At 39.3% G+C, this 62226-nt stretch overlaps 1 protein-coding gene across 1 annotated transcript; it reads left to right on the top strand.

The window, feature by feature from the left end:
- Nucleotides 1-12621: 12621 nt before the first annotated feature.
- LOC128605767 (uncharacterized) lies at nucleotides 12622-50596 on the top strand. Its single transcript, XM_053621481.1, has 26 exons — nucleotides 12622-12688; nucleotides 30384-32675; nucleotides 33867-34392; nucleotides 35197-35724; nucleotides 39261-39415; nucleotides 39524-39645; nucleotides 40920-40981; nucleotides 41087-41187; nucleotides 41295-41367; nucleotides 41464-41618; nucleotides 41727-41848; nucleotides 43124-43185; nucleotides 43291-43391; nucleotides 43499-43571; nucleotides 43668-43822; nucleotides 43931-44052; nucleotides 45328-45389; nucleotides 45495-45595; nucleotides 45703-45775; nucleotides 45872-46026; nucleotides 46135-46256; nucleotides 47532-47593; nucleotides 47699-47799; nucleotides 47907-47979; nucleotides 48076-48230; nucleotides 48339-50596. The coding sequence occupies exons 1-26, from the start codon at nucleotides 12622-12624 to the stop codon at nucleotides 48512-48514; spliced, it is 5796 nt and encodes a 1931-aa protein (XP_053477456.1). The 3' UTR covers nucleotides 48515-50596.
- The last annotated feature ends 11630 nt before the right edge of the window (nucleotides 50597-62226 follow it).

The following is a 62226-nucleotide window of genomic DNA, read 5'->3' as shown; positions in this document are numbered from 1 at the left end:
CATGGTGAAATGGTACACATGCTGGTTTTCTTAGCAAAAAACTTTTAAACCAGTAAAGCAGCTCATTTCTGTCATTGTTCTAGTTTCTGTTTTTGAGAGATTGTTCTGTCTGGGTTGTTTTTTTGTTTTGGTGGTTTGAGTACCCATATTCCTATATATTTTGCCTCATGTCTGTTGTAGAGACATGATGTGACACCGAAATGCATTTATGAATGTAAAACGTGTGAGCAAGGAAATATTTTGCCAAAATCGTGATTGAAATCAAAATCGCAATATCTGCCAAAAAAATCGCACAGCCCTACTGACTTTTTGTGTTACTGTATGCATGGTACTAACATATATGTCTGAAAACAGGTAAAACGGCTCAGTACACCCGACCCTGTATGTGTTGAAGCTGTAGTACCTCGTGCTGTAATAAAATGTGCTGTATCATCACTGAACTGCTCTCAGTGTACTCAGTGTTTTTGAGGCTACACAAAAAAAGTGACAATTTGTGGGGTCCAAGCACTTTCAACAAATATCATGCCCAAGTGGCCCATTCTTGCCATGTCACAATGAACAATAAAACGTCCATAGATTTACAAACTTATCAGGGTTTGTGAGAATTGCTCACAAAACTTCATACGTATGAAATGTCTGAAACTGTGTAATAGATTGCTGAAAGCTGAACAGCTAAAGGCAGCCATGTTTTAGAAGTAACCCAATGGAAATTAAAATACAGTTACAGATTAGCAGAAGAATGCAGGGCACCAAATTTTATCTAATTTCTTTATTTTATATATTATTTGAACTTAACTTCACCCCCTATTGACACCCAAACCACAATTTTTAGGTCATCTCCTCATAATATTGGCCTTATGATACCTTTCAGAAATATACAACCAGTCCTCAGTTACAGCAGTTTTAGTAAATGAAACTCTGCCCTCTTAGGATTGATTAGAACATGGGCCTATGTTGTTTGCAAATTTCAACATGTTTTTGATAATTATTGAGGATTAAACTCTGTTAATTTGACATCAATTTTGTGCACATATGACAAAAATCCTAGGACTCGTTTGCAAAAATAGATTTTTTATAAATTTGAGTGGGTGTGGCTAAATAGTCCAAAATATGTTATGTGTTCAGCCAAATGACTACGAGGGGAGAAAAATCACTATTGACCTTAATATTTCAGAGATATACTGGAATATATAACCTGATTGGGACTGTGAAAAGAATTTGATGCAGTTTTACATGCCTGTTCATTTAATAATCACACTTGGATAATGTGTCCCTGTGTGTATGGAGTTTGTATGTTCTCCCTGTGCTGCGGGGGTTTCCTCCGGTTTCGTCCCCCAGTCCAAAGACATGCATAGTAGGCTGATTGGCATGTCCAAAATGTCCATAGTGTATGAATGGGTGTATGAATGTGTGTGTGTTTGTGCCCTGTGATGGATAGGCACCTCGTCCAGGGTGTACCCCGCCTTGTGCACCATGCTCACTGGGATAGGCTCCAGGTTATAAGCGGTATAGAAAATGGATGGATGGATGGACTAGGATAATGTTTCCTCAAACCATCCAACCATTTTCTGTACCGCTTATCCTACACAGGGTCGCTGGGAGCCTGGAGCCTATCCCAGATAACTCGGGGCACAAGGCGGAGGACACCCTGGACAGGGGGCCAACCCATCACAGGGCACAATCACACACATGCTCACACAATACAAACAATTGCCAGTCATCCTACAGAGCATGTATTTGGACTATGGAGGAAACCCCCGAAGCAGGGGGAGAACGTGCAAACTCCACACACACAGGGTGGAGGAGGCATTCGAACAATCAACTCTGGAAGTGTGAGGCAAACATGCTAACCACTAAGCCGCCATGCCCTCGGATAAAGGAGATGAGAAATAATTTTAAACATGTACAATCGCTGGTATGGTTACAAATGCACTCACTGCACTCGTGCAAAATAGACATTATTTGCCCTTCTTTTTCCTAGAATCATCCAATTTGACTTTCAGAGTGAGTTATTGGTTAATTGATTCAGGTACAAATGTCCCTAATCCATGCACATAATATTAGCTTCATATATAAAAAACATAGAATTCAGATAGAATGTCTAGATTAGGATCTTTGTAAACCAGGGGTGTGCTGCCAAAAACAAACATGTCCCTAGACTGCCATCTCTCTCAATCTCTCTCTCTCTCTCTCTCTCTCTCTCACACACACACACACACACACACACACACACACACACACATGTTTTTAAGTATTAGGATGACTCACCTTGCCAAACCAGGTGAAGCATAGTTTAAAGGGATCCACCTTCTCCTTTGTGTTATAAGCATAAAAAAGAAATAGCTCTGAGCAAAACAAATTTCACTTAAAATTTCTTCTATACAAAATGTTTCTCTTAAATTAATAAGACCTGACATTATGGGGCACTGAGTGAAATAGTTTGTTGAGGCTTGTCCACATGTCATGACCTGTGCTTTAATTAAATCACTCCATCTCACCCAATTAAAGCTAACACTACTGTGGTTACTGCAGCAGACGATACAAAGACATGTATAGAGTGAAAGAGAGGTGACCTGGGGGTGAGACAGTGGCGTGCTCAATCGAAAAGTAGACATAGAAAATCTAATAAAGTCTTGAACTAGTGTTGTTCTGAACTAGTCTTGTTCTGACGAGAACTAAGATGAGCTGTATATATGGCAGTTTTATTTCTCTTTATTTCCTGCTAACTTATCTTTCTTACTTTTATGTTGCATCTGCAAGACAAGGCACTAGAAAATGTTAAAATATTCTTGAAATGTATTTTACAGTGGTTTGTTATGCACACACATTGAACAGTGTTAAATACATTATTATTGCATTTTTACATTTGCGCACTGTATATCCCTCACAAAATGTAGAGCAACTAATTTGTTTACCTATAAATGCTTTATTCTTAATTCTCATTCTCTTTACAGTCATTCCATGAAGTGCAGGTTTTGCAATTTTGTCAGCTCAACTCAAGAAGGTCTATTGAGGCATGGAAGAGGAGGTCACTGTGTGACTACAGTGACTGTGTGTGCATCTTCAAAACACCGGGTGCATTAAAATCACAACTCAGCAGATCACATTGCAGAACTGTAAAAAGGCAGGAGACGTCAACCTTTTTTTTGTGATTTATGTGGATTTTGAGAAATTTGTACTCAACGCACCTTTTTTATTCATCTTGGAAAACATTTAAAAAATCAAGAGACTGTGTGTTGCCCCTTAAAACTATTTAAAACTAACTGCATTTAAAACTAACAATTTAAAAATCTTTACTTCACACAGAACTAGAAAGCACAAGAATACAAAGGAGATTAGAACTGTTTTAAGAGCGCATTCTGAAAATGAATCCTGCACTGTTGAGACTCATGCTATTGACCAACCAGTAGATATCATTGTTGAGGTAGAGACATTACAAATTCAATTCAATTCAGTTTTATTTGTGTAGCGTTTTTAACAATGGTCATTGTCTCAAAGCAGCTTTACAGAAATATATAAAAACAGGATACAGATGTTAAGTGTGTGAATTTATCCCTATTGAGCAAGGCAGTGGTGATGGTGGTGAAGAAAAACTCCCTAAAATGATATGAGGAAGAAACCTTGAGAGGAACCAGACTCAGAAGGGAACCTGTCCTCATCTGGGTAACAACGGATAGTGTGAAAGTAAAGGAAAGTTCATTATGCTTTTTATATGAAGTCTGTTTTGTTGAACTAGTCCACTGTTCACTAAAGGAGACTTGAGTGAAAGACTGTATGAGGTAATTGCAGTCCCAAGGCCTTAGCAGCAACCGTAGTCCCAGCAACCACTGCGAGAACGTTCATGTGGAATTGAGGTCCAAAACCATTTCCATGGTACTTCAAGCGGTACTGTCCTCAGCAATCTTCAGGCTGTAGCCTCCAGTTGATGAGAGCTCCATCCAGAGGTAGGGCATCAGAATGGATCAGGCAGGTCCGGAGAGCAGAAAGGGTCAGGATCACCGGAATTTCCATAATATCATGTGTGGCTCGACAGAAGGAGAGAGGGAGAGGGAGGTAAAGAGAGGGAGAGATTATTAGGTATGCTTACTAACCCGTGATGGATAAGACAACACAGTACAAGTCAAGATTCAAGTGACAGTGGAAGGGAGGAGTATGTAGATACTGAGACTCTTGAACATAAAATCACATCTCTTTTTCTGCGCATGCAAACAGTACTGCATGATCCTAAAAGTGCTTTACAGAAAAATGTTGAAGAATTTAATGATATTCTGCATTTTTCAAAATTTCATTCCCTTCAACAAATCAAAGAGGTGCTAACTGAACATAATATTGAAATAGATGATTGTGTTATTCAAGAAATTAATGATGCAGTTTTTCAAAACAAAAAAACAAACAAAAACCCCACTAATATTGGCTACTGAAGCAAAGGGTACACTGTACACTGATCACAGGAGAAATCTCTATTTTAAGAAGCACTTCCCTGTAATTGAGCCAACTGAATATACAGATAGAAGGACCCATAAAATACATCTGTTTATGTTTCAATCATTCAGCTTCTAGATAATTTATTGAAACAGTCAGATTTTTCAGATAACTTAGTGTTTAATCAGTTATGTTAGTGCTGATGCTGGAGAAATTTGTTATAGTTTTAATGAGTCTTGTTGGTTATTTTCCAGAAGTTGGCCTTGGTTTCAGTTCTATAACTATAGTCTGAGAAAGAAGCAAGGCTCCTCTGATATAACAAGTTCGATCTCACACCAGATGTCATCACTTGGTTGGCATAATGCTTTTTTCTATAATGTTGTGCACAGCTGGCCTCTTCTGAATCGTGCTAATCTTTATTCCAAATGGCCATGTCGCTGTGAAAAAATGCGTATTGGAGTGTTCAGGTGAAAATAAGATGAACAATGAGAGGAGCCTTCTGTGTGTTTTTGCTTGCTTTCGTCACTGATCTCTCTGACGACAGCTGATGCTGATGCTATTACCTCAGGTGTGTGTTGTTTTGTTGTTTAAAATAAACATGTCAATTGAACTGCTTTGCTGTTTGTTGTCTTAACAATATAATTAGTAACTGATACATCTTAGTATGTAAAAATTTACATTTAAAGTTTTTATATATGTGAAAGAAATTATCTGAACAAAAGATAATTAGTTGGGACAACTGTAGGTGTTTTTGCTCAAAACTTAAGCGTTTGAGTTGGCCTCAAAACTCAAAAATCGAGTGCAGTAAGTTGCCTATATATATATATATATATATATATATATATATATATATATATATATATATATATATAGTAGGGATTTTAGCCAGCGGTGGGCGGAGCACAGACACACAGGAGGCTGTTTCGGTGTTATGGGAGATTTATTCAAGTCAATCGGTGAGCGGGGGTGCGTGTGTGGGTGCGTGTGTCTCGGTTGACGGGCGATCGGGTGGTGAGGGTCTCAGCCGTCGGCGGTTACAGCCAAGGGGGCGGGGCGGAGCCGTCATTCGCGTCGGAGTCACCTGAAACCCGGAAAAAACACACAACAGCGATTAACAGACATGCACGCGTCGGCAAAACTGCAAAAAACACGCCAGAGATTTGCACACATGTTCGGAGATACTTCTCTCTTTCTGCGAGTGGAATATCGCCCTTTTATACTCTCCCCTCGCTTGCTTGATGGTGGAATTCTTCCGCACGGTGCACCATTCACGAGCCGTGGATGTGTCGGCGGCCCCGCCCCGCCGCCACGTGCTCTCTGGCCGTCCAAAACATTTGGTGGCGCTGAAGCGGAACTGTCTCTTCTGTGCCACTGCGGCAGTTGCGGGAGGAGCGATCTTTGTTTCCTGTGCGCCGGCTACCGGCCTATCGCCACAATATATATATATATATATATATATATATATATATATATATATATATATATATATATATATATATATATATATATATATACCGCTTTATCGTTTTCAGGGTCACGGGGAAACTGGAGCCTATCCGAGGGAGCATCGGGCACGAGGTGGGTACACCCTGGACAGGGTTCCAATCCATCGCAGGGCACAGTCACACACATTCATATATATATATTACACTCATTACACTTAAGATCTTTCAAACCCCTGGAGATATCTGGTGATGTCTGGGATGTAGACACTGCCATGACTGAAAAACCCCAAACCCTGACCCTACCATGGTGTTCATTCAGATCTCCTTTCTTTAAAGAACATCTTATCTGTCACCAAAGGTCTTTTCCAGCCACTTCATCCTCTGTCATTAATGATTGCTTAAAATCATGTAAGTCACTTCCACCACCTTCTCCTCTTACTTCCAAGAGTTGTTGACTTGTAGGTGTTCCAATGACTGCTGTTGGCAGAGCTAAGCGGTCTGATCCACTGCCTAAAGCTGCAACTTTTGATGTTCTAACCACTGTCTAAATGTCTCTTCAGCAGTCAGCTTAAGCTTTATTTTGTCACATATATATTGAAGAACACTGAAATTGTTCCTTTGCATATCCCAGCTTGTTAGGAAGCTGGGGTCAGAGCACAGTGTCAGCACCCATAGAGCAGAGAAGGTTAAGAGCCTTGCTCAAAGGCCCAACATTGGCATCTTGGCAGTGCTGGGGCTTGAATCCCCACCCTTCTGATCAGTATATCAGAGCCTTAACCCTTGAGCCACCACTGCCCAACTAACCATCAACTGCCCCTCATAAAGTAAATCTGCTTCTTCAAGATCCCGCTTCTTCAAGATCCTTCTCTGGCCTTAAAACACACTTTTCCCTTGCTTGTACCTTCAGGAATCAACTTGGTAATCTTGAAAGTAACGAAGTAATGTGTGTTATATGAAAATAGTGGTCAGTACATCACAGTGTACAAAATAACATCTTCTCTTGGTTGCTAGCATGCAGTAATTAACTTACATTGTGATTAACTTGACATAACTCCTCCACAGCAACAACACAAATCATATACAAAAAGAGAAGAAAAAAAACCATCTGAACATATCCATCCAGTAATATCCCATCTTAAAGCTACAGGGCACATTTTACAACACTGTGTTCAGGGAAAAAATCATTTAAAGATCAGCAGTAGTGTGCACGTTAGCATGATCATTACCACCATCATTAACAAACACTAGCATCAACATTTCTCATTAATTTTAATTAAACCAAATGTACTATACAAAAATTTATTTACATTTCACCTCATTCAGTAAAAAAAACATTTGCTTATATTTTAGAGGTAAGTATTCTATATTTAGAAGGATAGTTAACTAGCTGGATTGGACTATCCTCATTAGGCAAAGCAAATTACACCAACCTCAAGATTCCAATAAAAATATTTCTCAGAATTGTAATAAACTAGAGTAAACTTAATTTTCTCTCACTTAGATAAATTCAACTATGTTGCAGGACTCATGTCCCCATAATGTCGGTATGTAAACAGGTCAAATGTTCTTTTGCATAAAACCCTCCCCCATAAAAACCAGCGCACACACACACACACACACACACACACACACACACACACACACACACACACACACACACACCCCAGGGGCCAAAAGTCTGCCATTTGCTGACTGCAGTTCTGGTAGTCTACAATGGTGCGTGAACGTTTCTAGAAAGTAGAATTGTCTATATATCTGCATAAATTTTAGGGAACGGTCCTCTCCTGCCTCGGGCATTATTAGACTGATCGCTATCAGTTCGTAGATGTAAATGGAGACTTCTCTGTGCATACTGAGGTTAAGTCTGGTGTTCCACAAGGTTCTGTTTTAGGCCCACTGCTTTTTACATTATATATGCTACCTCTAGGTCAAATTATTCATAAACATGGAATTAACTTCCACTGTTATGCTGATGATACACAGTTGTATGTTTCAGCGAAGCCAGAGCACAGATAGCAGCTTAATAAAGTTGAGGAATGTGTAAAGGACATTAGACAGTGATGATTATTAACTTCCTTCTACTTAATTCTGATAAGAATCATCTCATTAACTCATTATCTCTCTCTGAATGTTCTGGAGTTAAAGTCGATTCCCCTTTATTATCAATCACAGAATATGAGGCTTAAAACGGTTTAAGCACATAATTAAATGCAAAGTGCAGGACTTGAAGAACTGCATTCCAGGAAACAATAGTGCTCATCTGAAAGGAAAAGGTGGAGAATTTGTTGTTAGACACATCTCCAATTTCAAGTTCTTCTACATCACCTGGCTGTCAGTCATATAGGGGAGCATTCTAACAAGGTAATCTATGTGTTTCTGATAAAAACAAAAGTTCACATCTTTAATTACAGAATAAATATTCTGAAGCATTTATTTTTTGAAAAAGCAGACATTTTGTCATCTGAATTTTATAATCACTGTAACAATCCACAATTGTATTTTTTTTTTAAAAAATAACTGTACACTTAAATATGTAATAAACCTTCCTTTTTAAAGCCGATTATGCAATTTTGTGACAGAACCATTACAAAGAGCAGCATTTACATTTACATTTATTCATTTAGCAGACGCTTTTATCCAAAGCGACTTAGAAATGAGAAAATACAAGCAAAGCAATATATCAAGCAGAGAACAATACAAGTGGTGCTACCATACAAGATCCATTAATTGAGTTCCAGAACTAGCAAAGTGCGCAGAGTAGAGGTGTAAGGTTATTTTATTTTATTATTATTTATTTATTTTTATATATTTTCAGGGGTTAGTTAGGTGTTCACAGAAGAGGTGGGTCTTTAGCTGTTTCTAGAAGATGGTGAAAGATTCTGCGGTCCGGATTGAGGTTGGATCTCCTAATTCTCATAATAATAAACATGTCGCCCACCAGAAAGTGACACAGGTTTAAAAAAAAAAAAATATATATATATATATATACACACACACATATACATATTAAGTGTCTGAGTATCTTGAAAAGCACTCTATAAATCAACAAATAATGGTGATAATAATAATAACAATAATAATGATAATAATAATAATAATAATAATAATAATAATAATGATCACTATTATTATAATATTAATTTATATAAAATGAATGAAGGTTTTTTAGTGCAGTTACAGTAGTAATACAATTTAATATTCTTTATTTGTTGCTTTTTTCTCTTATTATAAAAACAGCAATACTGACAAATTACTATATAATAAAAAATGAAAGCAAATGATGATTAAGATAAGATGATTAAAATAAGATCAGCATTAAATTAAATTGAGGTTTTTAGACTCCATGCTGATTTTGCTTAAACTCTAATTAAGTTCATTAGCATTTAGATTTAAAATAAATATTAATAGATAAATTAGATAAATTTATCGTGATATTATCATGGCACACAGTTTGTTTTTCGGAGCTGAAAGCAAGCGTGTATTGTAGAAGAGGAATAAAGGTGGGTGTGACTGCAGCTCTTTTTCTGCACCACAGCAAAGCAGTCACTGAAACTGCAGCCACAAACAAATTCTGGTTCCCTTTATGTCTCAAAGTGCCTTTTGTGGTGGAAAACAATGCTGCAATAAAATTGTGCGTAATTCGATGACGGAAATTGGGTGTGACTGATGTGGTCAGTACGAATTTTGTTTTTAATTGACGTTAAAGAGTAAATGTGTACGAGATTAAACAAGTATTTTTTGTGTATCTGATTTTTTGTTTGGTTATCACTAAATGCTTGTAATGAGAGCAATAAAGCAGTTTATACAGAACAACGCACAAACTTGTTTTATCTTTTCCTTTTTTCATACTGAAGTGACCCACCCCACTCAATGACGTCTCAAACATCTGAACACTGAAAAATCATTGTGAATTGAAGCTCAACTTTATTAAAACTTTGATTTATGTAAATTTATGCACAGAAATTAAGTTTCATCTTGATGTTAATGCTACTGTGTTATAATCGAATGCCTATATTTGTCAAAATAAATTCATAAATAACTAAAAATTCTCACTTTGGCACATATATACTTCTTCCAATAAATTAATTATCTAAAAATGACAATTATAATGACTATATAATTATAATGATTGATATTTGGTTGTTCTTATGTCAATATCCTATGAAATCTCAATCTAAATCCTGATTTCCATAAAACTGTTCTGTGTCTATCATTGAAAGCACTACAGAAATAACATTTGAATTTTATTTAAAATTGAAATTTTAAATTATCTTCAAAATTGCACTGACAATATTGTATTTTATTAACTGCAAAACATTTTTAAAAAGAAAACAAAAAATAGGCATCCTCATTGGCTTGACAGGATGAAGTTACACAGTGATGAATAAGACTCCACCACCCTGACCAGGATAAAGTGTTTACTGAAGATAAATAAATGAATGTTAGATTAACTTCAGTTCATCATATTGAAACTGAAATATTTGTTTCTGTAAAGCATGTTTGGCTAACATAATTTATAACAAATTTAATTAATTAGTTTTAGTTTTAGTTTAAAAAAGAAGAGTTAAAATTACTTGAAAAATATTTACAATATACCTGAATAAATTACCACAGGATAACTAAAATCACTAAATTCATTTAACTTAATATTTTAGATATCACATCACCCCGATCTTATCCACACTGCACTGGCTCCCAGTAAAATTTCATATTGATTATAAAATACTACTACTGACCTATAAAGCACTGAATGGTCTCGCACCACAGTACCTGAACTTTTGGTCTTTTATGATCTGCCACGCCTACTTCCATCAAAAGGTGCAGGCTATTTGTTGGTACCTGGAATAGTGAAGGCTACAGCAGGGGAAAGAGACTTTCTCTTACAAAGCCCCACAGTTATGGAACAGCCTTCCAATTAGTGTTTGGGACTCAAACACAGTCTCAGTGTTTATGTCCAGGCTGAAAACATATTTGTTTTTATTTCTTAGGTAAAGAAGCAAATCTGGAGTGCTCACGGGCATAAAGTGTTGTGGTGAACTTGTCACGAGTTCCCCTTTAAGCAGCACGCTGTGGAGCATGTGAGCGCACGTGCACGCTTTTCCCTTGTTGACAATCGTGACATTGGGACACGTGCATTTGTTATGTTTTGTTATGTCTCCTCCCTGTTCTGTCATTGGCTATGGTTTCATGTGTGTCTGAATTGCCCTCAGCCATTACGAGGTTGATTAGGTTTGTATATATACCGCGTGCCTCCCAGCACATAGCTCAGAATATTAGATAGAGAAGATATATTAGAGTAGAGTAGTTTAGAGTCCTTTCCATAGTTAACCATAGTCTTAGTCATAGTCCATGTCATGTTTCATGTTTAGATTTGTCTGTTTAAGTCACGCTGGTTTCTCCGCTCCCAGTCCCGCGCTATTGTTCATGTTTCTTGTTTTGTGTCTCGACCCTGTATTTCCGTGACCGCGACCTTGATTCCTGCCTTGCCCCCTTATGCCTGTTTGCCGATCGCCTGACCTTTGCATGTTTCTGGATTATGTTTCTGTTCACAATTTGGATTTACCTGCCTGTGTCTATCTTCAATAAATCTGTTAACCTGCGATTGCATCCGTCCTTATCTCCGTTGTGTCATGAAACATGACAGAACTGGGATGTTTGGAAGCTACACATGCTACTCCTGAGATACCAGTGATCCTGACCCCTTGTGGCCCCACATGGACAGCCTGAAGATAATTAGGATTACTGAGGATGGTACCACTTAAAAACCATGAAAATGGCTTTGGACCTCAATTCATTTGAACAATTATGTTACTATTGCTTAGGACTACAATTGCTATGAACAAAATTCTGAGTGAACAGTGGATAAGTTCAACAAAACAGATTTAATGTGAAAACTATAATGAATGTCCTGGTTACACAATTGCACTATTTGACTATGTAGTACACATTTATATAACGGAATTACTTATAATCGCACTAACTGGTGTCAGATGGGTTCCCTTTTGAGTCTGGTTCTTCTCAAGGTTTCTTCCTCATATTGTCTCAGGGAGTTTTTCCTCACCACCGTCGGCTCTGGCTGCTCATTAGGGATAAATTCATACATTTAAAATCTATATCCCGAATCCTTATATATTTCTGTAAAGCTGCTTTGGGACAATGTCCACTGTTAAACATGCTATACAAATAAAACTGAATTGAATTGAGTAGCTTGCCCACGGGCAAGGTTTGGGTTGCTTTGTCTTGGGCACATGAGGAGAATGACGAAATGAACTTAAGGATGTCTTGGAACATATGGGGCCAGCAGTATTTGCCCTGGAGAAGTTCCAGTAACTTGGGAGGTTTGAACCCACTTGATCAGTTTGTCTCTGAGGTGATCATGCTTGTATTTTATGCTGTCTGGGCATTGTGTGGGAAATCTCCTCAGGTGTGTTCTCAATCGCCTGATCTATCTCCTGATACACTCTTCTGTGGTTTCTCTAGGAGGGGGTCAATAGAAATGGGAGAGAGAGTCAGAATTTGTGATCTTGGAACCTTGTCGGTAGGATATGGTACATTGGAACCTTGTGTAATACAGGGCCTAGCATGCTTGGTAAGAGTTCAATCTTTTAGCTGACTTTAGTCTAGGTTCTTTTGGTCTGTAACCCTAACCTATTCAACCAAGCCTGGCTTCATAGCCATGAGCTCCCTGTTCCCAATGTTGTAGTTTGGGAAATTTTCTTGAAGAAGAAGGCCATGGGTGGATCTCTGTGACAGGATGGCCCTCACTCCTGTTTCAGAGGTGTCCACATCTATGAAGTGCTTGGAGGGCTATGGGGACCAAGGTAAAAGCCTACTTGAGGCACTCAGTTGCTTGGTTTGCTGAGGTGTTCCAATTCATCTTATTGTGTTCCTTCTTTAACAAGGAGGTGAGGGGTGAGGTGCCCCCCGCTAAATCCCTTGATGAGTTTCCTATAGAAGTTGACAAACGTCTGGGTTATGCTTGTAACCCTGTTCCCTGAGAAGGGAACGAGACGTTGCGTTTAGCATAACACTATGGGAAGCGCCTCTTGCACATGAACAGTATCTGAAGCTTATGTAAAATCATGCCTATTTATAGGCCTGCCATGATCAGGTGACGTGGCAATTAAGCGTGTCAACGTGATATAAATTTGGCACCTGTGAACCGCGCCATCAGCCTCTATTATCTGAAGTGAAGACGCAATTCACAGGCCTGCCCTGGTATGACAAAGCTACACAACGTCTTGTTCCCTTCTCAGGGAACAGGGTTACATGCATAACCCAGCTGTTCCCTTTCAAAGGGAATTTCGACATTGCGTTTAGCATAACTGAAAGGAAATTCTCTTATATTATGAACTGCTATCAAATACCTATGATGAATGTATTCATTTAATTACCTTATATCATTTAATTACCTCTTTAAATAAGCTGATCAACTGCCATCTTTCTTATAGCTGGCACATGTATTTTCTCTCTCTTGAAAAGACTTATTTTCATAGTATGCTGTGTTTTGTTTTGTCTATCTGGCTGGCACCTGCACCAGTAGAAACCGTCCACGGACTGCTGTTATCAATGTGTACAATGTGTATAAATACTTCTGTTTTGAATGACTAAACTGGAAGTCTCTGTGAACATTCATATGTGTCAGTGTTTGTGTTCATTCGGACTCTCCAGGTGCCTGAACTCTGCGGTAAACCACACTTTCTAGCTCATAGCAGCACAGAACTAAAAGTTAATAGAAGTAATGATAGAACAGGCTGAAAGGGCTGATGGAGGTCTGGAAGACATAATCTGAGATTTGGAGATTCCTGAGATACATGGAAATCTAACAATTTGGTGTCAGAAGTGTGAGTACTCCAAATCAGGGTAAGTGTTTTTCATTCTTCCCTGATGCGGTGTATTCCCGAACCCATTGGGGTATAATTTACAATTATAATTGAGAATTGAGTGATTATCTCTGTTTTGTCGATAATCTGTATCTGGTCTATGATCCTCTGTAACGTCATGCCTGCCTAATATTGTATTTTATATCTGTAGAATAATTTGCAAAATTGTCTGTGTGGTTTGCCTACGAGTGTTATATTGTTTGTTTAGTATTATTGTGCTATGGGAACGAGAATACCCACTCCGTCATACCGAGGGTACAGCCTGTTCAAAAAGACCCAAGCCCGAGGGTCACTGCAAGACACTCAAGCCCAGGGTGGAATGAAAATCCAGGCTGTAATAATGAATGAATATGTGTTGTGTAGACCACTCTGCAGCAGCACACACATCCTGTAAGGATACCCCTTTGGACAAAGCCTTTGCGGAGGTGACCGCCCTAGTGGAAAGAGCCCTTATGCCCAGAGGCGTAGCGAGACCACGCGCCTCATAAGCAATCAAGATCGCTTCCTATCCAATCAGAGATGCGCTGCTTTGACACAGCATCACCTCTACTGTTGCCACCAAAGCGGACCAGCGGCTGCTCCAACTTACGCCGCTGGCCAGAGCGGTGGACATAAGTACAGAGAGTCCTTACTAGACACAGGAGGTGCATTCTCTCTTGTTCTGGTGTGAGGAACAGAGGAGGGCAGAAAGCCTGCAACACCACATGGTGGGCAGCAGATGTAGGCACTTTAGGAATATAATCCGGCATAGGATACAGGAAGGCCTTGTCTAATCCAGGGGCAAAGTCAAGGCAGGAAGGGGCAACAGAGAGAGCTTGTAGGTCTCCTACTCGCTTGAGAAATGCCAGGGCCAGCAGAAGAACTACCTTTAGAGTCAGAAGGCTGACCCTAAGGGCTCAAATGGGGTCCCTGACAGACCTTCCAGGACCACAGAAAGGTCCCAGGAATGTATGTGCGGCCTGCAGATGGGCCTCAGCCGCCTGACACCACGCATAAACCTCGAAGTTAGAGGATGCTGCCCCACAGAGGCTTCATCAACAGGGGCGTGGCTGGCCGAAATAGTGGCCACGTAAACCATGATTGTAGAAGGAGCCCACCCCGCTGAGAAATGTTCTTGTAAGAACTCCAGGACTGTAGCTATTGCGCAGTTCACTGGGTCTACAGTGGATCCCTGTGGATGGGAATCTCTCAGGGAGTGCCATCTTGCAGGAATATTATCTCTCAGAACCATATTTGAGCTGGCCAATAAGGTGCTACTAGCAGCAGACATAGACTGTCTTGGCGAACTCTCGCTAGAACTTGTCCGAGCAGAGCGATGGGGGGAACAGAGTACAGATGTGACCTCAGCCACATGTGCACCATGGCGTCCAGCCCTAATTGTGTGGGAAGAGTGAGGGCGAATCACAGCGGGCCGTGTGTTGTCTCCTCGGAGGCGAATACATGCAATCCCGCTTGGCCAAACCTCGCCATATGGACACCGTGAGCTGGACAGCTCTCTAAGACCACGCTCCAGCCCGTGAGGGAGGTCATTGCACTAAGGAGACACCCCTAGAGTTTGACCCAAGGCTAGAAAGCGGGAACACTCAAATTCTCAGAGCATGTAGGCATCGCTGCGTGACACTGATTATTCTCTGAGGTTTCGTCCTTGGACGAAACCCCCAACTTCTCAGCCACCACTGAACGGTCTCCTGTGCAATAGGCCCATAAGCGCCAATAGTCTCCCAAGATCCATCTTTATCTTGCTCAGTGTTGGTAGGATTGACCCTACGCATGTTGGGGATAGAAATGCCCTCATCGTAGTAGAATCCTTACAACCCCTAGAAAAGTTCTGAGATTCAACCTGAGCCCCAAGCTCTTCATGTGGGCGAGAACACCATCTCGATGTTGAACCGCCAGTTCCCTGGATCGTGCTAGAATTAACCAATCATCCAGGTAGTTTAGTACACGGATGCCCTGGAGTCACAATGGAGCCAGAGTGACATCCATGCACTTTGTGAAGGTGCAAGGGGATAAAGTTACCGATATTTCTATGTGAAAATATGCACCTTTTAGATCTATCGTCACAAACCAGTCCTCAAACTGAATCTGTGGAACTATAAGTTTGGGCGTTAGCATCTTGAACCTGTATGTCCGAAGAGTACAGTTCAGATGACGCAGATCTAAAATTGGCTGAATACTCCTATTATTTGCGGATCAGGAAATAACGGCTGTAAAAACCTCCCTCCCTCAGGGAACGAGGTACATGTTCTATGGCCCCTTTGTCCAAGATGGATCTTACTTCCTGCACTAACGTCGGGCTCTGGTCTGTGCTGACTACTGTGGTGAGCACACCTCTGAACCGGGGGGTTGAGCTATAAACTGGACCCAGTAACCCTTTTCTACAGTAGACAGAACCCATGGAGACACATTTGGCAGTAGTTTCCACACTGTCCGATGGTCTTTTGGTGACGTTAACTATTCCACATTCTATTGGAGGGAAAGCATCAGATTTTCGTTGCCCTGTGACCAGAGAACACTGAAAACTTGGGACAGTCTTGCCTAGGGGAGGCCCTACAGTAGCACTGGGGCTACCTACTCTAACAACCTCATGTCCCCGATACGTCCGTCCATGGCCCCTCAGGACTGCTCTTCTTTGCCTGCATGGCCTTTATGACCATTCTCAGATAAGGCCTAGTAGCAGGCCGCGACTGTGGCCGCCCGGTTCCCCTGGCTGTCTGCGGGGGTTGACGGGCTGCCATACTCACCTTCTGGGTCTCCCTCGCACTAGCACATGCACTCTGAATGCCGCCATATGTCGAGCTCACTCAGCAGGTCTGCTTGGTAGGCCTGCAACACTGTCATTGTCTGCAGGCCTTGCCCACCAATCACACGGTGGCCTTACACGGTGGTTTGGATGGCAAAGCCGGCCCCCCTAATTACCTGCCGTCTATGGAGAGAGGTAGCTCGCAAGCGCCTCCTCCACCTTCAGCATAGCTAAATAGCCATGCCGTTCATTCCCCACAATGGCCGAATAATCCAACATCGTGGGGTTATACATACAGCTTATACATGGTTTTCCCCCAGAAGCCTGATATTTTGTCATGCACTTCTAGAAGAAAGGGGAGTTTTTGCAGTGTGAGGGATTTACTTTCACTGAGGAGAAAAAGGGTCATCCAACCTTAGTAATCACTTCAAGCAGCTCTTTATATGCTGCTCTCAGTTTTTAGCACATCCTTTTGGCTCCTCGGAGTCAGAGAGGAATTATTACTATTATTTTTGTGTGTGTGTTTTATTTTTTTAAAACTTTTTTTTCCCCTTTTGGCTTTCCATAGAGGAAGGAGGAGTCGTGACACGAGCTCCAAAATCCAGCGGCCAGCCCCGATCCGCTAGTCTCTGAAACCCAACTCGCTTCAGCTTCCGAGAAGAGGGCGAGTTGCGAGCCGAGCTGCTTAATGTAGGCATTACCATGCGCAGACTCTCGAGGCTGCCATCGCATGCTACACTCCTAAACACTTCACTCAGAAAGTGTGCACTATTCCCCGTGATGAAACGGGAGCAAGCCGTAACACACTTCCTGAATTCCCTCACTCATATTCTTCTCTCTTGCTCGTTCCTTTTTTTTTTTTTTTAAAGGGATAGAAATGTTCTGAGATTTTGAGAAAAGATAGTGAGGAAATGAGCGTCTTTTTGTTTCTTTACACAAACAACTGACATGCAGTCTTTCGCTGAAGATAATAAAGGCTGATGGCACGGTTCACAGGTGCCATATTTATATCATGTGATGTGCTTAATTGCCACGTCACCTGATCATGGCAGGCCTATAAATAAGGAACTCACCAATAACATTTACAAACTGAACTTTACCAACTAAAAGCAGTCATTCAGATATGATCAGCTAAGCTGGTATGTATAAAAATTAATTCTGAGAATTAATCTTTAAAATAGTCGTATAGGTCTACTTAAGACCTAAGAAAAAATCTTAGTTATGAGCTGGGAATAAAATTCTGATAATTATAAAAGTTCTATGTTACATACTCTAACCAATTTACAAGTTGGTTTTCTTAATAAGATCATTTTTAAAAATATTTTTTGCATTTAATGTTATTGTGTTTTTAAAATTATTCAACAGTTGTTACCTAATGCCAGTTATGCTGATAGTCCAGGCCATGTGGATTCTCCACACTTCTCTCCACAGTCTCAGCCTCTACCTTTACGACATGTTAGAAGTTGTGGACATGCAGTACATGCAAAAGCTGTTCTCATAAACCCAGCTTGAATGTACAGATTAATGAATTGTTTTCCTCTGGTGTGCACAGACATTCATACAAACATAGTTTCACTAAAGTCTGTATTACAGTATTAAATTAATGCTATGCTTGCATCTAACCCTAACTCCATAAACCTAATCTCAGTTTCCAGATGAAAATCTCCCAGATCTTTTAGTTGGTAAAAAACAAACAAACAGATTTCTATGACAAATTGTCACATCCATGTGAGTACATGCTCAATAATAATGGATAACTTCTCAGCATGTTAAAGCACAATGTGACTACGTAATATAATTAACCATTAATTATCATTTAAAATCATGTAATTGTATACTTAGTAATTTGGTCATTTGTACTACTTGAATAGTGTGTGTGTGTATGTGTGTGTGTGTATGTGTGTGTGTGTGTGTGAGAGAGAGAGAGAGAGAGAGAGTGAGTGAGAGATACTGAGAGAGACAAAGGGATATTCCTCTTTTCTTTGACACACCCTCATCTAGAATTTTACCTCAGACATTTTTTTCTCCATACAAAGTGGTATGGAGTAAGGGTTGGAGAAACTTTTTTCAGAATTATCTCTCTTCTCAAACATATTTGGAAATGTGAAATTATGCATTTGGCTATATATGGGATTGTAAAGAATAGAGGTGGGTTGAAGTGGATAGAGGTTGCATGAAAGGCAACGGGGCTGAACAAACAGATGGCAGTCCTTAACATTAATGGATATTCGGGCTTTGATCACTCAGGTACTGTGGTGTGAGACCATTCAGTGCTTTATAGGTCAGTAGTAGTATTTTATAATCAATGTGAAATTTCACTGGGAGCCAATGCAGTGTGGATAAGATCGGAGTGATGTGGTTGTATCTTCTGGTTCTAGTTAGGACTCTAGCAGCTGCATTCTGGACTAACTGGAGTTTGTTTATGCACCTACTGGAACATCCAGACAGTACAGCATTACAGTAATCTAGTCTAGAGGTGATGGAAGCATGAACCGTGCGCGTCATCAGCACAACAGTGGAAGCTAATACCATGTTTATGAATAATTGTACCCAGAGTTAGCATATATAGAGAAAAGAGAAGTGGAGGGTAGAACAGAGCCTTGTGGTTACAAGAAGTTACAATTTACATCTACGAACTGATAATGATCAATCAGATTTGACCTGAGTCAGGAGAGGGTTATCAATGTGGTTTGCTTTAGTGATTGGGAGACTGCTCTGTATTGTTTACCAGAGAGAAGTGGTTGAATATGACGTGGATGGGGTTTGGAGGGGATTTTTGTACCTCTTTCCCTGAAGTACATGGAATGAACAGAAGGAAATGTTTTTAAGGCATTGCTTACAATCTATTGAAGTTTTTTCATCAGAGAGTCTGTGTTGCTCTACCAGATGGACAGAACACTTTCAATAAATACTGAGTAGAACTGTGTTAGCAGCTGCTTACACAACTGTACTTCTTCAGCTGTGTGAGGAAATAAAATATACGTTGACAACACAGCTAGTCTTCAAATCACATTTTACTGAGTTTCTTATGCGTGTTGTAAGAAATCTACACAAGTCTCTGATGGTTATTATATCATATAGTCTATCAATAGCGTATAGAATATAACATGAACAATCCTAATAACATGATAGAAAGAAGGTACAAGGTGAGAGGTGGTCTATAAAGTAGATAATATCTACTAAAAATAGTACAATGACAGACTTTTTACAGATTGTGTAAAATGAATTGATGGCTGTGTAGTGTTACGTAAATCTTATATGTACTTAATGGTATGAACTGAGATGGTATATCAGGAGGAAAATATAAAATGTATTGGGTTTCTGAATATTTACAGGTCACTAGGTATATTTCTGTCACTATTTCAACAATATCACGTTATTCCAATGCTGCACACATCTGTGACAGTATTTTTAGATTGTATATTTTATATATGATATATTTCTGTTGTATTTTATATGGCGTAATGGAAATACTGAATTATAATGAATAATACTATTGGATCTGAGAGTATGAATAATGCAGTATAACATGTACATTAATGAACAGTTGAATATATTGTACATAAGTCATATCATTGTTAATCTGAGTTTATTTCTTTATCAAGAACAAGTCAAGTAATGCGCTGCACTCCGGACTACTTATTTAATTTCACAGGTGAAGCATCATGTTCTCTTAATGTGACTGCTTATGTGGTAAACTGATGAAAGACTGTTTTACACAATTCTTTTCATGATAATCCTCTCTGTCTGATTGAACACCCGTTATTGTTTAGGTGAGTAAAAATAGCCTTTTGTCACAGCATGCACAAGCAAGAGGGGGGTACGTCACTAAAGTTACACCTATAACCACTCCTTATGATTTCAGTTTACTTTTTGGCGAAATAATCTTCCACAACAGAGCCTGTTGGCATATAGACTTCAAATCGCTGAGGGAATTACAGGGAATAGATTATCATTTGAAATCATCTGGTTATGACTTTGAAGAATAAAATACGGTAATTAAATATTCTTTATTCTTTATTAATTCATTTGCCATTTATTTGCTCATATGTATTGCAAAGATACTGATTATACACAGCAAAATGTGAAAGTTTCTTCATTATTCTGCATCATTTCTCCATTTAGAAAATATATTTCGGAAAATAATTAAATGGTTGCATTTTTAAATTATTTTTAATTTAATGCATTATTTTTGTGGCACAGTGAAAATGTGAGGGAATAATATTGTGTCGATTAAGGATGTAGAAAAAGCTGTTGAATTTATTAGCCATATATTCTTATCAGAATATCAAAAATCACAATGAAAAGTCACAGTAGAGAAAAAAGTAATTTAAGCATATTATTATTGTTATTATTATTGGTGTTGTTGTTGTTGTTGTTGTTGTTGTTGTGTTGATAGATAATAGTAACAATATTAGTAGTAAATAGTAGCAAAAAATTAATTCAGCACATTAAAAAACAATGTAAACTCAGGTTTGATTTTATGGAATGTCAACAGGTTTGCTTTTTCTCAAAATAATGTCACCAATAACAGAACTCATCTCACAATATGTAAGTAAACTTTTAATTTTTTCACTTTAAGATGGACTGTATGTTTATCCCATATTTAATGTCATAAGAGGAAAATACTACTATTACATGTATATCATGCTTTTATTTTGACATTTTTTCTCTTATAAAAGATGTGTTGTGTTTGCCTGGTAAAATATCTAATTAATGCAATTAATTAGGTATAGTTTTTTATTTTATTTTATTATTTAAAATTTAAAACAGATAACGTTTGTCTCATTGTCTCATTAATGGTTTCATCTGCTGGTAATGACCACGAAAGGGAGCCAAAGATCATTTTGCTTTACCTATTAGTTTTGGAGGTTGCTCAGGTGAGCCACGACTGGAAAGAGAGAACCAGAACTATAATCAAGCAGCTGTCTATATTGAGTCATGTCAAAAGATAATTTTTTTTGGTTTTAAATGAAAAAAAAAAAGTAATAGAATTCCCTTTTTTTTGTACAAAATGTACCTGTAATCAGAGTACTTTGTTTTTTGACATAACTGTCTCCACACATCATACATAGGGGACTATGTTTGCCAGCACCATGCTGGTTGTGCCTTTGTTAGTGAATGTTTGTGGATGTCGACTTCTTAGTCAGTTCTTTTTGAATTTTTTAATAACATTGGCAAGTGTGTGTGTGATGTACTTGCCATGTTTCCGGTTAAAGTCCATTGCAACCTTGCAACAACATCTCGATCCAGCCATGAGAATGATTTCAAGTTTTTTTTTCGTCAAATTCTTAAAGGCTATCTGAAAAAATAAATGATATAAACTAAGACATTTTGTAAAAAAGTGTTAATTCCCCCTATATATGGAGACTTTTGGGACACAGATCTGCCATAATATAAAAACCATTGTGAAGGTCCCCTTGTGCTGCCAAAACAGCTCTGACACATCGAGGCATGGACTCCACAAGACCTCTGAAGTTGTGCTGTGGTATCTGGCACCAAGATGTTATCAGCAGATACTTTAAGTCCTGTTAATATTGAGGTGGATTGGACTTGTTTGTCTGGCACATCCCACAGATGCTCAATCAGATTGAGATCTGGACAATTTGGAGGCCGAGTCAACACCTTGAACTCATTGATACATTCCTCAAACTGTTCCTGAACTATATTTGCAGTGTGTCAGGGAGCAATTATCCTGCTGAAAGAGACCAGTGCCATTACGGAATACCATGGCCAGGAAGGAGTGTACTTGGTCTGCAGCAGTGTTTAGGTAGGTGGTTCGTGTCAAAGTGACATCCACATGAATGCCAGGACCCAAGGTTTCCAAGCAGAACATTGCCCAGAGCATCACACTGCCTCCACTGGCTCAATTTCTTCCCATAGTACATCCTGGTGCCGTCTCTTCCCCATGTAAGCGACCCATACACACACGTCCTCCACATAATGTAAAAGAAAACTTATTTCATCAGACCAGACCTTCTTCCATTGCTCCATGGTCCAGATCTGATGCTCACGTGCCCATTGTAGGTGTTTCGGTGGTGTACAGGGGGTCAGCATGGGCGCTCTGACTGGTCTGCAGCTATGCAGCTCCATACGCAGCAAGCCGTGATACTCTGTTTCTATCAGAACCAGCATGAACTTTTTCAGCAGTTTGTGCTACAGTAGCTATTCTGTGGGATCGGACCAGACGGGCTAGCCTTCACTCCCTACATGCATCAGTGAGCCTTGTGAGCCCATAATCCTGTCTCCTGTTCACTGGTTGTCCTTCCTTGGAGCACTTTTGGTAGGTACTAACCACTGCATACCGGGAACACCCCACCATTTTAAAGATGCTCTGACCCAGTTGTCTAGCCATGACAATTCGGCCCTTCTTAAAATCGCTCAGATCCTTACACATGCCCATTTTTCCTGCTTCCAAACACATCAACCTTGAGAACTGACTGGTGATTTGCTACCTAATATATCCTATCCCTTGACATTAAAGGTGGCATTAAAATTAGATAATCAATGTTATTCACTTAACCTGTCAGTGGTTTAATGTTATAGCTTATTGGTATATATACACACACACATACTGCTGGGGAAAAAAAAGACCAAGTCCAAAATGGCAAATTATTAAAATTTTAATGGTCTTAACAGATCATTGGTCACAAAATTAGCAAGAATGAAACATATAAATGTTTAACTTAGTATCTTTCAATGTTTAAGGAGAATGTTTAATGTTGTGGGTAAATTTGTGGACAGCTTTTTACAGAAAGAAGAGCCAGTGTTGTTCCATTCAATGGTGATGGCTTCAAACAGTTGATGAGTAGATTAAAATGTTTCCCGGTTAGTTTGTGTTTAATGTGAGACCAAATATTCTCTATAGGGTTCAAATCTGACCAGGCCAAATAATGAGCCTGATGGACTTGTGCGCAACCACTTTTTAGTGGTCTTCGCAGTGTGGGCAGGAGCCTTGTCATGGTGAAAAATAACATCTGATCTTTCCACTATAGAAAACAACTTTTGAATTGTGGGAAGCAAGCCTTTTTTTTTTTTTTTTTGCAATATTCTCCTGTATTCCACAGCATAAACTGACTTTTCCCACTGAAACAGCTCACAAGTACCAGTAGCTGTAAAGGCTTCACACCCCATGGCACCTTTCCTCCATGCTTAACTGTAGTAGAGAAGCATTCACTATTGTATTTCTCACCAGATCTTCAATGACACCTCTCTGGAGCATCACCATGCAACTCAAATAGTGATTCATCACTACACACAGCAATGGCTTTCTAAAACATCTTCTAGACACAAAACCTGCATTACATAAACTTCTGGTTATTGTTCTTCTCAAAGAGTCTTGTTTTCTGAGCTATTGAATTTTGCTGACAGATTTTGTAGCCTTTTTTCCTGTCTTTGAGAACTGTAAATTTTAGCAGATGGCTTTTGACATTCCAGATTCTTTCTTTCTGGCAACATTAACTGTTGTTTCAAAGCACTGCCATCTTATCTATATAATAGCTAACAGAGAAAGAGGGATTTCCACTGCCTTAGGGTCTTGGAAGTTTCAGAATAGCTATCATGATTTTACCTTTGTGTACAAGAAGACTAGATGAGTAAATTTCCCTCTTTAGAATTTTCTGTATTTTTGCATAAATGTGACCTAAAACATCACCAGATATTCACACAGGTCCTAAAAGTAGATCAAGAGAACCCGCTTAAACAAATGAGACAAAAATATTATACATGGTCATTTATTTATTGAGTAAAAAGGTCAAAGTTTCATATCTGTGAGGGGTAAAAGTATGGGCACTTTTGCTTTCAGTATGTGGTGTGACCCCCTTGTGCAGCAATATCTGCAGATAAACATTTGGGATAACTGTTGATCAGTCCTGCACATCGGCTTGGAGGAATTTTAGCCCATTCCTCAGTACAGAACAGCTTCAACTCTGGGATGTCGGTGGGTTTCCTCACATGAACTGCTTGCTTCAGGTCGTTCCACAACATTTCTATTGGATTAAGGTCAGGACTTTGACTTGGCCATTCCAAAACATTAACTTTATTCTTCTTTAACCATTCTTTGGTAGAACGACTCGTGTGTTTAGGATTGTTGTCTTGCTGCGTGACCCACTTTCTCTTCAGATTCAGTTCATGAACAGATGTCTTGACATTTTCCTTTAGAATTAGCTGGTATAATTCAGAATTCATTGTTCCATCATTAATTGCAAGTTCTCCTGGCACAGATGCAGCAAAACAGGCCCCAACCCTGATATTACTACCACCACCGTGTTTCACAGATGGGATAAGGTTCTTATGCTGGAATTCAGTCTATTTTCTACAAACGTAACACTTCTCATTTAAACCAAAAAGTTATCTTTTGGTCTCCTCCATCCACAAAACATTTTTCCAATAACTTTCTGGCTTGTCCATGTGATCTTTGGTAAACTGCAGGTAGGCAGCAATGTTCAGACATTGATAGATCCCTGTTCTTTAAATAAAACAGGATGCTCATTCACACCTGATCATCATCCCATTGATTGAAAACACCTGACTCTAATTTCACCTTCAGATTAACTCTTAATCCTAGAGATTCACATACTTTTACCCCTCACAGATATGTAATATTGGATTCAATTCAATTCAATTTTATTTGTATAGCGCTTTTTACAATAGACATTGTCTCAAAGCAGCTTTACAGAAATATCAACACGGTATACAGATATTAAAGGTGCGAATTTATCCGAGCTGAGCAAGCCACTGAGTGGCGACGGTGTCAAGGAAAAACTCCCTAAGATGTTTTAAGAGGAAGAAACCTTGAGAGGAACCAGACTCGTATATATAACCCATCCTCATCTGGGTAACAACAGATAATGTGAAAAAGTTCATTATTGATTTATATGAATTCTGTATGGCCATAGAAGCAGCCGTAGTCCCAGAAGTCTGGAATTGGAGTAGATTAGAGCTCCATCCAGAGGCAGGACATCCGAAACGGATCAGGCAGGTCCGGAGATCAGAAAGGATCAGGATCTCTAGTATCTCCGTAAAATCGTGTGTGGCTCGGCAGAAGGAGAGTGGGAGAGAAAAGATTATTAGGACTGGGATAGCATAATAGAGAGACTAGTCAGGGTAGGCATGAGTAAAAAAATACGTTTTAAGCCTAGACTTAAACACTGAGACTGTGTCTGAGGCCCGAACACTAATTGGAAGACTGTTCTATAACTGTGGGGCTCTATAAGAGAAAGCTCTTCCCCCTGCTGTAGCCTTCACTATTCTAGGTACCATCAAATAGCCTGCATCTTTTGATCTAAGTAGGCGTGGCGAATCATAGAAAACCAAAAGGTCGATTATATACTGTGGTGCGAGACCGTTTAGTGCTTTATAAGTTAATAAAAGTATTTTATAATCAATGCGAGATTTAACTGGGAGCCAATGTAGCGTTGATAAGATTGGGGTGATATGGTCATATCTTCTGTTTCAAGTTAGGACTCTAGCAGCTGCATTTTGGACTAACTGGAGTTTGTTTATGTTCCTACTGGAACATCCAGACAGTAAGGCATTACAGTAATCTAATCTAGAGGTGATGAATGCATGAACTAGTATTTCTGCATCATGTAGTGACAATATATTTCTTATCTTAGAAATATTTCTGAGATGAAAGAAGGCTATTCTAGTAATATTATCTACATGAGCATCAAATGATAGGCTGGGGTCAATAATCACTCCAAGGTCTTTTACTACTGTACATGATGAAACAGAATGTCCATCCAGAGTAACCATGTGATCAGAAAGCTTATTTCTAGCTACACGTGGTCCTAATACAAGTATTTCTGTTTTATCAGAATTAAGTAAAAGGAAGTTAGTTAACATCCAATGTCTAATGTCCTTTACACAATCCTCAACTTTACTAAGCTGCTGTCTATCCTCTGGCTTCGCTGAAACATACAACTGTGTATCATCAGCATAACAGTGGAAGTTAATTCCATGTTTACGAATAATTTGACCCAGAGGTAGTATATACAAAGTAAAAAGCAGTGGGCCTAAAACAGAACCCTGCAGAACTCCAAAGGTAACCTCGGTATGCACGGAGAAGTCTCCATTTACATCTACGAATTGATAATGATCGGTCAGATAAGACCTGAGCCAAGAGAGGACTGTTCCCTTAATGCCAACAACATTTTCTAATCTATCAAGGAGCATAGTATGATCTATAGTATCAAAATCATTTTGGATGAATGGATCAATGGATCATTTTCCCCAAATAAATAAATAAATAACCAACTATAATATTTTTGTCTCATTAGTTTAATGCAGTCTCTGTAGTTTAATTGGTTTATCTTTATCTACATTTAGGACTTGTGTAAAAAAAAAAGAAAAGCTGATGACAGTTTAGATCATTTATGAATAAATATGAAAAAATCACGATTTTTACAAGATAATGTAATTTCCCCCTTTTTACTAGCACCTTATTTTGATAATTTTTAGTGCAACTGTCATACAGGTATTTTATGGCAATGTTGTTAAAATATTTAGATCGGTTGCGAATTGAAATTACAACAATTCTGAAAACCTTGGGACAGTATGGAAAATGCAATAACACAAACAAAAAGTCATTTGAAAATTCAATTCACCCTGTATTATATTAACGCATTATTTGATGTTTAATTATTTGATGAGAACACGACGGCTGTTCTGTCCAAAAACTATTTGAAATGTCGACTCATTGGACCACAAAACACTGTTTCCACTGTGCTACTGTCCATCTCAGATGAGACCAGGCCCAGAGAAGTGGGCAGAGCTTCTGGACAGTGTTGACTGGACAAGGTTTACCAAAGTATTCACGAGCCCATGTCAGGATCTCCATTACAGACTCATGATGGTTTTTAAGACAGTGACATCTGAGGGATTGGAGATCACGCACATTCAGAAATGGTTTTCGGATTTGCCCTTTACACACCGTGATTTGACTGGATTCCTTGAATATTTTCATTATATTGTGCACTGTAGAAGTGAAATGGCCAAAATCCTCCCGATTTGTCTTTGGGGAATGTTCTTCTCAAAGTGTTGGATTATTCGCTGACGCATCTGTTGGCAGATCGGCGAGCCTCGAACCAGTCCTTGCTCTTGAAGGTCTCAGCCTTTTTTGGAGGCTCCTTATAGACTATGATTAGATGATTGTCTCACCAGTTTCACATCACCTTCTTATTTCAACTTCTCACATCGCTATTAGTCCTAAATTGCCCTGTCCCAACTTGGGCAACGTGTTGCATGCATCAATTTCAAAATAAATATTTATCATCAAAAAACGATGTAGTTGATTAGGTAAACCATCAAATACCTGGTTCTTTGTTTAAATACAAGTCAAAGTACATTTACACATCACTCCTCTTTGTTTTTATTAGCATTTTCCATACTGTCCCAACTTTATCAGAATTGGGGTTGTATTAAAATAAGAAATTTGTGTTCACCATGCCATCTACTGTCTGACATCCATCCAAAGTATATGAGCTTGTAACACAATATAGTGTTAGGGATCAAATGATGATTTTATTTAATAAAGTTCCTCATCCTACCCTAAAATAAATTTTTGGTTATGCTGCTTAGTTCAGATCAGACTTGAGCATGATAGACCTTCTGTAGTCTGACTGACAATCTTTTTATAATTAGGATCAAGCCATTTTTTGTACTCTCCAGTGTAATTCATGTGTTTATTTCACCAGATTCAGATGCTTCACATAGAAAAATAACAAAATGATGCATGGGAAGAGCCAGTGAATCGATATGATCAGAAACATGTTTGTAGGGGGTTGAAATAGAAACAAGAAAAGTTCTTAATTTGTCATTTATCATATTATACAAATGTTACCATTGAATAATATAAACGTTATCACTTGTGATGTTTAGGCCACCTTTTTTTTTTATTATTTGAATGATAAAGTAATTTAATGTTATTAAATTAAAATAATAACAATATACTGTGTTTGTAACAGTGTGTCTATGGTTGGTATTTAGTGGGACCAGAAGCGACAAGTAAGTAGCGGCCACAATTCTTGTCCCTTCAGTATATTCTGTATGTAAGATGACTTGGAAAAAAAAAAAAAAAATTAAATAATTTATTTAAGTATTTACCATAAAACATTTGAATAATCTTTGATATATGATGCCTTGACTTCAGGACAACATCCACAATGCAGCCATCAACAGAATCAACAACAGAATCAACTGAAGCATCAACAAAAACAGACAAAATACAAATGAATACATCATATACACCACCAACAACAGAAACAACCACTGCTACTGTATCCACAAGACAGGCTACAACAAACACAGAACCAACAGAAACTGCAATTACAACTACTCCAGCTCCAAGTACTACAACTGAAGCTCAAACAACTACAGAGGAACCAACCACAGCTACAACTGTATCATCATCTGCAACACCAACCATCACTACTGAATCCACAACACAGACTACAACAAGCACAGAACCAACAACAGAAACAACTGCAGTTATAACTACTCCAGCTCCAAACACTACAACTGAAACACAAACAAGTACAGAGGAACCAACCACACCTACAACTGTACCATCATCTACAACAGCAATATCAACCATCACTGCTGAATCCACAAGACAGGCTACAACAAGCACAGAACCAACAACAGAAACTGCAATTACAACTACTCCAGTTCCAGGCACTACAACTGGAGCTCAAACAACTGCAGAGGAACCAACCACATCTACAACTGTACTATCATCTACAACACCAATATCAACCATCACTACTGAATCCACAACACAGACTACAACAAGCACAGAACCAACAATAGAAACAACTGCAGTTACAACTACTTCAGCTCCAAGCACTACAACTGAAACACAAACAACTACAGAGGAACCAACCACACCTACAACTGTACCATCATCTACAACACCAATATCAACCATCACTACTGAATCCACAACACAGTCTACAACAAGCACAGAACCAACAACAGAAATAACTGCCATTACAACTACTCCAGCTCCAAGCACAACAATCACAGACCCAACAATAGAAACAACTGCCATTACAACTACTCCAGCTCCAAGCACTACAACTGAAACACAAACAACTACAGAGGAACCAACCACACCTACAACACCAATATCAACCATCACTACTGAATCCACAAGACAGGCTACAACAAGCACAGAACCAACAACAGAAACAACTACTGTTACAACTACTCCAGCTCCAAGCACCACAACTGAAACACAAACAACTACAGAGGAACCAACCACATCTACAACTGTACCATCATCTACAACAGCAATATCAACCATCACTACTGAATCCACAAGACAGGCTACAACAAACACAGAACCAACAGAAACTGCAATTACAACTACTCCAGCTCCAAGTACTACAACTGAAGCTCAAACAACTACAGAGGAACCAACCACAGCTACAACTGTATCATCATCTGCAACACCAACCATCACTACTGAATCCACAACACAGACTACAACAATCACAGAACCAACAATAGAAACAACTGCTGTTACAACTACTCCAGCTCCAAGCACTACAACTGAAACACAAACAACTACAGAGGAAACAACCACACCTACAACTGTACCATTATCTACAACAGCAATATCAACCATCACTGCTGAATCCACAAGACAGGCTACAACAAGCACAGAACCAACAACAGAAACTGCAATTACAACTACTCCAGTTCCAGGCACTACAACTGGAGCTCAAACAACTGCAGAGGAACCAACCACACCTACAACACCAATATCAACCATCACTACTGAATCCACAAGACAGGCTACAACAAGCACAGAACCAACAACAGAAACAACTGCAGTTACAACTACTTCAGCTCCAAACACTACAACTGAAACACAAACAACTACAGAGGAACCAACCACACCTATAACTGTACCATCATCTACAACACCAATATCAACCATCACTACTGAATCCACAACACAGACTACAACAATCACAGAACCAACAATAGAAACAACTGCTGTTACAACTACTCCAGCTCCAAGCACTACAACTGAAACACAAACAACTACAGAGGAACCAACCACACCTACAACTGTACTATCATCTACAACACCAATATCAACCATCACTACTGAATTCACAAGACAGGCAACAACAATCACAGAACCAACAATAGAAACAACTGCCGTTACAACTACTCCAGCTCCAAGCACTACAACTGAAACACAAACAACTACAGAGGAACCAACCACACCTACAACTGTACCATTATCTACAACACCAATATCAACCATCACTACTGAATCCACAACACAGTCTACAACAAGCACAGAACCAACAACAGAAACAACTACAGTTACAACTACTCCAGCTCCAAGCACTACAACTGAAACACAAACAACTACAGAGGAACCAACCACAGCTACAACTGTACTATCATCTACACCAATATCAACCATTACTACTGAATCCACAAGACAGGCAACAACAATCACAGAACCAACAACAGAAACAACTGAAGTTACAACTACTCCAGCTCCAAGCACTACAACTGAAACACAAACAACTATAGAGGAACCAACGACAGCTACAACTGTACTATCATCTACAACACCAATATCGACCATCACTACTGAATCCACAACACAGGCTACAACAAGCACAGAACCAACAACAGTTAGAACTACTCCAGCTCCAAGCACCACAACTGAAACACAAACAACTACAGAGGAACCAACCACATCTACAACTGTATTATCATCTTCAACAGCAATATCAACCATCACTACTGAAACCACAAGACAGGCTATAACAAGCACAGAACCAACAACAGAAACAACTGCAGTTACAACTACTCCAGCTCCAAGCACTACAACTGAAACACAAACAACTACAGAGGAACCAACCACACCTACAACTGTATTATCATCTACAACACCAATATCAACCATCACTACTGAATCCACAACACAGACTACAACAATCACAGAACCAACAATAGAAACAACTGCTGTTACAACTACTCCAGCTCCAAGCACTACAACTGAAACACAAACAACTACAGAGGAACCAACCACACCTACAACTGTACTATCATCTACAACACCAATATCAACCATCACTACTGAATTCACAAGACAGGCAACAACAATCACAGAACCAACAATAGAAACAACTGCCGTTACAACTACTCCAGCTCCAAGCACTACAACTGAAACACAAACAACTACAGAGGAACCAACCACACCTACAACTGTACCATTATCTACAACACCAATATCAACCATCACTACTGAATCCACAATACAGTCTACAACAAGCACAGAACCAACAACAGAAACAACTACAGTTACAACTACTCCAGCTCCAAGCACTACAACTGAAACACAAACAACTACAGAGGAACCAACCACAGCTACAACTGTACTATCATCTACACCAATATCAACCATTACTACTGAATCCACAAGACAGGCAACAACAATCACAGAACCAACAACAGAAACAACTGAAGTTACAACTACTCCAGCTCCAAGCACTACATCTGAAACACAAACAACTATAGAGGAACCAACGACAGCTACAACTGTACTATCATCTACAACACCAATATCGACCATCACTACTGAATCCACAACACAGGCTACAACAAGCACAGAACCAACAACAGTTAGAACTACTCCAGCTCCAAGCACCACAACTGAAACACAAACAACTACAGAGGAACCAACCACATCTACAACTGTATTATCATCTTCAACAGCAATATCAACCATCACTACTGAAACCACAAGACAGGCTATAACAAGCACAGAACCAACAACAGAAACAACTGCAGTTACAACTACTCCAGCTCCAAGCACTACAACTGAAACACAAACAACTACAGAGGAACCAACCACACCTACAACTGTATTATCATCTACAACACCAATATCAACCATCACTACTGAATCCACAACACAGGCAACAACAATCACAGAACCAACAATAGAAACAACTGCCGTTACAACTACTCCAGCTCCAAGCACTACAACTGAAACACAAACAACTACAGAGGAAACAACCACAACTACAAATGTACCATCATCTACAACACCAATATCAACCATCACTACTGAATTCACAAGACAGGCTACAACAAGCACAGAACCAACAACAGAAACAACTGCAGTTACAACTACTCCAGCTCCAAGCACAACAATCACAGAACCAACAATAGAAACAACTGCCGCTAAAACTACTCCAGCTCCAAGCACTACAACTGAAACACAAACAACTACAGAGGAACCAACCACACCTACAACACCAATATCAACCATCACTACTGAATCCACAAGACAGGCTACAACAAGCACAGAACCAACAACAGAAACTGCAATTACAACTACTCCAGCTCCAAGCACTACAACTGGAGCTCAAACAACTACAGAGGAACCAACCACACCTACAACTGTACTATCATCAACACCAATATCAACCATCACTACTGAATCCACAAGACAGGCTACAACAAGCACAGAACCAACAACAGAAACTGCAATTACAACTACTCCAGCTCCAAGCACTACAACTGAAACACAAACAACTACAGAGAAACCAACCACACCTACAACACCAATATCAACCATCACTACTGAATCCACAACACAGGCTACAACAATCACAGAACCAACAACAGAAACTGCAATTACAACTACTCCAGTTCCAAGCACTACAACTGGAGCTCAAACAACTACAGAGGAACCAACCACACCTACAACACCAATATCAACCATCACTACTGAATCCACAAGACAGGCAACAACAATCACAGAACCAACAATAGAAACAACTGCCATTACAACTACTCCAGCTCTAAGCACTACAACTGAAACACAAACAACTACAGAGGAACCAACCACAGCTACAACTGTACTATCATCTACAACACCAATATCAACCATCACTACTGAATCCACAAGACAGGCAACAACAATCACAGAACCAACAACAGAAACAACTGAAGTTACAACTACTCCAGCTCCAAGCACTACAACTGAAACAAAAACAACTCCAGAGGAAACAACCACACGTACAACTGTACCATCATCTACAACACCAATATCAACCATCACTACTGAATCCACAACACAGGTTACAACAAGCACAGAACCAACAACAGAAACTGCAATTACAACTACTCCAGCTCCAAGCACTACAAGTGAAGCTCAAACAACTACAGAGGAACCAACCACACCTCCAACTGTATCATCATCTGCAACACCAACCATCACTACTGAATCCACAAGACAGGCTACAACACGCACAGAACCAATAACAGGAACAACTGCCGTTACAACTACTCCAGCTCCAAGCACTACAACTGAAACACAAACAACTACAGAGGAACCAACCACACCTACAGTGTTACCATCATCTACAACACCAACACCGACCAACACTACTGAATCCACAAAACAGGCTACAACAATCACAGAACCAACAATAGAAACAACTGCCGTTACAACTACTCCAACTCCAAGCACTACAACTGAAGCATCAAAAGCAGAATCAACTAATCAATTAACAACCAATATTGCCACAAGCACCACAGCAGAAACGCTAAAAACTACAGAGGAAACTCCATCAACTACACCTAAATATAGGTTACCAACTACAACTCTAACAACGGAATTAACCACTACCACTGAATCCAAAACACAGGCTACAACAGAAACAACAACAGAAGGAACTATTGCTTGTACTACGGTTTCAAGCAAATCAACTGAAGCATCTACAACTACAGAGGAAACCGCAATAAATACATCTGCAACTATCCCAACAACAATTACAACACAAATATATGAAGTTCCCACAAAGGAATCCACAACACAGGCTGCAACAACCACAGAACCCACAACAGAAGAATCGTCAGGATTAACAACTATGTTTGCTCCAAGCACAACTAAAAAATCAACAACTGCAGAAGAAAATCTAACATCTACACCTATAACTGGGAGCCCAACAACTATACCTACACCTGTACCAACAAAGATTACAACACCCACAAATGAATTGTCCACTACTACTTTTAGTTCAACACAGGCCACAACAACCACAGAACCAACAAAAGCAGAATCAAGTGCATCTACAACTACACTAGTCCCAGGTACAGCATCTGAAACAACAACTACAGAGGGGACAAATACAGCTACAACTGTGCCACAAACTACAATACTAACAACAAAAGTGACCTCTTCCACTGAATCCACAACACAGGCTACTGTTACCACAGAACCAACAATTGCAGAATCATCTGGATTAACAACTACATTAGCTCAAAGCACCACCAAAGAAGCATTAACAACTACAGAGGAAATACCAGCAGCGACACTTACAACTCTACCACCAACTACATTAGTAACACCAGAAGTGACTCATACAACTTCATCCACACAGGCTACAACAACCACAGAACCAACAACAGCAGAATCAACAACAGTTGAATCAATGACCACAGAATCAACAGGATTAACAATGACCTTAGTTCCAAGCACCTCATCTGAATCAACAACTACAAAGGAATCTCAATCAACTATACTGACAACTGTGCCACAAACTACAACAAAAATAATAGAAGCAACTACTATCTCTCAATACACATCACAGGCTACAATAACTATGGAACAAACAGCAGCACAATCAGCTGCATCTATGACTATTTTGAGTCCAAGCACTACACCTGAAGCATCAACAACTACAGTGGGGGCACCAACAATACCAACAACAGAAGTACCCACTATGAGTGCATCCACAACACAGGCTACAACATCCACAGAATCAACAGCAGCAGCATCCACAACAGCATTATCCACCATAGCAGAATCAACTGGATTAACAACCACCATTTCTCCAGACACAACTGAGGAAACTCCATCAACTACACCTACAACTGTGCCACCAACTCCAATACTGGACATGACCACTACAACTGAATCCACAATAGCAGAATCAACTGAATTAAAAACTACCTTAGCTCTAAGCACAACTAAAGCCCCAACAACTACAGAGGAAACTGCATCAACTACACCTACAACTGTGCAACAAACTTCAACCAAAACCATGGACATGACCAGAACTCCAGCATCAACAACAGTATCCCCAACAGCAGAATCAACTCAATTAACTACCTTAGCTCCAAGCAACACAAATGAAGCATCAACAACTACAGAGGAAACTCCATCAACCACACCAAAACCTCTGTCAGAAACTACAACTCAAACAATGGAAGCAAAACTTACAACTGAATTTACAACACAGGCACCACCAACTACAACACTGACAATGGAAGTGACTACACCTACAACGGTGCCACAAATAACTCAAACAATGGAAGCAACCACTACAACCAAATTCACAACACAAGCAATATCACCCACAGAACCACCAACAGGAGAATCTACAAGAGTAGAATCAACTGGATTAATAACTACCATAACTCCAAGTACCACAACTGAAGCATCAACAACTTCAGAGGAAACTCAATTAACTACATTTACAACTATGCTCCCAACTACAACTTTAAACACATTGGAGGTTACAACAACCACAGAACCAACAACAGCAGAATCAACTATATTAACAACCACCATAGCTCCATCCACCACAATTAAAGTACAAACAGCTACAGAGGAAACTTCATCAACTACACCTGAAACTGCACCACCAACTAAAACACTAACAACAGAACTGACCACTACCACTGAATCCACATCACAGACTGCAACAGCAGAAAGAAAAAGTACAACAACAAAAGAAGTGAGCAGTAAGACTGGATCCACAACAGAATCAACTGCAACCACAAGTAGCCTAACCACTAGCACTGTGACTAAAGAACAAACTGCAAAAGAAACTCCAACAATTCCACCAACAAACACAGTGACCACTATATTCACAACACAGCCTACACAAACACCACAACCAACAGATTCCACTGTATCTATAACTTTTTCCACTCCAACAACCATAATGGAAGCACTAACAACTACAGTGGAAACTCAAGCAAATACACCTACAACTGTAACACTAATTGCAACATCAACAACCAAAGTAACCACTACTTCTGAATTCACAACACAGTCTACAACAACCACAGAGCAAACAGTAACTTCTCTGGTTCCAAACACTAACACTGAAGAGCCAACAACCACAAAGGAAACTCACAGAACATATCCAACCATACCACCAGCAATTATAACACCAACAACAGAAGTAACCCCTACCACTGAGCCCACAACACAGGTTGCAACAACCACAGAGCTGACAACAGCAGTACCAACTGCATCTACAATTAGTATAGCTCCAAGCACTTCAACTGAAGCACCACCAACAACTCAACCTTCAACTACACTAATGACCAAATTGATCAATATTTCTGTGTCCACTCTTGAGCCCACATCGACAACAGAAACAACAACAGAAGAACCGACTGCATCTTCAATTTCTGTGCATACAAGGACTACAACTGAAGCACCAACAACTACAGAGAGGACACTAACAACCACATTTTCAACTGTGCCATCACCAACAACAGCAAAAACAACTATTTTTCCAAATCTAAGCACTTCAATAGAAACACTAGCAACTACACCTACAACTTTACCACCATTTACAATACCAACAACTGAAACTCACTCTAGCTCTGAATCTTCAACACAGACTGCAACAATCACAGAGGCAGTAGAAGCAAAAACAACTGAATCAACTAATACTCCAGCTCCAAACACTACTGCTGAATTACCAACAACTGCAGAGGAAACATCATCTACACCAACAACCACAGGAACAACAACTGCAACTACTTTTGCTTCAAACACTACAAGTGAAGCACCCACAACTGCAAAGTATACTCTAATAACTACACCCACATACATAGCACAAACAACTCTAACAGCAAAAACAGAATTGACTATTGCAGTTTCATACTCTGCTCAGCCAATTGCACTATCAGCAATATATCCAAATTTTTCACATACTCCTGTAACTCCAAGTATTTCAAGTGAAACAGCAAATACAGAATCTACTTCTTTACCTTTTACAGATGATCAAGGTAAAATAAATTTAACACCAAATACAACATATGTTACTCTAACTACTGCAGCTTTGAGCTCCACAACATTAGTACCAGCAACTCCAGTGTCAACTCTATCAATTACACCTATATCAACAACATCTACAACACCCAAGGAAGATTTGACCACTGCCACTGATTTCACGAAAAAACCTTCCACACTTGCAAGAAATACAAATACATCTGCTTCACCAAAACCTGAAATAAATACAACTGAAGCAAATGGAACTGATGACACTGCAATTTCAGCCACACCTGTAACTAAATTAACTATAACTGCCACGTCAATAAATACTTCAACTGCAGAATCAACAATTTATACGAGTTCTCCTAACCGTGCAACGCACACAGTACCTTTCTCCACAATGTATGTTAAATTCTTATATGACTATATAAATAAAGAAGGAAATATTCCAAATTAATTCTGAAAGAAAAATAATCTGCACTATGCTTTATCTCTGCAGAGCTGGCATAGCTGTGGTTCAAACCAGGCTGATGTTCAACTCGTCCGTTCCCATTCCCAGCGAGACTTTGCTCCATAGTGCAATCACTGCCCTGTTGAGTTCTCGACTCACAAACATCAGTGATTCAATAAAAGTCCTGAACTTCAAATATGAGAGTATGTTTTGTTTACTAATAATTCACTAACACAAAATACAGCTTCATGGTCTGATCCATATGATATCTACATTTTTATCAGACATTCTAAAAGGCATTTGCTTTATTCCCCAGCAATTTCAAACACTTCCTATGTAGTCATCTTGACATTCAGCCTCAGCAACATCAGCATGCCAGAGAAACCTGACCTCAGCAACACTGAGACCCGAGTGCAGAATTCCATTAATGATGCTGTGAGTGTAAATATAATTCTTCTGATCAGGGCTGTTTCAGTAAACCAAATTGTTGAAACATTGCCAAGATAGAAACCAAATTTAGTCCTTAAAAATCAGCAGGTATATTGATTAAAGTATATTATATGAATTTCTGTTGGATAGACAGTAGGTAAGACTTTATTCGACACTTAGAAAACTGCAAAATTGTCAAATTGTTAATTTTTGAACATCTAAAAATAGAAATGTTTCACCTCTAAAGACGTCGATAATTTAAAAAAACAACAACATTGTCATTGCATCCAGCTAAACACACTTTTGAATGAACCTTGGCAAGATCAATTTGAACCGAAGTTGTCTACCTTCACGTAAGTTGACTACAGCACGGATATCTGTTCTGAGAATTACTTCCTGTACTTCTCACTGTCCTGATTTCAAGTACAATTTGGTTTTCTAAATAGAAGTTCAGGAAAACAAATTGAAGGTTACATGGTGTACAGTTTCCAAGATGGTGATGCGAATACACTAATGAACTTTCTCAGTGAGCTCCAAAAACAAAGTGGTAAGCTGTGCTACACAACCTTGCTTAATGATTGCCGTTTTTGTTGATTGACCATATAAATACATGTTTTATTTCGTTACCTTTGAATAAAACTTGTTTTCTTGCAGGTAATTATACATCAGTTCCTCAATCAAGTACAACAGTTCCACTGTTGTCTTCAGCAGCAACTCCAATAATAAAGTATGGTCATTTCAGACGTGTGTTAAAGAAATGGAGAATCCATTCATTGTTATGAATCGTGTTTGAAACAAAAAATTCTAACATTTTTGTCTTCAGATCTGGTTCAGCTGTGGTTCAGGCCAGACTGGCCTTCAACTCCTTCACTCCCATTCCCAGTGAGAGTTTGGTCCTCAGTGCCATCACCTCTCTGTTGAGTTCTCGATTCAAAGACCTCAGTGATTCACTAAATGTGCTGAACTTCACCTACGAGAGTATGTTTTCTTTAAATATCACAAATTAGCAGCAACAACTGTTCACGTTATTGTTCCATCCGTATGAGATCTAAAATATTCTAATGGACAACTTTCTTGATTCCACAGATGTTTCAGAGACATCCTATGCAGTCATCTTCACTTTCAGCATCAGTAACATGAGCATTCCAGAGAACCCTGACCTAAGGAATGGCACCTACACCCAGGTGGAGAACATCATCAATAATGCTGTGAGTGTTCATTTTACATGCACTTTGTGTTGGCTGTAGGAGCGTGTTACTTTGGCAGAAGAAGAACTGGTTTGATTTCATTTACTCTGCATTCTGAAAACATATAGCAGTAAAACTATCTTGAGGTGACAATGTGCATAACAAGGCGTATTCTTCTGATCAGTCATTGATTCAGTATAAAATGCCATGAAACCATGTCATATCATAACAGTATAGACAATCTCGAGTGCTTCTTTCAAGTGAGGCATACAGATACCCCTTCTCCAGTGGGGCCTAGGTCTGCCTTGAATCTCCATTCAGTGGGGTGTGCCTGATAGAGCTCTAGCAGGATCCAGACAAGGGACATCCTTGTAATGTGCCAAAACCATCTCACCTGGCTATGCTCGATTTGGAGGAGCAGTGGTTGTACTCTGAGCAAACTGATCTCCTGCCTCACCACCACAGTACAGTGTGCTGTAAACACTCCTGCTGCTGCTGGTGGCTCCATCTGTTTGTCGGTCTCACACCCTCTTTGTCCATGACCTGTGAATAATATCCCAAGACAACGGAACTCTGCCAGGGGCAGTGTCTCTTCCCTTACCTGCAGGGAGCTCCACACCTTTTTCAAGGCTAAAACAATGGCCTCAGACTTGGACGTGAAGATTTTCATTGCAGCTACTTCACACTTAGCAAAATGTTCAAGGAATTTTTAGAGATCCCTCTTGCATGGTGCCACGAGAGCATCATCTGCAAATAACAGGGATGTTACTGTACCTCTAGCCTCATACACTGGACACCAATCCAACATCAGCTGCATCTTGATATGCTGTCCATGAAAACAAGAAATAGGAGTGGAAAAAGAAATGCCCCTGAGGGAGTCCAATAGCCACCTTAAACCATTTTGACTTAACACCAAGAAAGCGGGCATGATTCTCACTGCACTCATTCAGAGACCGGATCACAAAGTAGTGACACAGACACCCCATATTCCTGTAGTCCGTCCTACATCCAATGCTGAGGCGCAGGCTCATAGGCCTTCTCTAAATACACAAAACACTTGTAGACTGGATCAACACACTCCCATGACATCTCACTAAAAATAGAGTCCATCGTTAAAGTCAGTTTATCAAATTTTGAACGCATATTCATCAGGAATGATTCGGGAAATTCTCCACTTTTGGTCAACACGGAAAACTTAGTGTACAAAAATTGCTAAATTTGGAACATCTAAATATGTAGAACTTGAATTGTCACATCATTTGTAATTCAAACCTAAAAATGTTTACATTCTCCAGCTAAACACACTTCTCAATGCACCTGGCGCAGAACCATTCGCACCCAAAATCTCCAACTTCACGTAAGTTGAAAGCAGCACTGATTTCTGTTTTGAGAAGACATCCTGTAATGCTTACTACAGAGTTCTTGATACGGAGAACATCTAATTTTCTGCTTTTCCAAATAGAAGTTCAGGAAAACAGATTGAAGGTGTAACAGAGTACATTCTCCAATATGGAGATAGTCATATACCAATCAGCTTTCTCAGTGAGCTCCAAAAACAAAGTGGTAAGCTGTGCTACACAACCTTGCTTAATGATTGCCGTTTTTGTTGATTGAGCATATAAATACATGTTTTATTTCGTTACCTTTGAATAAAACTTGTTTTCTTGCAGGTAATTATACATCAGTTCCTCAATCAAGTACAACAGTTCCACTGTTGTCTTCAGCAGCAACTCCAATAATAAAGTATGGTCATTTCAGACGTGTGTTAAAGAAATGGAGAATCCATTCATTGTTATGAATCGTGTTTGAAACAAAAAATTCTAACATTTTTGTCTTCAGATCTGGTTCAGCTGTGGTTCAGGCCAGACTGGCCTTCAACTCCTTCACTCCCATTCCCAGTGAGAGTTTGGTCCTCAGTGCCATCACCTCTCTGTTGAGTTCTCGATTCAAAGACCTCAGTGATTCACTAAATGTGCTGAACTTCACCTACGAGAGTATGTTTTCTTTAAATATCACAAATTAGCAGCAACAACTGTTCACGTTATTGTTCCATCCGTATGAGATCTAAAATATTCTAATGGACAACTTTCTTGATTCCACAGATGTTTCAGAGACATCCTATGCAGTCATCTTCACATTCAGCATCAGTAACATGAGCATTCCAGAGAACCCTGACCTAAGGAATGGCACCTACACCCAGGTGGAGAACATCATCAATAATGCTGTGAGTGTTCATTTTACATGCACTTTGTGTTGGCTGTAGGAGCGTGTTACTTTGGCAGAAGAAGAACTGGTTTGATTTCATTTACTCTGCATTCTGAAAACATATAGCAGTAAAACTATCTTGAGGTGACAATGTGCATAACAAGGCGTATTCTTCTGATCAGTCATTGATTCAGTATAAAATGCCATGAAACCATGTCATATCATAACAGTATAGACAATCTCGAGTTGCTTCTTTCAAGTGAGGCATACAGATACCCCTTCTCCAGTGGGGCCTAGGTCTGCCTTGAATCTCCATTCAGTGGGGTGTGCCTGATAGAGCTCTAGCAGGATCCAGACAAGGGACATCCTTGTAATGTGCCAAAACCATCTCACCTGGCTATGCTCGATTTGGAGGAGCAGTGGTTGTACTCTGAGCAAACTGATCTCCTGCCTCACCACCACAGTACAGTGTGCTGTAAACACTCCTGCTGCTGCTGGTGGCTCCATCTGTTTGTCGGTCTCACACCCTCTTTGTCCATGACCTGTGAATAATATCCCAAGACAACGGAACTCTGCCAGGGGCAGTGTCTCTTCCCTTACCTGCAGGGAGCTCCACACCTTTTTCAAGGCTAAAACAATGGCCTCAGACTTGGACGTGAAGATTTTCATTGCAGCTACTTCACACTTAGCAAAATGTTCAAGGAATTTTTAGAGATCCCTCTTGCATGGTGCCACGAGAGCATCATCTGCAAATAACAGGGATGTTACTGTACCTCTAGCCTCATACACTGGACACCAATCCAACATCAGCTGCATCTTGATATGCTGTCCATGAAAACAAGAAATAGGAGTGGAAAAAGAAATGCCCCTGAGGGAGTCCAATAGCCACCTTAAACCATTTTGACTTAACACCAAGAAAGCGGGCATGATTCTCACTGCACTCATTCAGAGACCGGATCACAAAGTAGTGACACAGACACCCCATATTCCTGTAGTCCGTCCTACATCCAATGCTGAGGCGCAGGCTCATAGGCCTTCTCTAAATACACAAAACACTTGTAGACTGGATCAACACACTCCCATGACATCTCACTAAAAATAGAGTCCATCGTTAAAGTCAGTTTATCAAATTTTGAACGCATATTCATCAGGAATGATTCGGGAAATTCTCCACTTTTGGTCAACACGGAAAACTTAGTGTACAAAAATTGCTAAATTTGGAACATCTAAATATGTAGAACTTGAATTGTCACATCATTTGTAATTCAAACCTAAAAATGTTTACATTCTCCAGCTAAACACACTTCTCAATGCACCTGGCGCAGAACCATTCGCACCCAAAATCTCCAACTTCACGTAAGTTGAAAGCAGCACTGATTTCTGTTTTGAGAAGACATCCTGTAATGCTTACTACAGAGTTCTTGATACGGAGAACATCTAATTTTCTGCTTTTCCAAATAGAAGTTCAGGAAAACAGATTGAAGGTGTAACAGAGTACATTCTCCAATATGGAGATAGTCATATACCAATCAGCTTTCTCAGTGAGCTCCAAAAACAAAGTGGTAAGCTGTGCTACACAACCTTGCTTAATGATTGCCGTTTTTGTTGATTGAGCATATAAATACATGTTTTATTTCGTTACCTTTGAATAAAACTTGTTTTCTTGCAGGTAATTATACATCAGTTCCTCAATCAAGTACAACAGTTCCACTGTTGTCTTCAGCAGCAACTCCAATAATAAAGTATGGTCATTTCAGACGTGTGTTAAAGAAATGGAGAATCCATTCATTGTTATGAATCGTGTTTGAAACAAAAAATTCTAACATTTTTGTCTTCAGATCTGGTTCAGCTGTGGTTCAGGCCAGACTGGCCTTCAACTCCTTCACTCCCATTCCCAGTGAGAGTTTGGTCCTCAGTGCCATCACCTCTCTGTTGAGTTCTCGATTCAAAGACCTCAGTGATTCACTAAATGTGCTGAACTTCACCTACGAGAGTATGTTTTCTTTAAATATCACAAATTAGCAGCAACAACTGTTCACGTTATTGTTCCATCCGTATGAGATCTAAAATATTCTAATGGACAACTTTCTTGATTCCACAGATGTTTCAGAGACATCCTATGCAGTCATCTTCACTTTCAGCATCAGTAACATGAGCATTCCAGAGAACCCTGACCTAAGGAATGGCACCTACACCCAGGTGGAGAACATCATCAATAATGCTGTGAGTGTTCATTTTACATGCACTTTGTGTTGGCTGTAGGAGCGTGTTACTTTGGCAGAAGAAGAACTGGTTTGATTTCATTTACTCTGCATTCTGAAAACATATAGCAGTAAAACTATCTTGAGGTGACAATGTGCATAACAAGGCGTATTCTTCTGATCAGTCATTGATTCAGTATAAAATGCCATGAAACCATGTCATATCATAACAGTATAGACAATCTCGAGTTGCTTCTTTCAAGTGAGGCATACAGATACCCCTTCTCCAGTGGGGCCTAGGTCTGCCTTGAATCTCCATTCAGTGGGGTGTGCCTGATAGAGCTCTAGCAGGATCCAGACAAGGGACATCCTTGTAATGTGCCAAAACCATCTCACCTGGCTATGCTCGATTTGGAGGAGCAGTGGTTGTACTCTGAGCAAACTGATCTCCTGCCTCACCACCACAGTACAGTGTGCTGTAAACACTCCTGCTGCTGCTGGTGGCTCCATCTGTTTGTCGGTCTCACACCCTCTTTGTCCATGACCTGTGAATAATATCCCAAGACAACGGAACTCTGCCAGGGGCAGTGTCTCTTCCCTTACCTGCAGGGAGCTCCACACCTTTTTCAAGGCTAAAACAATGGCCTCAGACTTGGACGTGAAGATTTTCATTGCAGCTACTTCACACTTAGCAAAATGTTCAAGGAATTTTTAGAGATCCCTCTTGCATGGTGCCACGAGAGCATCATCTGCAAATAACAGGGATGTTACTGTACCTCTAGCCTCATACACTGGACACCAATCCAACATCAGCTGCATCTTGATATGCTGTCCATGAAAACAAGAAATAGGAGTGGAAAAAGAAATGCCCCTGAGGGAGTCCAATAGCCACCTTAAACCATTTTGACTTAACACCAAGAAAGCGGGCATGATTCTCACTGCACTCATTCAGAGACCGGATCACAAAGTAGTGACACAGACACCCCATATTCCTGTAGTCCGTCCTACATCCAATGCTGAGGCGCAGGCTCATAGGCCTTCTCTAAATACACAAAACACTTGTAGACTGGATCAACACACTCCCATGACATCTCACTAAAAATAGAGTCCATCGTTAAAGTCAGTTTATCAAATTTTGAACGCATATTCATCAGGAATGATTCGGGAAATTCTCCACTTTTGGTCAACACGGAAAACTTAGTGTACAAAAATTGCTAAATTTGGAACATCTAAATATGTAGAACTTGAATTGTCACATCATTTGTAATTCAAACCTAAAAATGTTTACATTCTCCAGCTAAACACACTTCTCAATGCACCTGGCGCAGAACCATTCGCACCCAAAATCTCCAACTTCACGTAAGTTGAAAGCAGCACTGATTTCTGTTTTGAGAAGACATCCTGTAATGCTTACTACAGAGTTCTTGATACGGAGAACATCTAATTTTCTGCTTTTCCAAATAGAAGTTCAGGAAAACAGATTGAAGGTGTAACAGAGTACATTCTCCAATATGGAGATAGTCATATACCAATCAGCTTTCTCAGTGAGCTCCAAAAACAAAGTGGTAAGCTGTGCTACACAACCTTGCTTAATGATTGCCGTTTTTGTTGATTGAGCATATAAATACATGTTTTATTTCGTTACCTTTGAATAAAACTTGTTTTCTTGCAGGTAATTATACATCAGTTCCTCAATCAAGTACAACAGTTCCACTGTTGTCTTCAGCAGCAACTCCAATAATAAAGTATGGTCATTTCAGACGTGTGTTAAAGAAATGGAGAATCCATTCATTGTTATGAATCGTGTTTGAAACAAAAAATTCTAACATTTTTGTCTTCAGATCTGGTTCAGCTGTGGTTCAGGCCAGACTGGCCTTCAACTCCTTCACTCCCATTCCCAGTGAGAGTTTGGTCCTCAGTGCCATCACCTCTCTGTTGAGTTCTCGATTCAAAGACCTCAGTGATTCACTAAATGTGCTGAACTTCACCTACGAGAGTATGTTTTCTTTAAATATCACAAATTAGCAGCAACAACTGTTCACGTTATTGTTCCATCCGTATGAGATCTAAAATATTCTAATGGACAACTTTCTTGATTCCACAGATGTTTCAGAGACATCCTATGCAGTCATCTTCACTTTCAGCATCAGTAACATGAGCATTCCAGAGAACCCTGACCTAAGGAATGGCACCTACACCCAGGTGGAGAACATCATCAATAATGCTGTGAGTGTTCATTTTACATGCACTTTGTGTTGGCTGTAGGAGCGTGTTACTTTGGCAGAAGAAGAACTGGTTTGATTTCATTTACTCTGCATTCTGAAAACATATAGCAGTAAAACTATCTTGAGGTGACAATGTGCATAACAAGGCGTATTCTTCTGATCAGTCATTGATTCAGTATAAAATGCCATGAAACCATGTCATATCATAACAGTATAGACAATCTCGAGTTGCTTCTTTCAAGTGAGGCATACAGATACCCCTTCTCCAGTGGGGCCTAGGTCTGCCTTGAATCTCCATTCAGTGGGGTGTGCCTGATAGAGCTCTAGCAGGATCCAGACAAGGGACATCCTTGTAATGTGCCAAAACCATCTCACCTGGCTATGCTCGATTTGGAGGAGCAGTGGTTGTACTCTGAGCAAACTGATCTCCTGCCTCACCACCACAGTACAGTGTGCTGTAAACACTCCTGCTGCTGCTGGTGGCTCCATCTGTTTGTCGGTCTCACACCCTCTTTGTCCATGACCTGTGAATAATATCCCAAGACAACGGAACTCTGCCAGGGGCAGTGTCTCTTCCCTTACCTGCAGGGAGCTCCACACCTTTTTCAAGGCTAAAACAATGGCCTCAGACTTGGACGTGAAGATTTTCATTGCAGCTACTTCACACTTAGCAAAATGTTCAAGGAATTTTTAGAGATCCCTCTTGCATGGTGCCACGAGAGCATCATCTGCAAATAACAGGGATGTTACTGTACCTCTAGCCTCATACACTGGACACCAATCCAACATCAGCTGCATCTTGATATGCTGTCCATGAAAACAAGAAATAGGAGTGGAAAAAGAAATGCCCCTGAGGGAGTCCAATAGCCACCTTAAACCATTTTGACTTAACACCAAGAAAGCGGGCATGATTCTCACTGCACTCATTCAGAGACCGGATCACAAAGTAGTGACACAGACACCCCATATTCCTGTAGTCCGTCCTACATCCAATGCTGAGGCGCAGGCTCATAGGCCTTCTCTAAATACACAAAACACTTGTAGACTGGATCAACACACTCCCATGACATCTCACTAAAAATAGAGTCCATCGTTAAAGTCAGTTTATCAAATTTTGAACGCATATTCATCAGGAATGATTCGGGAAATTCTCCACTTTTGGTCAACACGGAAAACTTAGTGTACAAAAATTGCTAAATTTGGAACATCTAAATATGTAGAACTTGAATTGTCACATCATTTGTAATTCAAACCTAAAAATGTTTACATTCTCCAGCTAAACACACTTCTCAATGCACCTGGCGCAGAACCATTCGCACCCAAAATCTCCAACTTCACGTAAGTTGAAAGCAGCACTGATTTCTGTTTTGAGAAGACATCCTGTAATGCTTACTACAGAGTTCTTGATACGGAGAACATCTAATTTTCTGCTTTTCCAAATAGAAGTTCAGGAAAACAGATTGAAGGTGTAACAGAGTACATTCTCCAATATGGAGATAGTCATATACCAATCAGCTTTCTCAGTGAGCTCCAAAAACAAAGTGGTAAGCTGTGCTACACAACCTTGCTTAATGATTGCCGTTTTTGTTGATTGAGCATATAAATACATGTTTTATTTCGTTACCTTTGAATAAAACTTGTTTTCTTGCAGGTAATTATACATCAGTTCCTCAATCAAGTACAACAGTTCCACTGTTGTCTTCAGCAGCAACTCCAATAATAAAGTATGGTCATTTCAGACGTGTGTTAAAGAAATGGAGAATCCATTCATTGTTATGAATCGTGTTTGAAACAAAAAATTCTAACATTTTTGTCTTCAGATCTGGTTCAGCTGTGGTTCAGGCCAGACTGGCCTTCAACTCCTTCACTCCCATTCCCAGTGAGAGTTTGGTCCTCAGTGCCATCACCTCTCTGTTGAGTTCTCGATTCAAAGACCTCAGTGATTCACTAAATGTGCTGAACTTCACTTACGAGAGTATGTTTTCTTTAAATATCACAAATTAGCAGCAACAACTGTTCACGTTATTGTTCCATCCGTATGAGATCTAAAATATTCTAATGGACAACTTTCTTGATTCCACAGATGTTTCAGAGACATCCTATGCAGTCATCTTCACATTCAGCATCAGTAACATGAGCATTCCAGAGAACCCTGACCTAAGGAATGGCACCTACACCCAAGTGGAGAACATCATCAGTAATGCTGTGAGTGTTCATGACACCTGTTTTATTGCAGTTATGCCAGACCTCAATTTGTGAGACATGGACTCTCCTGATAATATAAAAACAATTATTTCTGTCAGAGTTATTCTAGATCTGTCTTAAAGGGCATAATCACAGACTGACAGAGTGGCTATCAGTGTGATGTTGACAAATCTTTATCACAGAATTAATGACTGATACGGGGTAGAATCAGAGACTGATATAGTCTGACTATATAGCTGGCAAAAATATAAACCTAGCGAAAGCACAGATATAGAGAGGATATAAAATTGCACACACCCCGATCAAATTGGAGTGTTTTTGATGTAGAAAATGAAGCCACTATCATTTCTGATCTTTTTCCATCTGAAAGTATCTCTTGTGATGGCATTTTGTCAGTCGCATCCCACGCTTGACTTTGCTTAGTCTGGCTATAATTTTCATCCTCAATTCAGTGGCTCCAGTTGTCATGGCTGGTGGTGGGGTATCATCTGTTTTTTAACACTGCTCTCCTGTATCAGGGTCAGCTTAGTACATCCAGAATCCATATTGATTATTAGCATTCCCAATCTGATGGAACCTCTCTTCTATGTAAATAAACATATGTAAATAAAGTCAAGAGTAAAGCAAAATGATTTAAAGTACTTTTATTTACATTTACATTTATATTACATTTATTCACTTAGCAGACGTTTTTATCCAAAGCAACTTACAAATGAGAAAAATACAAGCAAAGCGATATATCAAGCAGAGAACAATACAAGTAGTGCTACCATACAAGATCCATTAATTGAGTTCCTGAAGAAGCAAAGTGCACAGAGTAGAGATGTAACTGCAAATTTTTATTTATTTATTTATTTATTTATTTATTTGAGTTGGTTAGGTGTTCACGGAAGAGGTGGGTCTTTAGCTGTTTTTTGAAGATGGTGAGAGATTCTGCGGTCCGGATTGAGGTTGGAAGTTCATTCCACCACTGAGGAACAGTTAGTGTGAAGGTTCTGGAAAGGGACCTTGCGCCATGCTGAGTGGGAACTACTAAACGTCAGTCACTAATCGATCGCAGAATGTGTGAGGGAACGTAAGCCTTCAGGAGAGAGTTGAGGTAGGAGGGTGCTGTTTCAGACAAGGTCTTGTAGGTGAGCATCAAGGCCTTGAATTTGATGCGGGCAGCTACAGGAAGCCAGTGGAGGGAGATGAAGAGGGGTGTGACATGGGTTCTCTTGGGCTGGTTGAAGACTTCTCAATCATCTGAAGGGGTTTGATGGAGCTGGCTGGGAGGCCCGAAAGTAGTGAGTTGCAGTAGTCCAGTTTTGAGATAACAAGAGCCTGGACTAGTGTCTGTGTAGTCTGTTCGGTGAGGTAGGGTCGGATTTTCTTGATGTTGTACAGGATGAACTTACAGGACCGTGCAGTTGTTGACATGTGGTCTGTAAAGGTCAAGCTGTTATCAAGAATCACCCCAAGGTTCCTGGCCATCCTGGTTGGCTTGAGTGTGCTGGAGCTGAGCTGTAGAGTGAGGTTGTGGCTGATTGAGGGACAGGCTGGGATGACGAGAAGCTTGGATTTTGCCAGGTTGAGCTTAAGATGGTGTTCCCTCATCCAGATCGAGATGTCCGACAGGCAAGCAGAGATACGTGCAGAGACGGATGGGTCGTCAGGCTGGAAGGACAAATAGAGCTGGGTGTCATCAGCATAGCAATGATATGAGAAGCTTTGAGACTCAATCACCTGCCCTAGAGATGTAGTGTAGATAGAAAAGAAGAGTGGACCCAGAACTGACCCCTGTGGAACACCAGTTGTGAGTTGCTGAGTTTCAGAAATACCTCCCCTCAATGATACCTTGAACGATCGGTCAGAGAGATAGGATTCCACTCAGCGCAGAACCGTTCCGGTGATGCCCAGGCTGGAGAGGGTTGACAGGATCTGACGGTTCATGGTGTCAAAAGCAGCAGAGAGGTCAAGTAGGATGAGGACAGATGATCTAGAGGTTGCTCTTGTTAGTCGTAAGGCTTCAGTGACGGAAAGCAGAGCAGTCTCCGTGGAGTGATTGCTCTTGAAGCCAGACTGCTTGATGTCCAGGAGGTTGTTATTTAGAGCTTAAAAACATGTTCATTGTTTGGATTTGTTTTTATAAAATAAATAAATAAATAAATAAATAAATAAAAGATCACTGTCTCTGATGTGGGTAATGGCTTCTACACACTACACAACTTTAAAAGACGTCGGGTTGTGGTACCGTTCATACTACTCAACTCTCTGTCTTGTCACGGAAGTCGTAGGGTTTTCAAATTACAGCAATCGGTGACAGGGGTGAACACATTACAAAACATTTCACTACTGATGAATCCCCGACGACCCTGCCTGGACTCCAAATTATGTTTCACAACAGAGTACATGCAAGAAGTGATATGAGAATTACACAAGATCACGAATTCTTGTGCTTGTCTGGGCGAGGTTCTGAAAATGGCGGATGGCAAAAAGCTTGCGATACATTTAGTTTGTGCGTTGATTTGCAGCAAAAACTCAAAAAAGAAGAAGAAAAGGCTATGGAGGAGAGAATGGTTGTGGAGACGCAGGCAGCAAGGATTTTCTGTTCTGCGGAGAGACTTGGAGATACATCAGGACTCCTCCCACTGAAACTTCCTCGACCGTGCCCCGTTTCTTGCTCTCTCATTGGCTGTAGGTCAATGCTGCAGTTATATTCAGTCAAAACACATTACACAGGTCCAGATATTTAACATGCTAGATATCTCGCTGACATCGGCGACTCATCGGCGATTCTCTCAGATCGCGTCTTTGATAATTCATACATTCCGCTTGTCACTCACAGGAGCGAGCTCTGATTTGCCTGTGATTTTAGGCTTTTGTCAGTGATCAAGACAAAACTCTCGGCGAGTGAAAATCGGGCCTTAAATTGTGTAGTAAAGTCAGCATAACATTACATCACAAAAGTTAGGGTGACCATATTCTGGTTTTCCAAAAAGAGGATACTTTTTTTTTGGAGAGCGGTGGGGTGGAGGTGTGTGTGTGTGAGGGGGTCTTAATAGCATTCAAAACAATGTTACTATGAATGCAGTCTTTAATACTCTGAAAAAGACACACTATTAGCATCATAAATATATATAAATAAATTGGTTTCACTCCGCCCACGTTTTAAATTTTTTCCTACCTTCTTCTGAATATCCAAGGAATAAAATAAAATATCAGATGCCACTAATGAACCTTCATTTACACATTTGAATGTGTAATACGAATATAATACGAAGCAGTGTGATAACATGAAGTTAAAAATGACCTTATATGGTTATGGGCATCATTTCGACTCAGGACAGCTGGCATTCGCTGATATTGTCAAGTAACTGTTTGACACCGTACAGAACAGCGTTTCACCTTCATGCATTCGCTGAGAGTAGGCTAACAACTGAGAGGCAGGAATTTGGCCAGTAGTTGCTGCGAGCCTTTTATAATCAACCAATTGGTGTGCGAAAAGGCGGGACTTACAGAGAGGGGTTAAAGCAATGCAAACATGTGCACACATGATGTATTTATGATGTATCAGACCATAAGCACATCATAATAACACTAAAGTTGAATCACAGACATTTTAACAAATTTAGAAAACTCGGTTGGACACCGAGTTAGAATTCATTTTAAGGTCCGAAAAAGAGGACGTATGGTTACCCTAACAAAAGCATTTCAGAGGACAATTTGTGTTAATTTCTACCAAATTAACTTTGCGCAAAATTTATTTGTGCATGCACCAGGAGGTTGCTCAGGTGACCCACGACTGGCAAGAGAGAACCAGAACTATAATCAAGCAGCTGTCCATATTGTGTTATGTCAAAAGATTAATTTCTTTGGTTTTAAATGAAAAAAATTGTAATCCTGACAAAATGTACTTGTATTCTGATGACTTTTTCTTCTGACATAACTGTAACAGATTACAATGACTAGTTACCAGTTTTTTGTACCCTGATTGTTATGCCTTTACTCCCCAAGCCTGGATATATATAGTGGAACTTTCATATATTCTAGATTCATTACACATTAAGTGAAACATTTCAAGCATTTCAAAATTTTTTGTTTTAATCTTGATGATTATGGCTTACAGGTGGTTGTGTGTACTAAATCAGACTGAGAGATTAAAACCTCAGGAAACCTTTGCAGGTGTTTTGAGTTAATTATCTGATTAGAGTCATCTCAGGTCGACATTTCTGTATTATAAATTCTTTATTCTAATGTTTTGAGATTCTGGATTTTTGATTTCTATTAGCTGTAAGCCTTAATCATTGAGGTTAAAACAAAAAAGGCTTAAAATATTTCAATTTATGTGTAATGAATCTAGAATGAGTGTAGAATTTCATCTTCAATTGGGTTTAACAGAAATATTGCATTAACCATTTAGAAAGTACAGACCATTGTCACAGGCTCAAAAGTAATTGGACTGATAAGCAGTTTCCTTGGTAATGTGACCTGTTTCCTCGTTATTTCATGGCAAATTAAGGAGATAAATGGTCTGGAGTTGATACCAAGCATTATATTTGCATTTAGTAGCTGTTCATGGGAACACTCAAAATGCAGGCCAAAGAGGTGTCAATGCAAGTAAAGGAGGCCATCATTACATTGAAAAAACAAACCAGACCTATCAGAGAGATAACTGAAAATAGAAGTGGCCAAATCAACAATTGTGTTGTGTAAATGTTGAAAACACAAAATAATCAACTACTGATCATTAAAACAAACTGTTACAACACAGACTCGAAGCAGGATGTAAGTGCAGGTGAGCACGAAGTTTATTAAGAAGGTAGACAAATTCAAATATAAGGCAAAATCCGTATGAATAACAGCCCAAAGTCGAGCAATCGGCAAACGGAATCAGAAGCTAAACAGTAATATAAAACATGGGGAAAGGCAAAGAGCAGAACCAGAGCAGTGTGAACCACTTGGTACTGACAGACCACACAGGAAACTGAGCTATTACTTCACAGTGAGGCTGAAACAAACAAACCAAAAAAAGGCTTATAAAGGTGCACAGTGACATATGTGTGATTGAAAACAGGTGTGCATCGTTAAAAGTCCGGTGACTGTGAGCGTGGAGTGTAGGTGTGTTGTGGGATGTGGCGACTGGGGCGGCCATGTTTGTAGGCCGCTGTGCATGCATGCAATCTACTCAATTCCACAATGTTTTTCATCATATACATTTGTTTTTTTTAGCTTACCATAATCCTGGCTGGCCCAGTGAATTCTACTTTCCATCCTCAAAACTCCAACTTCACGTATGTACCAGTAACTTTTTTAAACTCAGTGTTGCTAATATTACACTGAATTACACACATCTAATGCTATATTGTCTGATTTACAGGAACATATTTAATCAGATTGTCGGGGAAATGCTGTACAATTTCCAAAAGGAAAACATTACACAACTAATCAACTTGCTCAATATTTTAAACGGTACAACACTGTAACTATATCATTGAACTAACTGTGTATCTTACATATGACCTTTACTTGCAGTAAATATATATATTTTACTTGCAATATATATATATTTATATATCAGTTAGATATTGTTTTTTGTAGGTTTGTCACCAACCACCACTGTGCAGAGCACTTCACCTCCATCTATGTAAGTGCTTTCGCTCACAAAATAATTTCACTGTGAGCTATTAATGAATGTGTCCTTGTGTCATTAACAGTATCTTCCATTAAAGCAAGTACTGGCCCTTATTCATTAACGTTGTGCAGAAACGAGTGCAGATTTTAACACACAGAATGATGTACACTTTCAGAAACTAACCCTAGGCACTTATTTACATCACACAGATTTCCAGCAAACAAATCCATTTTGAATAGTACTAAAAAAAAAGTACCCAAACCTTTTTTCTAAAATTATGTTACTTTGTGTTATGATACTGTACTTGTAAAGGTTAAAGGTGAAAGGAACTATATAAATTGAACACAAATATATAAACAAATACATAATTGAATAAAGAAAACTAAATCAAATATGGTATGTCCGAGTGCTGATGTGAAATAAATATAATCATTTGAAAAAACATGCAATGATCTTCAGATGTCTTTTGAAAATTCCAGGTGTGTTATTCGTCTTCACCTCTGGTTCACATGTGTACACTTTACATCAATACTATACTCCATTACCTATATATAATAATACAAGGTTCCTGCTTGTGCTATAGTTTTTTTATGCTTAGAGTTGTATTGTTGTTATTTACACTATTCTAGTAAACTATAGTTATTGACTATGATTTTGATCATTTAAGTGCAAATTAAAATATTATGCTGAAATTTACACACACTACAAGCAGATGTGAGTTTAATCGTACAAGATTAGATAAGATAAGAAGAATGGGTGAATAAGGAGACTGCTGGTGGAATTTGCATATGCACAGATTTACAGTCAGATCTGACCATATGCAAGTTTGATGGATATGGACCATATATTCAAATTTATCTGGACATAAATTCTAATTAGTTGACTTTTTAATTATTATTAGTATACATTTATTCCTCTTTCATCTGCACATAGAGTGGAGTAACCATATCTTACTTCCTCTCCTGTTTCAGACTGGGGACTGTGTTGATTTATATCCGTCTAGTATTTAAGAACTTGACCAATGTACCGAGTGAGGCTGATGTTCTCAAAGCTGCCAATGCTCTGCTGGACTCAAGTGTCAGGTTGGCACGAGATACTGAAACAGTAAGAGTGTATAATCCTGTCAGCATACAGAATGTCACCTACCAGAGTGAGTCTCTTTCCTGATTATGCAGTTCTGTAAAAAATATTTATAAATATAAAGTTTATGACCCTCATATTTTCTTTCTAGAATTTGGCATCAACTCGTACATTATTAGCTTTGGATTTGAAATTAACAATATAAGCTTTACTGTAAACACTGGACTACGGAATGAAACATATGATGTAATCCAAAGCACCATCAACCATCTGGTAAGTATGGACAATCTTGTGGTTTTCTCCTAGGTCTTATAATAAAATAAAATCAAATGTAACATTTCTAAAATTATTTGAAACATTACATATATATATATATATATATATATATATATATATATATATATATATATATATATATATATATATATATATATATAATCTTTACATTTATATTTATATTTAGCTTAACAGAATTCTGAATGCCCCAAATTCTACACCATTTACCTTCCCAAGAGCAAACTATATGTGAGTACTGACTCGAATGTCTCCTAGAACAAATTTATATGTGAAAAAACTGAACTTTAAAATGTAAACACAGTTTATTTAAGTTTGTCTCATTCCTTTTAGGAGTAACTCTACCATGATTGTGGCTGATTCAGAATATGTCTTTTCGGAAGGTGATATCAATTTCAAACCAAGTGGATTTCTTTCTCAGATACTCGTAGTTAGTGGTCTGAGTTCCCCATCCCCTAACACCACAGTTCCCACTTCTAATCTCACTTCTGAGTTTGGTTTGTTATCAACCCTCACTGAGAAAGAGCTTCCAGGATGGGCATTGGCCATCATTATCCCCTGCATTATAGCTATTATTCTCATACCATGCTGGATTCTACTCTGCGTAAGTGCCACCAAAATGTTAAATTTTAGTATCTTTAGTATACTTTTACAAATAAAGATTTTTAGTTTCACTTAAAAGAGGTAACAAACATCAGATTTATGGCAGTTGGCATCTCACCTTCTTTTCTTTTTCTCTTTTTTATGTTTCTCTCAGTGTCTGCTGTGTGGCTGCTGTGCTGGTTTAAGGAGACGTTACAGTCGAAGGCGGTCCTACAATGTCCAATACACAACACGAAATGGACTCTTTTAAAAACAGACTGAAAGCAGACAGTTCCTCCCAAAAGATGTTAAAAAAAAAAATACTGAAAAAAAATAATCTAGTTTGATTTAAAGAAAATAATATAATTTATATATTTAACTGATTCATACTTTCCATTTTAATTGATTATTTCTATGCCACAAAATCAATACATTTCTAAAGTCTTCATTAGCAGATATCATATGAAACTTTTCTAGGTTGAAGTGAATGAAATGTTGAATGTACTAATGAATAATACTTTCAATTTAAATTTTAATTTATTCTTTAAATGAATGTCTTGGAAATAAATGTAATCCAATTATAATTAATAATAATTATATAATAGTTTTTAATTTTTTTCCTGACCGGGCATTTAGAATATAACACAAAATTCTTTGCAGTGTGTTTCACAAGCATTAACAACACAGCAAAGCTATCTAAAATAAATTAGCACACTTGCGCCTGTACAGGAGTACCACACATCAAGTCAATAAATTAAAATCGTCTGATTCAGCTGTGTAAAGTGCAGGTATACAGTGGTACTGAGTCTTACTGGGTTAGGTGTTTGAATAGTCCAGGTGAGTGTTGAGTAATCTGACTGCCTCAGTGAAGAAACTGTTGCAGAGTCTGCTGGTGGTGGCACGGATGCTCCTGTACCTTCTGCCAGATGGCAGGAGGGTGAATAGTCCAATTAAAGGGTGAGAAGGTTCCTCTACAATACTAGTGGCTTTGCAAATGCAGCGGTTGTTGTAGGAGGTGTTGATGGTGGGTAGACAGACCCCGATGATCTTTTCAGCTGTCCTCCCAATTCACTGTAGGGTCTTGCGGTCAGAGACTGGTCTGCTTCCGTACCACACGGTGAGACGGCTGGTCAGGATGCTCTCTTTTAACCCTCTGTAGTAGGAGGTGAGGATGGGAGGGTTCCCTTCAGCTCCCTCAGGAAGTGGAGGTACTGCTTGAGCTTCTTGGCAAGGCAGGTGGTGTTGAGAGTCCAGGAGAGGTCCTGTGTCACGTTCACCAAGAAGCTTTGTGTTAACTAAGTATTTTAAAAGGAACTTCAGTATGATCATCATTATAGTTTGAACTTTAAGTCTCTTGTATAGGATGTTCTCTTGTATCTCTTTTAACTGAAATTGTCAACTATTCTCTGAACTATTCTCTGGGTGCAGCTGAAGAATTGGGCAGAATTTCAGAAGAGCTCTGCTCTCATTTATTTTAATGTGCTTTTCAGTGCACTTTCAAAAAAACTCAATCAAAAAGGACAAACCAATCTAGCTCCGCCTTCACCAGCTTTTGCCTCGTTCAAGTTCAAGGTTCTAGTTCATGCTCTGTGGGCATGAGTACGTGTTGCATGAACCACCAGCTCTGCACCTCTCTCTTTCCCTCTAGTTATCACAGTTACTGAAAGCACAAAGAAACTATATAAAGACTGGCGGGAATAAGACACAGGTGAGAATTATCACATTAAGAGAGGTGGGTAGAGTAGTCATAATTTTACTCAAGTACAAGTAAAACTACTTTTATTACTTAAACTACTTAAATCTCAGGCTACATGCAGAACTGTAAGTCACCCATGTGAATGGGTGAATGAGAAACAGTGTAAAGTGCTTTGAAGAACCGCTAAGGTTATAAAGCGCTATGTAAGTGCAGACCATTTACCATTATATGTGATAAGCTAATTATCTGAACTACATATATTCATTAATATTTAACAGTAACGGAGAAACGCCACCGGTTGTACCGAAGTAAAACTACATTTCTAGTCTTACAAGTCCATTTTATTTCAAAAGTAACTCAAGTAAATGTAGTCCATTACTACCCACCTTTGCATATTACCTGCTGGTTCAACCCACCTCCTATTTATCCACAGCTGATGCACGACCACACCCCCACTACCACAATGCTATCCTTTAAGGTATCTGACTGGTATCATCCCATGGTAAACCCACGGTGATTTGTAATCTATCCATCCTCAGCAGCAGCTGGGACCATCAAGGGGCAATGCTAACCCTTATCAGTGGATAAGACATTGGACTGGTTGTGAGTTCAAATCCCAGCACTTCCAAGCTACCACTGCTGGGTGCTTCACCCTCAACTGCTCAGATGTAAAAACATTAGATAATTGGAAGTCACTCTGGAAGAGGCATCTGCCAAATGGTGTAAATGTAAATACTTATACTCTACTTCATTTTGGAGCCACCTTGACCTAAGAAGCACTTACAGCTGCTGAGGCTCGCCCCTCATGGTTACCCTAAAGATGATTCTGGCTGTTTTCTTTTGAGCAGCCTAATGATCGCTTTTGTTAACAACCATTGCTCAAGTCTCTTTTATTACGCAGTGGATAATTTCACCTGGATATTATAGACCAAAAGCTAAAACTCTACTGAGTTCAACAATGACCCTGCTTTTATACTGACGATCTTTCCAACATGCTGCACTGCTTGACACTATAGTATACAATTGTAGAAGTATAATAACTTTCTATATTCTATATAATGAATACTCTCACTATTCACTGTCACCCAAAAGAAGATGGGTTCCCTTTTGAGGCTGGTTCCACATTTTCTCCTTACCACCATATTACTGCTCATGAGGGATAAATCTAAATCCTCATCTATATCCAGATATCTATAAAGCTGATGTGTGACAATGACCATTGTAAATAGCACAATAGAATGAAAATGTAATTGTTTTGATTCAAATTGAATCGAAGCAGTGGTATGTCCTCAGTTTATATGAGCATAGATATCATTTTAATATTATCACTGACTAAATAGGAATTCTATAAAGTACTCCTTGAACATAATAGCATATAAGTTTGGAACACCTTAGACTAAAATGTCAGCCTATCTCGTCTCTTACCATGCTCTCTTGTACAAATTCTCATCAGATGTGACGTTAAACATGGCACTGTCATAGAATGCCACCTTTGCCACAAGTCAGTTTGTGAGATGCCCTGCTAAATCTTCCCTGGTCACGAGTAAGTGCTAGTTTAGAGCTGTTTTTTCAGGGGTCAGGCCCCTAAGTTCCAATGAAGTATAATGTTCGTACTACAGCATACAAAGACATTTTAGACAAGTGTATACTTCCAACTTTATGACAACAGTTTGGGGAATGCCCTTTCCTGTTCTCCTGTTCCAGTATGACTGTGTCCCTGTGCAGAAAGTGAGAGCCATAAAAGACGGTTTGGTGAGTTTAGTGTGGAAGAAATCCACAGAACCATGACCTCAACCCAACTGAGCACCTTAGGGGATGAATTCATTCAACATAACTGCCTGATCTCACAAATTCCTATAAACGCACTCCAAAATCTTTATTTAAAAAAAAAAAAAAAAAAAAAAAAAACCCAAAAAAACCCCTTCCCAGAAGAATGGAAGCTGTTATAGCTGCAAAGTTCGGGGGACGACTCCATATATTAATGTACATGGTTTTGGAAAGGGATGCCAACAAGTTCATATACTGTGGCAGGTGTCCACATATTTTTGAACATTTACTCTGTCTATCTATCTATCTATCTATCTATATTATATATATATATATATATATATATATATATATATATATATATATATATATATATATATATATATATATATATATATCACACACACACAAACACACACACAAGCTATAGACTAGCCAGCTGTCTAGCTATCTATTAAATATGAGAAACATTAATGATATAATTATGTGATTTATTTACACTTTCATCGCAATCTACAGCATGTCCAATATCAGTGGCTCACCAAAATAGGACAGTGTAGTTCATTTTACAACTATTAAACTATATTATTATTATTATAGTATTATTTGTAATATATATTAATAATGGCTTCCAGAAAGTTAAAGTATCAGCGGCGGGAAGAGAGTAGTTCGCCTGAAAATTGCTGTGTCCCGTTATGTGAGACCTCCTCAAAGTTCAACGCTATACTGAGTTTCCACACTTTTCCTGTGGATGAAGAATTTAAACATACCCATACACTGTAATTAGAACTATCACTAAAAGCCCTTTTACTGAATATGCCTGTCTTTGTACAGATGTGAAACCCACAAAAAAAATCTGTTTAAAACATGCATTTTATTCAGATTTCAGCTGGGTTTTTTTTTCTGTCCTCCTACTCTCACCTATGGGGCTTTTCTGACTTCCTCATCGACCTGAAACATGTTACCCTCACGCTGATCTCTTCCACTGCCTGATCCTTATTTAGTGCGGTGTGTGCTGTGATTAAAACGTCACCCTTATTAACTACATGGCCAATGGGCTATCTCCCTACCACAGTATTTAAGCTGTTGTTTATGTGTCACGGAAGGCGTCATGGTCGAAAACCTCCCCCTTCCTTTCATTGCTACGGACTACAGAGTGTGACGTTGGGCTACCGAGACTGTGTGCATGGGTGGTGTGCCGTCAAGGCTCCCATCTGTGTAGCAGGACAGTTTAACTTAGCCCGGGACAGAGCGCCAGCTGTTGTTGTCATAACTATTAAAGAAGCCAGCATATGATTTTCTTATGTGCCATCGTGAGTATTATGTCATCGGATCACGGGTCCTTGATTTTGCATGCCTTAAGGCAGGCTGAGTGAGATGTGGTTGTTTCGGTATAGCTCCTCCCCCTCACACGCGGAGCCACGTTGCTGTTTGGTTCTGCTTGCTTTGGGCTGCTTTTATTTTGTTTTATTCTGCTTGTTCTGCTTTGGGCTGCCTTGGGCTGCTTGGTTTTGTTCTGTTTTATTTTGCTTTGCTTTAGGCTGTTTTGTGTTTCCTTGTTTTGCTTTGTTTTTGCTCTGTTTTGTTTTGCTTGGCTTTGTTTTGTTATTTTGCTTTATTTGTGTTGGTAACTGTCACTAAGATCAGTTGAGGTGGGCAGGAGATGGCAGAAGGAAGTGAGATGGGGTTTGAAGAAGATGGCGGGAGAGATAGGAGTGTATGGCACATAGTACGATCGAGAAAATGGAAAAAAAGGAAAAGAAAATGTCACAGAGGAAACAGATAGCGAGCAAAGTGTTAGCTTAGCAACAAAACAGGAAGAGGAACACAAAGTAATCATAAAATTATCTCAAGAAGGGACAATGTTTGGTGAGTGGAATCCAGTTCAGCTAACCAAATCGATAGACAAACTACTGGGTGAGGTCAAAAGTGCTAAAATATTGAGAAGTGGATCTCTACTGATTAGTTGTAGAAAGGGAAAGCCATGCAACTGAATAAAATAGATGATAAAAGAGTTCACTGTTCGTTGATTGGATATAAAAAAAAGGGTTTGAGGAGTCATCTCAGGGATACCTACAGGTGTTACAGAGGAACAAATAAAAGACAATATCTCAGAGGCAAAAGTACTAGAAGAAAAACGTCTTAAATCAAGTAGAAATGGGGAGAAATGCGACAGCTTGGCTGTGATGATTAAGTTTGATGACTCTAGACTGCCAAGTAAGGTGTACATAGGATATATGAGCTATGAGGTCAGGCCATATATTCCTCCACCACTGAGATGCTTTAAATGCCAAAAATATGGCTATGTAGCAGCAATATGTAAGGGCAAACAGAGATGTGGTAGGTGTGCAGGCGAACATGAGTACGGGAAGTGTGGAGAAGGAGTAAAGCTCAAATGCTGCAATTGCGGAGGAGAGCACAGCTCAGCTTACCGTGGCTATGAAGCCAGCAAGAAGGCAGTGGAGGTGCAATGAGTGAAGACATTGCAAGGAATAACGTATGCGGAAGCGGTAAGGAAAGTGTCTGGTGAAAGGAAGGACTATAAACCAGAAAACAGAGATAGACCTTGCGGGGGCTGTGAAAAGATTGCAGTAAAGAAAGATATGCTAATTATGAGCAAGAATGAATTTGTGTTCTTTATGGTTGAGGTTATAAATTGCTCAGCACAGACCAAGAGACTGAAAAGACCAAGACTGAAAAGATCAAAATAATAGTTAAATCAGCTGAAAAATC

Source organism: Ictalurus furcatus, chromosome 3 (assembly GCF_023375685.1).
Source record: "Ictalurus furcatus strain D&B chromosome 3, Billie_1.0, whole genome shotgun sequence".
NCBI classification, from domain to species: Eukaryota; Metazoa; Chordata; class Actinopteri; order Siluriformes; family Ictaluridae; genus Ictalurus; species Ictalurus furcatus.
This window is presented reverse-complemented; position numbering and strand designations above follow the sequence as displayed.

Coding starts and splice junctions, on each gene's coding strand:
- LOC128605767 (XM_053621481.1), top strand. CDS start 12,622: ATGGCCCTCACTCCTGTTTCAGAGGTGTCCACATCTATGAAGTGCTTG. Junction 45,390..45,494: donor CCCAAAATCTCCAACTTCAC/GTAAGTTGAAAG, acceptor TTTTCCAAATAG/AAGTTCAGGAAAACAGATTG. Junction 47,594..47,698: donor CCCAAAATCTCCAACTTCAC/GTAAGTTGAAAG, acceptor TTTTCCAAATAG/AAGTTCAGGAAAACAGATTG.